Genomic DNA, 52,421 nt, shown 5'->3' with positions numbered 1-52,421 from the left:
TGACCTTCATGCCTCGAGGAAGTAAAGTTATCATTGTTTCTAGACCCGAGACAAGTAAAAATAAAAGAAGTTGCATTGATCATAACTCAGCACTCCAAAATTTAGGGCGAAATTAGACATTTAACTAACTATGAAAAGCTTGGCACACAAACATGTATATGTCACAGAAATGAACATTTTGGAGTGACCAGCCATGAACATTGAGAAATCAGTCAACCATAAAGAAGGAACAAATTCAACTTGACAACCAGACAAGCAAAAAAAGACGAGGCACCCCACTATCTTGAGACCCCTATAAAACCCTCCTTTATCTTGCCTTTTCCAACCCAAAACCTTCTCTCATTTCCCTCACACACAACTCTTCTCCTACAATGGAACTTCAGTTCCAAAAGCACCAAAAACAAGGCTTTTCAACAACACCAGCAGCCAAACAAAACACCTTCAAGGAGAGAAACAGAAGCACTTCCTCCAACAAAAGCAAGTTTGTAGGTGTGAGACAAAGGCCTTCCGGCAAATGGGTGGCAGAGATCAAGAACACAACTCAGAAGATCAGAATGTGGCTTGGGACATTCGACACCGCTGAAGAAGCTGCAAGAGCTTATGATGAAGCCGCTTGCCTCCTCCGCGGTTCCAACACCCGAACCAACTTTGTCAGCACCCATGTCCCTCCTCCCAACTCTCCTCTCTCCCAGAAAATCAAAAACCTTCTCTATCAAAAGAAAGCCATAAAACACAACTCTCCTTTTACCACCAAAAAGACCAGCATTGAAACTAGTACTGCAATTAGTACTTCACATAGTAGTGGTGGTTATGTGTGTAATTCTAAGGGTTCAAAACAAGAGACTCAGATGTTTGATGATGCGTATAAACCGGATTTGAGCAACTGCATTGGAGGATTTGAAATGGGCAGTTGTCAGTTTGATCATCCAGGAGGGATTACAAGTGAATTCGACCGGTTTCTTTTGAGCCAAGAAGGGTTTGATCAGGTGCCAAAAAGAGTTGGTTTGGTGTGTGATGAGATAGTTAGTGAGCCTCAGATTCCAGAATTTGAACATATGAAGGTGGAGAGACAGATATCAGCATCACTCTATGCAATGAATGGAGTGAGTGAGTACTGGGAGAATGTTCATGACTCTGGTGATGCTTTCTGGGATCTTCCTATGCTGTCTCAAATGTTCTGCCCAAGTTAAATTCTCTCCTCTCTCTCTGTTTTTTTCTATAGAATATATATATAGGTAGCTCCATTTGGTAAATGGAATGAATGAGTTCTGTTTTTGATTCTAGTAATTGCAGTGGGGATTATCCTCTGATATAAAAGTTGTAGTTTTTATTTGCTGCATCGATTACGTCGAGAAATTATTACATGGTGTCGGAACTATTGATTCGGAGTCAATCATTATCCGACACTTAGAGTAAATGTATCGTGAATGTGTTAGTTTTATTGAATTTTTTATTTTGGTACTAATTTTTCGAGTCTCTTTTATCATTCAAACTTGACAAAGTGTTCAGAAAAAAGTAGATGGATTGTTGAATTTACTCTCTCTCATTCAATTTTGTTTCACTTAAAGGTTGAAGAACTTCAAAGAATGAACTTGGCATTAATCGATGGACATTAGCTCAGCTAGCATGATCTCTCCTACCAATGGTGATTGGTTGGACTAATATGATCAATAATGTTCATCGCATGAATGCAGAGAGGTTATTTTTGTGATTCGAACCTGTAACGTTATTGGGTCAAACCTACTCTCATGTAACTTAAACACACAATTGACCGAAACATGCCAGGGATAAAAGGAAAACAACAAATGGACAAAAAAAAAAAAAAATTTCTGGCTAAAAATTTCATGTTTATTACAACCAAGCTTCTGTTCTAATGATATTTTATCTTTTTTAAATTTAAAAGGTAGAGGGTTCAAGTCTCCCTAAGTGCACCGTCAGGGATGGACCTATAAAAGTATATGAGAGGGCCGACTTTAAAAATAAAAAATAAAAAAATAAAAAGGGAATTGTGAAGAGCAATAGTGGAGTTTTTCTTTAATTTTAGTGGGAGCAAATTCAAAATTTTATAAGTATACAATTTTAGAAAGTAAAATTAATGGATATAATAGCAAAAAGATGAAATTTCGGTTGTCTGCGTGTGCACCATGCGAGACCAATATATATATATATATATATATATATATATATATATATATATATACAATAATTTAAATAAATTATTAAATAAATGATCTTTCAGTTTATTTAGAAGGAATAGATTGTCAAGAGTGGAAACTAATGCTGCTTATCTTCTATTTACTTGTTATTACACCTAATTATTTTCACCAGTATTTACGGGTTGAGAATGATGTGAACGTAGAGGTGGGACTTGGGTGGGCCTAACCCAAGTAACCTGATCCTTGTCCGAAAATTTTATGAGAGTGAGCAAAGTACTTAAGACAATGGAATGTGATTGAATTTAAATTTCAAAGCCCGAATTTATTTTAGATAGGAGTTGGGAAACGGTTTTACGAACCCTACAATCTCGGAATAGAAGAATAGTTTATAAATTTTACAATTTTTAAGACTATACATATTTATGTAAAATTAAATAAAAATTAAATTATTTATAATATTATCAATCATGGATTCACAAGTGTTGAAGCAGGATTCTACACGATCCCGAAACGACACCGTTTCCCTTCAACAAAGAGGTGAACTTTGATCGACACCGGTGTGGTGCCTATCAAATCTCTCTGACGATCAAGTCATTTACTGGAGCTCTGAAGTAAAAGCAAGAATTTAATGTATTAATTGTCTCGTACCTCTTTGGTTGGTGAGATGTCATATTTATAATGATGCTCTCATACAAATTGTTGCGACTTGTTGCGATTTGAGGAGATATTTAAGGAGACTCTTCCTTTTGAATTTAAACTGTTGTGATCTACTTGTTATCAGTTCAACTGCTTCCGTTTAATTTCATACTTACGGTTGAACTACCTTATCCAATCTGTTTGGATGATCTTATTTAAATTATCATTATCAATGAGAATTCATTAATTTTGACACCCTTACTTTAAAACTTTAAAGTGAAAAATAAAATAATAAAATTTTAGCTAAGGAAACAAAATAACAAAGAATATAAGTTATTTAGTTATATAATTTACTATTTTATTTTCTTGGTTATTACTAACTTATTAGAATTTGGAATGACCCTAGAAATTCAAAAAAACCTACTAAGCTCATATAGTATGGCACGAGCTAAAAGGCAATTGATTTTTCTGGACTTGGGTTTGTTGCATGCTAAGGTGTTAGAACATTAAGTTTGGCGTGGGCTTTACCCTTAGCCCGCCCACACACACACACAAGAGTTGAGGATGATTCTACGATGTGTTGAGTTAGGCTGACGAACAGAGAGCAATAGTGATTTTTTAAAATGATTTTAGTAAGGCTATAGTGAAATTTTATAGGTATATAATTTTAAAATAAAAAGTCATATAAAACTAAAAAAATAAAAATTTAATGGGGGCAATTGCCCCACTGTTTTTTGTGGATATTGTGGATAAGTGTATATAGAATAATGCAAGATTCTAGCATATTTGATATTTTGTATTTTTTTTTTTATTTATTAACCATGATATTTTGTATAAGTTTGTAGATTAAAGAAGATTTTAGAAATTTAGAGTGTTGGTAGAGGTTGTAAATATTTAGGATATTTTTTTGAAAATTTTAGAATTATATGTTAGCCATTAATTGTAATAATATGGTAATGTCTATATATAGTGCAATAGTTTCATTTGTGTTGCCCACCAAAATGATGGGTCATATTCTTTCAAAAGCGTCAGTGTTTCAACCAGACAACTAAATAAGATGTTACGGGAAAAGCGTCAGTGTTTCAACCAGACAACTAAATAAGATGTTACTTGTCCCGTGGCACAATCGGACTAAAGATAGCACCAAAATAATTAATTGGTCTGCCTATAAAAAAATAACACTATTAATGTAATTATAATTATAAATAACACTCTAAAGCTAAATATTTTTCCCTAAATGTTATTATGATAAAAATTAACAAATCCTTGAATATTATCCAAACTTTTTCATGAATTCCTCTTGGTTTCCTCAAAACACACTTTTATCCGATTTTTGGTCCACTAAAATTTCACCTAACATACCTCTTTGTCAACGATTTCTGATTGAGCGTTGACCAAGCTTGATCTCGAACAAAATGGTTTGGCAATTCTTCCAGTAAGGAAGAACGATACGACTTTGAATGTGTTTGTTGTACTCTGTCTTCAGAGTCTTCAAAATTGTTAAATTTGAGGAGGGACGATATGATTTCGAATGTGCTTGTTGTTTTTCGTCTCCAGAGAATTTGTTGAATTTGAAAAAACGAATGCTGTGGTGGTTGTTCTTCTCTTTAAAGGCTTGGGTATTGAAAGAACAACAGGTTTTGGATTTTATCTGAGTCTTGATATTCTCTCCATCAATCTTAATGTTCTCTATCTATTTTCTCCACCCTTCTACCTCTATTTATAGGCTTCATGAAAATGTAGAATTGTTAATTATCCTCAATTACATTTTATTAGAAATAATTATTTCTTCATTTAGGGCTAGTTAAATGACTTGAGATGACCCAATGTTGGTTAATTAAACAATTTAAGTTGACGCACAACCCATAATTTGCTGTGATATTGTCCGATAGCATACTAATTCCATAAGTCTAGTCAGTTGTAGATCATCTTCTTCCTTGACAAAGAAATTATGCTAAAGAACAACATGGCTGTTAAAAATCTCTCGATCACTAAATGTAATTAAACCTTGAAAAACGATGTTCATTATGAAATATTCGAGCTTTTATGAAAGAATTGGACCATCCTTCTCAAGTCAAATATTTTTTTCCAATACATACAACTTTAACCACTCATCACCCTTGATATTGTCCAATTTTGATTTTCATGATTCATTTTCCCTAAAAATTGGTGGTACTTCAATTTAGCACCAATAAAGTAGTGTATACTAGCAATACAAGTGTTAAATTATGGGTGTTTGGAGGAGAGTAGCACTCCTTATAAAGTCCTCGTGTTGCACGCCTTTTAAGAATTATAAAAAAAAAACAAAGTATTCAATTATTCATCTCTTTCCAAGTTCCAAGTCAAATACAGACTGTAAAGAAAGCTTCTTTTGAAGCCCATCTTTCCCATCTCCCACAAGATACAAGAACAAGACAATTAAGAAGGGATGACCACCAAGATTTGAAAGCAAATTTATACATCCCTCCCAAATCAACCTTTTTAAAAGCACATAAAGACAATTTCCTAAAAAACATATCCTAAAAAAGGCTATCGGTTCCACTTCCAAATTCTAAGGAATATCAAATATGAGTTTTAAATAGACAAGTTTTAATGCCTTGTGTTCCTATAAGCTGTTTGTCAAATCAAACACGCACAATTGCATTACAAGTCTGGTTTCAAGCCCGCCCTTTCCGGCGGCTTAGCAAAATATAACCACCTTGTCGACAAACAACAGTAGGCAACTTTAAACTTCTCAAGAAGAAGCATATATATATATATATATATATATATATCACATCAAAACAATGATCAAACTGCAATAAAACGAATTAAGTGCAGGAAATTGATTTAATAGGGATGATGATGATGGAGGTCGATCACCCCAAGGAAAGAAAAAGGTATCAAGCTTCTTTCATACCACAAACATTTTTTCAACCACAACACAGAACAAGAGGCAATTTTAACAAATTTCTTAACACGGACAAGAAAAGAAATAGAACATTACATAGACAAGAGTGTGAAAGGGTGAGGAGCAAAACCCTCCTCGGATGTTTACCAAACCATTCCCAGACAAAATGACTAGCAGAATTACCTCAGTAATCTTCGCCCTCTTCTTCGTCATCCACGCCTTCAGCACCAACTTCCTCGTAATCTTTCTCGAGAGCAGCTAAATCTTCACGGGCCTCAGAGAACTCCCCTTCTTCCATGCCTTCGCCAACGTACCAGTGAACAAATGCCCTCTTCGCATACATGAGATCGAACTTGTGATCAATGCGTGAGAACACCTCTGCCACTGCTGTGTTGTTGCTGATCATGCACACAGCGCGCTGCACTCGGGCAAGATCACCCCCGGGTACCACTGTTGGAGGCTGGTAGTTGATACCGCATTTGAAGCCAGTCGGGCACCTGTGAAATCCAAAAATCAAACCACCTTTCAGATTGGACAAAAAGATGCAATCCAAAAAGCATTTGGTGCTTGCCAAAAAACCCACACACTAGAAACATGTTCTGCTACTTAATTTATGGATTACACACCATGATCATTATATTCATATAGAGTTCACTGATGTATTGATGGATGAATCAGAAACTAATCCTGCTCCAATTACAGTCCCTATACAATTTGAACAAGTCTTACAAACATGATGTTGAGAGTTAACCCAGCTTAGAGCAATAGAATTGAGGTCACCAGCCCCAAACCCACTACCACCATTCGCCTTCTCATCTTTGCACTTGTTTTTGTACTCGGTGACTCTTGCATGTGTGCTTTTGTGTGTATCTTAACATCATTCTAATAAACACATTTAAGTTCAGAAACTTGCATGCACATATATATGGGCAATCTAAACCTAATGTGGCGGCAACTATAAGGTGATTTGTCTTCTAGAATGAAGCCAGTCAACTACAAGAAGTTGTTTCTATCATGTAAATAGATTCTCCTCGGGAGAAAATAGACTGACAGCTACATTTTATCAGAGAAATCACATAAAGAGCCCCCTATCCATGCTGATACAAGCACAGAGCAAAATCCAAATCCCAGGAAATGGTAATAAAAAGAACTCACCCATTGGTGGGCCCAGTGAAACCCAATGTGCTAAATAGATCTAATTTAAAATTTGCAAACATAACTTGGATGCTAAAAGATCATACCCAGTGAAACCCAAAAGGCTGAATAGATCAAATTTCAAATTGAAAACACAAATTCCATGCTAAAAATTTGTTTCCTAATAGTTCACTACATTCATATCATTCAAAGAAAAACACTTCCAAGACAATTTGAAGTTTAAAATTATTAAATTCTAAATCATCTTAGAAATCATCATTCTAGTATCGTTTGCCAATTTATATGCATTTTCTCACCAGTCAACGAACTGAACAGTCCGTTTGGTCTTGATAGTGGCGACAGCAGCATTAACATCCTTGGGAACAACATCTCCACGGTACATCAAGCAGCAGGCCATATATTTCCCGTGCCTTGGATCACATTTTGCCATCATGCTCGAGGGCTCAAACACAGCATTTGTGATCTCAGGAACTGATAGCTGTTCATGATATGCTTTCTCGGCTGAGATAACAGGGGCATAAGAGGAAAGCATAAAATGGATACGTGGATATGGAACAAGGTTAGTCTGGAACTCAGTAACGTCCACATTAATGGCTCCATCAAACCTTAAGGAAGTGGTCAAGGATGATATGATTTGAGAAATTAATCGGTTCAGATTGGTGTAAGTTGGCCTCTCAATGTCTAGGGATCTGCGGCAGATCTCATAAATGGCTTCATTGTCCAAGAGCACCGCCACATCTGTGTGCTCAAGGAGGGAATGCGTAGAAAGAACACTGTTATAAGGCTCCACAACTGCAGTTGAAACCTGCAATCAACCACACAACAATTAAATTAACTAAAAAAGTTATAGTTTATGTTAAACAATCCTTTTCTAGTTCTTTGTCCATATGTTTGGTAATTTTTTAGAGCTCATCACAGTTAACAATCATCATAATGATGTTACAATGTTCACTACTGAAACCATATCCCATGTGAGTAACCCATATAAATAGTGAACTTATCAGAGATTGAAAATCTAGAATTGGGAACTGTAAGCACCTGAGGAGAAGGGTAAATGGTGAATCCAAGCTTTGACTTCTTTCCATAGTCCACAGACAAGCGTTCCAACAACAAGGACCCCAAACCAGAACCAGTACCACCACCAACAGCATTGAAAACTAAAAACCCTTGCAATCCAGTGCAGTTGTCAGCTAACTTACGCACTCGATCGAGACATAGATCAACAATCTCCTTCCCCACTGCAGAATGTCACCAAAATGAGTTCAAGCCCACATAACAGACATGTACAAGTGCTAACTTATGAATTGTACAAATATTGTAGTTACCTGTATAGTGTCCTCTTGCAAAATTATTGGCAGCATCTTCCTTTCCAGAAATAAGCTGTTCAGGATGGAAAAGCTGGCGGTAAGTCCCTGTCCTGACTTCATCAATGACGGTTGGTTCCAGGTCAACAAATATAGCTCTAGGTACATGCTTGCCCGCACCGGTCTCACTAAAGAAGGTATTAAAAGCATCATGTGCAACACCCACAGTGTTGTCACTGCAAAAAACCAAGAATAGATTGTGAGGAATCCACTACAAATATAAAACCAAGATAACCAGATAAGTTGCAGAAATATACAAAGCATACACGAAAAATGACATTGAACTCAGAACTTCTGAAATTGAGGAATAACAAAGACTGTGACCAAAAAACACAAGGTTTCAGCTCAAATTCATTTGTCACTAAATATATGCCAATGTGATAAATTCTACATTCTACAAATCCTGATTAGTCATCCAGAACTGTTTCCCATCATTTTTCTCTCATTTCAAAACAAATTTTCTGATAAAATTGTCATTATTGTCCTATTGATTTCGAAGTGCCATAGATATGTTATGTAGGATTCTGAGTCGAGTTAACTCGGAAATTTGAGACCCTGAAGAAACAAAAATCCCCAACTATATTGACTCTCATTCATTTTTTCAAAACTCAAGACAACAAACAACATAATATCAGCTGTAATTTTTTACTTTTTCTTTTGAAAGAACAGATTTAACCTAATCCACAATGAAACAACTAATCTACCCTCCACTTTATAATGGATCAAGAATACTACATCATTACAAACACCAATTAATGAAATTAAGGGTTTTATAACCAAAATATTATGATAATATCAAAAAAAATTGTCAATGTGGCAATTAGACAAGAAAATGGGAGTTCATTCACATCCATCAAGAAACATCATTAAGACAAGCAACTTAGTTATTAATAAAAAATAAAATTAAAAAAAAGACCAGAGAGAGAGATTCGAAACAAAAAACTGCAGATCCGTCAAAATCATCACAAACCAGACGAATTTCAGTTCAACTTCGATCAATTTATAGACGTCCATAGAAATCACAACACCAAACCAAAAAAACTTGATAATGAAAATCAGAAAGAAATATAGATCAGTACTTCGATCAATCAAGTAAACAGCAAGCAAATAGGTTCAGATTTATCGATCAATTCCAATTTACATGTACCAAATCGAACAAATAACATGCTAAATACCCCCAAATTTAATACATTACACATACAAACAACCCAAACATTTATACACACAAAGACGAACACATACCTAAATGCATACACGCAGAGATATAAATCTAGGCATCATTCATCAGCTCGATTCACACACACACACACACACACACAGAAATGATAATTACAACAAAAAATGCTAAATAAAAATAACAATAATGCAAGAACAAATACATGAATATATATATATATATATAAGTAGATACCTAGGCATCATGCCATCGGGATGAATTCCATGTTCGAGACAATAGAGCTCCCAACACGAATTCCCGACCTGAATACCAGCTTGCCCTATGTGAATGCTTATGATCTCTCTCATCTCTTTGTTTCTCTCTCTAGATCGATCTGCACAACAGCGATTTTACTCAAAACAACAACCCTACCAGGCTACCACTCCTCAACTCTCTCTCTCTCTCTAGATTTTCTCTCTCTAGCTGTTTCGATCCGGAGAAAAGCTTATATCTCTCTCTTTGGGACGAATTATATAGTATAAAATTAGGACCGACGAATACAAAAACCACCCACTTTCTCCCTCTATATCTATAATATCTCTATACATGTATCTATGTATAGACAGTGTGTACTGTGTAGCTTTTTTAAACCGTATTTGATAAATGTTTGGCGTCCGAGAAATGGCCTGCCATTTGGCTCCAGCCTTTCACTGGTCCCCACCAGAACAGCCGTTGTTGCTTTCGCCGGCCTACCTGTGCAATGACCATCCTGACCCTTATTTTGCAAACCGCGAACGGTTCGAATTTTGATCCCAATTTGACAAATTGTTAGACAAATAAATCTAATAATTTTTATTTTTATTTTATTTTTTTTTCATTCAGGTTTTATTTGTCTTTCAGGTTTTTTAATTATTATTTTTATTTCTTTTGACATTTTTAACAAAAAGAAATTTTTTTACATCTTCTATTAATTAAATTATCGAACCAGATATTCCATTAATAACAAATGATTCATTTTACTTATATGGAATTTGAATTGTATCTGGGAAAAGGATTCATTTACAAATTTATTTTTGGGAGGGAAAATTTGAAAGTGAATTAAGAAGTGAGGGTAGAAAGGGGAATTCGACCAGATGGGACAGCCATGACCATGTGCCGAGAACAAGTGTTACTTGTGAGAGTAGCGGTGGCTGTCACTGGATCTCACCAAATGCTTAGTTGTTTTTGTTGCTTCAATTAATATGTATATATGAATGTGTATATGTATTTTATTTTATTTATTTTATTTTGGGTGAAATAGCAAAGCTATTTTAAGATAATAAAAAAGAGATTTTGTTAGATTGCAAGCTATTGTGAGGTAAGGGAGATGAGTCTATAAATAAAAGTTAAAAATAAAAAATGCCCAACTGTGATTTGTTTGACCATTGAATTATAAGTCAGTCAAGAGTGCAATTTGGGGGGAATAATTTCAACCCAATCTATCCAATTGACAACTCTCTTTCTTTTCTCAATTAAAAGCAATAGTTGGGGTTTTACCCAATGAGATTATAGTGCGCCCAGCTAGGGATGGCAAGAGTTGTTTCGGGCGCGGATTTCATTTTTGTTTAATTTTCTTATTTTTATGATTCAGATTTTTCAAAGCAACCTTATCACCATTTACATAATCGATTTCTAAAATCGTCTCAAACGAAGCGAGCCTTGCAGGGTGAAAATTTTTGTCATCCTCACTTGCGGGTCTCTTTTTTCACAAGACTTAAGACATGGAACAAAATGAGGGATAAGGTTTCCTTCCGTGTGTATATATGCTTAACTTATTTTAGTAATATATCATAGTATATAAGAGTAATTTAATAAATTTATAGTATATTTGTGGCAGGACTGAAAGGGGCAACCCTCCCTCGAAACCGCCCCAATACTTGGTGAGTTTTTCAAAGTAGTCCCCATTCCTTTCTCAATTTACATTATTGGTTCCTTAAAATTGCCCCAGACGAGGCGGAGCAGGCTCCAGCCGCTATGGGAATTTTTGACATCTCTACACCCAGCTTCTCGAACAGTGTGTTCGAAAAACCTCTCCTTAATTTATCAGGAAAAAAAAAAAAAAAATTAAAGCAACCGTTATTCATACTACCCGTCTCTAATATGAGTGTAGGACTCGGACTATCAGCCTCTTTAGCTTTGAAGACGTTAGAAAATCTTTAGCGACGAACATATTGATACAATAGTAGTTTAATGTGTGGTGTTAGAAAATTTTTTATTTCTTTTTTTCTTATTTAAAACTTATACACTCATTTTGTCAATTTAAACCCTCAGACCTTGTACAATAACTGTAGACAACAAAACAATATGAAATTTATTGAGAGTTCCTGAAGATGTATAAATGATGTGAATGCAACATTGAAGATGAAGCACCTGATTATTGCTACTATATAAAATAAAATTGGCTAGGCTGTTAACTTCACCTAATTCTCTATCACATGCACAGTTGCAAACACAAACAAAATCAATGAAGCACATACAAATCCAAGCTCTGTGGGTGTGAGAGAGAGAGAGAGAGAAGATAAGGTTGCCAACTGCCAGGGCCTTCCACACATAGATATATATGTATTATGTATATATATTGTATGATTCTATTGCAGGGTGTTGGACCAGCAATGTCAGGTACAACAACTATGAAATGGACCTTAATAAGTTGGCCTTCACATGGCTACTTGGCTAGCTATATTCCTTCATGTTCATGCCTTCAGTATTTGTTGATTATTATAATTTTCTCCTTTCATCATTTTTTTTTTTTTTTTACTCATTTTATTCCCAATACCCATTACTCAAAAATGATATAAAAAAAACTGATAAGGTAGTGTATGAAATAGAGTGGGATTAACCCAAAATGTATTTGCTTTGAAATTCCTTTTGAGGAGTTTGGACTCCAATTTTGAATCTAAATTTGAAAATAAGTGAAGTGTGATTATGGATTTGATGTGTATGATTACTAAGATTAAAATATTGACCAAGATTTAGAGTTTCATGAATTCACTAATGAAAAATAGTAATTGAAATGGGTTGGGTATGGTATATAGGTGTAATGTATCAGGTGGGCGCTTGTCCATTTATTTAAAAGCTTAAACTGTTGGGTAATGATTGTGTACCTATCCCATTTATACACTTTTCAATTCTCATTCGGATTCGATGTGGGACAAGTCTCATTTGTGAAATTCTCCCTCACCCGAACTCGCGCAATGACCTTGTTGTGGTCGGGCCACTCTATTTACCCGAGAAGTATACCTGAACGTTTTCGGACTGGGCACTTGGTGTGACACCAGATCAAGTACTGGGTCTGACTCTGATACTAACTGTAACGGGTGGACGCTTACCCATTTACTCAAAAGTTTAAACTGTTAGATAGTGTTGCATATCTCCCCATTTATACCATTTTTCAATTCTCATCCAAATCCGACGTGGAACAAATCTAACTTGTAGCATCTAACCATTTGGCATTACCTTAACAACCCATTATTAAGAGAGAAAATAAAAAATAAAAATCCAAAGTTATTGCCTAATTGATTTCTGTAATATATAATGGTGAAAGAAGCAGACTAGATATTTTATGCTGAAGTTTTATATTTTAGATATACACCCAAATTTAGATAGTTAAGAGATTTCATATATAATAAATAGTAGACCGTGCTTCTCTGAAACAATGTTTTTGAAGGCTGTGTATAATAATCAAATACATTTTTCCCCTTTGAATTGATTTAGGCTTTGTTTCGAACTAATTATTTTTGGATTTGAAATAAAGATAATATTATACTATTTTTGCCCTTGTTTAAATGATAAATGAAACATTTATTTTATTATAAAATATATTTCAAAGTTACATCAAATAGACAAACAACGTGAATGACTACGTGATAGAACTAAAACATTAATTAAAAAAAACCAACTTATTCAACTACCATCACCAACATATTTTAAAAAAATAATACTAAAATGTAAACTTAAATCTAAGCATTGATTTAATTAATATTTTAAATAGGTTCATTTATTAATTTTTTTTAAAAAAACTAACTTATTCATCTACCGTCACTTGAAAAAAAAAAAAAAAAAAAATCTACCATCACCAACATATTAAAAAAAAAAAAAAAAAAGAATACTAAAATGTAAACTTAAATCTAAGTAAAATAAATTTATTTATTAAATACTAAAAGGATATTGTCCGTTTTGGACCTGAGTCTGTACGGTTTTACTAAGGCCTCGTATTAATAGAAAATTATATTATCACATATAAGCACTTTATATTTTCGTTACCCAAATGATGTGGGATTGTGCACCCATAACTAGCCTGCTAGTGCCTCACATCGGCCCACAATACATTTGTCTATAAGGTCGTCACAATCACCTTTTTTAGGGCTCAACGTCCTCGTTGGCTACACTTATGACTGGATGGAGTTTTGATACCTGCTACATTACCAAGTACAACATTCTAGAATAAAACGAGTCTCCTTGTTGCATTTACTTTGAACGTATTGGTAGGGCTTGCTTACCGAAGTAGTAGTTGGGCATTCATCACAGCAAAAGTGAGCTCTTTTTATGCTTTGTTCGGAAGCAAGCGTGTTTCCAAATTCAAATCCCATCAAATTCATTATTCTATCCATTATTCAAAACACAGGGGTCTTATCATATCAATATAAAAGAAAATTTTCATTGGTGAAAATTTAAAAAGTGAAGCATAAGAGTTTCAATAAATTCATGAGAAATTGTCATGTGGTTTGAGACACGTGTCCAGTCATAAGAAAAGTGAATTCAAATAATTAAATGAGCTATTATACAGAAATTTTTTTCAACACCAATATTAAAAAGAAAGTGATTCTATAGAAAAAGAAAGTGATCCTATTTATAGAAACTATGTAATGTGTATTAAGAGCTAAAAAAAGGTTTAATATTGTGCAATATTTTAAAGAATTTCAAAGGGTCCTACACATCCACCAACTATTGATATGGCATCATTAGTAATTGAGAGAATCCAATCTAATAATTGGTGGGTGTGCAGGATCTCTCATTTCCTAAAAAGAATCATTGTCTAATAAATATTTCCAATGCGAAAGACAGACTTACCATCCATTGTGACATTTCCAAATTCTGCGAAAATTCACTGCCAGAGCAGAGAAATTTTACGAAAACTCTGCATTTCACAGAGTCAAAATCAAATTCATCAAACCATGGCAATAGAAGTTGTGCCAATCCCACAGAAGAAAGAGATCCATCAAACCCTGTGATAAGAAAAGGCACCAAACAAAAAAAAAAAAAACTTGGATTTTACAATTTTTAGAAGTATTTATAATGTACAACTGATGAAACATAACAAACTCTAGTGAGAAAACTAAAGCTGTGCTCAAAAAGATGTATGTGCCTGCCTATGTAGGTTTCAAATGTTGTCTGATCATGTAATAACGCAACCAATATGGCAGAGTAATAAGCAAAACACTTCCAAGTAACTCATCAACAATGGATGTTTTCACGAGTCTTTAGCACTGTAAAAAATAACACAATTAGACTCAGAAAGTTGAAGGATATCAATTAATTAACAAAACAAATCCCTAAATGTTATCATTTTAAAATGAACTTACGTTAATCAAGGACCCTGAAACAAATCTATGAAAAGTTTCCAATTAATTAGTTCTTGAGAAAGACTTCTTATGATCTTCTAAAGAAAATCCTTGAAACCCAATAACTCATTCCTCTTTGCTGTGGCAAACCTCTTCTCATTCGTCTCTTTTTCTTCTACAAGTAAGGTTCAACAACTTAATTTATTACAAATATCACTGTCACCCATCTTCTTTATAGAAAGTAAGTAGCCTAAGACAGATCAAATCACAAAAAATCAAACTATATTGATTAGATATGAATTGTTCCCTTCATTAGCATAAACCGCAAATGCTGATACAAATAGCAACGGATCAAAGTATTAAAACATGAACAAAACTCTTGAAAATCACAATGAATTGGATTGATGTTTGCAAACCAAAGGAGTATGGAGGGTTGGGGATCCCAAGTCTGGCTGCCCTCAACAAGAGGATTTCTATTCTTGGGCACATATGGAATTTGTTCCATGACAATGGTCAGTCTTTATGGTTTGAGTGGGTGCATTCAGACATCATAAAAAGCAAGAACTTCTGGTGTGTTAAGCCCTCTAAACTCAATCTCATCATGAAATTGGAGAATGATCCTAAAGCTGAGAGGCCTTGCTAGGCCATTTATCAAGCACCATTTGGGCAATGGGAAGGATATTTCTCTATGGCAATGATTATTGGCTTCCTATGGGTCCTTTAGACCAAAGAGTTGATCCTGATCAGCTCATTGCTAGTTCTAGATGGAGGGAGGATGCAACTGTGTCTGTCCTAATTAGGCATGAGCAATGGAGGATTCATCATCCTTTTCGTGCGATGGTTCCAACCATTGATGGTATTGACCAGCTGCCCCATGCTGATTGTAATGACAAATTCATTTGGTCTTTATCCCTACTGGGGTGTTTAATCTTAAGTAAGCATACATACCATGCTCTCCTCGATCCCATGGGTAAATAACATTCAGCTCTCCAAATTTGTTCCAATACATGCATTCAGACTCGAGACTAGAGATAGGACTCGTCTTTATAATTCTTCCATCTCAATTTATTGTTCACTATGTCCTGGAGGTGTTGAATCTCATGACCGGCCACTTGTTCTTTTGAGTGCTAATTCTCCAAAACTATTTGAAATAGGTTAGGTATGGTATATGGGTGTAATGTAACGGGCGACCGTTTAGTCACTTACTCATTTGTTTAAAGGTTTAAGATGTTGGGTAGTATTGAATATCCACCCGCTCATACATTTTTCAATTCCCATCCTGATTCAATGTGGGATAAGTCTTACTTGTAAAATTCTCCCCCACTCGAACCTGAGCAACGCCCTTATTGCTATCAGGCCACCTTACCTACCCGGGGAGCAGACCCCGAATGCCTCTGGATCGAGCGCTTGGCGTGACACCTAATCAAGGATTAGGTCTGACTTTAATACCAACGCGTGAGCGCTTGTTCATTTACCGAAAAACTTAACATGTTGGACATTGTTGTATACCCACCTATTTATATATCTTTCAATTCTCATCTGAATCCGACGTGAGGCAAGTCTCACTTGTAACATCTAAGCATTTGGCATGACATGAGCAATCCATAGTTAAGAGAGAAAATAAAAATCCAAAGTTATTACCTAATTGATTTCTGTAATATATAATGGCGAAAGAAACAGACTAGATATTTTATGCTGAAGTTTCACTTGTAATCCAAAGTTTCACTTGTAACATCCTCCTTCTCCCGAACTCACGCAATGACTTTGTTGCGGTTGGGCCACTCTGCTTACCCGAGAAGTGTGACATCAGATCAAGTACTGGGTCTGACTTTGATACCAACTGTAACGGGTGGACGCTTACCTATTTACCCAAAAGTTTAAACTGTTGGATAGTGTTGCATATCCCCCATTTATACCACTTTTCAATTCTCATCCAAATCCGACGTTGGACAAATCTAACTTGTAGCATCTAACCATTTGGCATTACCTTAACAACCCATTATTAAGAGAGAAAATAAAAAATAAAAATCCAAAGTTATTACCTAATTGATTTCTGTAATATATAATGGTGAAAGAAGCAGACTAGATAATTTATGCTGAAGTTTTATATTTTAGATATACACCCAAATTTAGATAGTTAAGAGATTTCATATATAATAATTAGGGTAAAGTACACTAACACCCCCTGAGGTTTGATAAAAGGACACTCAGATGAAAATTAAGCTATTTTGGGACAAAGACACCCCCTTATCAAATTTACAATCCAAACAGAGCTTAAAATTCCGTGAAAAGTCAATTTTACCCTTCACTATTTAATTAATTATAATTATACAATATCAAAATAATTAAATGACTAAATTACCCTTGCCCCCTCTCTCTAAAATACAGCGTTTCTCTCTCTCTAAAATACATTGTCTTTCTCTCTCTATACACAGCCACAAAGAATAGGCACACTCTCTCTCTATACACAGCCGCAAAGAAAAAAATAGACCAAGAAAGAACAACACAACAAATTTCTTCAGTGTATATATATGAAACGAGTGGTATATATATATATAAACACAGAAAAAGAAAATTGGGTATGGCTTTTGGGTGTTAATTTTCAGGTGGGATGGTGTTGAAACGAGTGGTGGTCGGTGGTGGTGGTCCGGTGATGATGCTGGTATATAGGGGTGTGGGAGCGAAGCCAATTGTGTGGCGGTAGTGGTGGTGGTGGGTGTTGTGGCGGCGGCGGCTGCAGTGGGTATTGAAGGAAGAAGAGGATTGTAAGCGCGTGAAGTCCACGCGATTTGCAGATCTGAAAACCACCGTCAGCGCCTTTGTTGCAACCACCGTCGCCGCCTCTGTTACAACCACCGTCGACACCTCTGCCACCGACGACATCATCATCATCTAATTCACCAGTGTTATTCTCCTTGACGACAGCTCGTTGCCGCCCGTCGCCGCCTTGTATGTATGGATATATATATGTTTGTATCTGTATACACACACACATATATGTGTGTGGATATATATGTGTATATGTGTGGATATATATATGTGTGTATGTGTCTATATGTGTGTCTATATATATGTGTGTGTGTGTCTATATGTGTGTATATATATGTGTGTGTGTGTCTATATGTGTGTCTATATATATGTGTGTGTGTGTCTATATGTGTGTATATATATGTGTGTGTGTGTCTATATGTGTGTTGGTGTTGCAGGAGGAGAGAACCGAGAGAGAAGAGAAAAGGAAAGAAATAGATTAGTAAGGTTAGAAAGGTCATTTTAACATTTAAATTAGTCAATTTAAAAGTTAAAGGGCAAAAATGTCAATTCATTACCATTGGGGTGTCTTTGGTAAGTGTATCAAACTTGAGGGGGTATCTTTGTCCCAAAATAGGCTAAGTTTCATTTGTCTGTCCTTTTAGCAAACCTCAAGGGGTGTTAATGTACTTTACCCTAATAATTAATAGACCGTGCTTCTCTGAAATAGTGTTTTTGAAGGCTGTGTATAATAATCAAAAACATTTTTCCCCTTTGAATTGATTTAGGCTTTGCTTCGAACTAATTATTTTTGGATTTGAAATGGGATTTGAAATAAAGATAATATTATACTAATTTTGCCCTTGTTTAAATGATAAGTGAAACATTTATGTTATTATAAAATATATTCAAAGTTACATCAAATAGGCAAACAACGTGAATGACTACATGATAGAATTAAAACATTAATTAAAAAAAACTAACTTATTCAACTACCATCACCAACATATTTTAAAAAAATAATACTAAAATGTAAACTTAAATCTAACCATTGATTTAATTAATATTTTAAATAAGTTCACTTATTAATTTTTTTTTTAAAAAACTAACTTATTCATCTACCGTTCACTTGAAAAAAAAAAAAAAAAAAAAAAAAAAATCTACCATCACAGACATATTTAAAAAAAAAAAAAAAAAAAATACTAAAATGTAAACTTAAATCTAAATAAAATAAATTTATTTATTAAATACTAAAAGGATATTGTCCGTTTTGGACCTGAGTCTGTACGGTTTTACTTTTGGGTTTAAGACCAAAAGGCTTCATATTAATAGAAGATAATATTATCATATATTAGCACTTTATATTTTCGTTACTCAAATGATGTGGGATTATGCACCCATAACTAACCTGTTAATACCTTACATCGGCTTACAATACATTTGTCAACAAGATCGTCACAATCACTCTTTTTAGGACCCAACATCCTCACTAACTACACTTCTGACTTGATCAAGTTTTGATACCTGATACATTACCAAGTACAACATTCTTGAATAATTGAGTCTCCTTGTTGCATTTACTTTGAACGTATTGGTAGGGCTTGCTTACCGAAGTGGTAGTTGGGCATTCATCACAGCAAAAGTGAGCTCTTTTTCTGTCTTTGTTCGGAAGCAAGCGTGTTTCCAAATTCAAATCCCATCAAATTCATTATTCTATCCATTATTCCAAACACAGGGGGTCTTATCATATCAATATAAAAGAAAAGTTTCATTGGTGAAAGTTTAAAAAGTGAAGCATAAGAGTTTCAATAAATTCATGAGAAATTGTCATGTGGTTTGAAACACGTGTCCAGTCATAAGAAAAGTGAATTCAAATAATTAAATAAGCTATTATACAGAAAATTTTTTTAACACCAATATTAAAAAGAAAGTGATTCTAGAAAAAAAAAAAACGAAAGTGATTCTGTTTATCGAAATTATGTAATGTATATTAAGAGCTAAAAAAAGGTTTAATATTGTGCAATATTTTAAAGAATTTCAAAGGGTCCTACACATCCACCAACCATTGATATGGCATCATTGGTAAGTGAGAGAATCCAATTTAATAATTGGTGGATGTGCAGGACCTCTCCTTTCCTGAAAAGAATCCTTGTCTAGTAAATACTTTCAATGAAAAGTTTAAAACTATATTGATTAGATATGAATATAGTTTAAAGTTGAAGGATATCAATTAATTAACAAAACAAATCCCTAAATGTTATCATTTTAAAATGAACTTACGTTAATCAAGGATCCTGAAACAAATCTATGAAAAGTTTCCAATTAATTAGTTCTTGAGAAAGACTTCTTATGTTCTTCTAAAGAAAATCTTTGAAACCCAAAAACTCATTCCTCTTTGCTGTGGCAAACCTCTTCTCATTCATCTCTTTTTCTTCTACAAGTAAGGTTCAACAACTTAATTTATTACAAATATCACCGTCGCCCATCTTCTTTATAGAAAGTAAGTAGCCTAAGACAGATCAAATCACAAAAAATCAAACTATATTGATTAGATATGAATTGTTCCCTTCATTAGCATAAACCGCAAATGCTGATACAAATAGCAACGGATCAAAGTATTAAAACATGAACAAAACTCTTGAAAATCACAATGAATTGGATTGATGTTTGCAAACCAAAGGAGTATGGAGGGTTGGGGATCCCAAGTCTGGCTGCCCTCAACAAGAGGATTTCTATTCTTGGGCACATATGGAATTTGTTCCACGACAATGGTCAGTCTTTAGGGTTTGAGTGGGTGCATTCAGACATCATAAAAAGCAAGAACTTCTGGTGTGTTAAGCCCTCTAAACTCAATCTCATCATGAAATTGGAGAATGATCCTAAAGCTGAGAGGCCTTGCTAGGCCATTTATCAAGCACCATTTGGGCAATGGGAAGGATATTTCTCTATGGCAATGATTATTGGCTTCCTATGGGTCCTTTAGACCAAAGAGTTGATCCTGATCAGCTCATTGCTAGTTCTAGATGGAGGGAGGATGCAACTGTGTCTGTCCTAATTAGGCATGAACAATGGAGGATTCATCATCCTTTTCGTGCGATGGTTCCAACCATTGATGGTATTGACCAGCTGCCCCATGCTGATTGTAATGACAAATTCGTTTGGTCTTTATCCCTACTGGGGTGTTTAATCTTAAGTAAGCATACATACCATGCTCTCCTCGATCCCATGGGTAAATAACATTCGGCTCTCCAAATTTGTTCCAATACATGCATTCAGACTCGAGACTAGAGATAGGACTCGTCTTTATAATTCTTCCATCTCAATTTCTTGTTCACTATGTCCTGGAGGTGTTGAATCTCATGACCGGCCACTTGTTCTTTTGAGTGCTAATTCTCCAAAACTATTTGAAATAGGTTGGGTATGGTATATGGGTGTAATGTAACGGGGCGAACGCTTAGTCACTTACTCATTTGTTTAAAGGTTTAAGATGTTGGGTAGTATTGAATATCCACTCGCTCATACATTTTTCAATTCCCATCCGGATTCAACGTGGGATAAGTCTTACTTGTAAAATTCTCCCCCACTCGAACCTGAGCAGCGCCCTTATTGCTATCAGGCCACCTTGCCTATCCGGGGAGCAGACCCCGAATGCCTCTGGGTCGAGCGCTTGGCGTGACACCTGATCAAGGATTAGGTCTGACTTTAATACCAACGCGTGAGCGCTTGTTCATTTACTGAAAAACTTAACATGTTGGACATTATTGTATACCCACCTATTTATACATCTTTCAATTCTCATCTGAATCCAACGTGAGGCAAGTCTCACTTGTAACATCTAAGCATTTGACATGACATGAGCAACCCATAGTTAAGAGAGAAAATAAAAATCCAAAGTTATTACCTAATTGATTTCTGTAATATATAATGGCGAAAGAAACAGACTAGATATTTTATGCTGAAGTTTTATATTTTAGATATACACCCAAATTTAGATAAGAGATTTCATATATAATAATTAATAGACCATGCTTCTCTGAAAAAATGTTTTTGAAGCGCCCTGTATAATCAAATACGAGTACTTTTTTCCCCTTTGAATTGATTTAGGCTTTCTATGGAGCTAATTATTTTGGGATTTGAAAAAGGGATTAGAATTAAAATAAAATTCCATTTATATGTTTGGAACAAATTAGATTTAAAGTTGGATTTGAAATGGGATTTGCAATAAAGATAATATTATACTATTATTACCCTTGTTTAAATGATAAATGAAATATTTATTTTATTATAAAATATATTTCAAAGTTACATCAAATAGACAAATAACGTGAATGACTTCACTACATGATACGACAGGCGTGTAGCCTAGCGGCATCAGACCTCAACTTCTCCAAAGAGGAGGTCAGGGGTTCGAACTCCAGTGAAGGCATGTGTGTGTGTGAGTACCAACTAAAAAAAAAAAAGAAAAAAAGAATTGAAACATAAAATTTATTTAACAAATTAATTTTAAAAAGAACAATTATTTATTAATTAAAAAAAAAACTAACTTATTCAACTACCATCACCAACATATTTAAAAAAAGAATACTAAAATTAAAAACTTAAGTCTAATTAATATTTTAAATAAGTTCATTTATTAAAATTTAAAAAAAACTAACTTATTCAACTACCATCGGTCCATCACCAACATATTTAAAAAAAGAATACTAAGATTAAAATATTGACCAAGATTTAGAGTTTCATGAATTCACTAATGAAAAATACTAATTGAAATGGGTTGGGTATGGTATATAGGTGTAATGTATCAGGTGGGCGTTTGCCCATTTATTTAAAAACTTAAACTGTTGGGTAATGACTGTGTACCCATCCATTTATACACCTTTCAATTCTCATTCGGATTCGATGTGGAACAAGTTTCACTTGTAACATCCTCCTTCTCCCGAACTCACGCAATGACTTTGTTGCGGTTGGGCCACTCTGCTTACCCGAGAAGTATACCTGAACGTTTTTGGACCGAGCACTTGGTGTGACATCAGATCAAGTACTGGGTCTGACTTTGATACCAACTGTAACGGGTGAACGCTTACCCATTTACCCAAAAGTTTAAACTGTTGGATAGTGTTGCATATCCCCCATTTATACCACTTTTCAATTCTCATCCAAATCCGACGTGGGACAAATCTAACTTGTAGCATCTAACCATTTGGCATTACCTTAACAACCCATTATTAAGAGAGAAAATAAAAAATAAAAATCCAAAGTTATTACCTAATTGATTTCTGTAATATATAATGGTGAAAGAAGCAGACTAGATAATTTATGCTGAAGTTTTATATTTTAGATATACACCCAAATTTAGATAGTTAAGAGATTTCATATATAATAATTAATAGACCGTGCTTCTCTGAAACAGTGTTTTTGAAGGCTGTGTATAATAATCAAAAACATTTTTCCCCTTTGAATTGATTTAGGCTATGCTTCGAACTAATTATTTTTGGATTTGAAATGGGATTTGAAATAAAGATATTATTATACTAATTTTGCCCTTGTTTAAATGATAAGTGAAACATTTATGTTATTATAAAATATATTTCAAAGTTACATCAAATAGGCAAACAACGTGAATGACTACATGATAGAACTAAAACATTAATTAAAAAAAACTAACTTATTCAACTACCATCACCAACATATTTTAAAAAAATAATACTAAAATGTAAACTTAAATCTAACCATTGATTTAATTAATATTTTAAATAAGTTCACTTATTAATTTTTTTTTTAAAAAACTAACTTATTCATCTACCGTTCACTTGAAAAAAAAAAAAAAAAAAAAAAAATCTGCCATCACCGACATATTTAAAAAAAAAAAAAAAAAAAAAAAAAAAAAAAAAAATCTAAAATGTAAACTTAAATCTAAATAAAATAAATTTATTTATTAAATACTAAAAGGATATTGTCCGTTTTGGACCTGAGTCTGTACGGTTTTACTTTTGGGTTTAAGACCAAAAGGCCTCATATTAATAGAAGATAATATTATCATATATAAGCACTTTATATTTTTGTTACCCAAATGATGTGGGATTGTGCACCCATAACTAGCCTGTTAGTGCCTTACATCAGTTTACAATACATTTGTCCACAAGATCGTCACAATCACCTTTTTTAGGACCCAACGTCCTCACTTACTACACTTCTGACTTGATCAAGTTTTGATACCTGATACATTACCAAGTACAACATTCTTGAATAATTGAGTCTCCTTGTTGCATTTACTTTGAACGTATTGGTAGGGCTTGCTTACCGAAGTGGTAGTTGGGCATTCATCACAGCAAAAGTGAGCTCTTTTTCTGTCTTTGTTCGGAAGCAAGCGTGTTTCCAAATTCAAATCCCATCAAATTCATTATTCCATCCATTATTCCAAACACAGGGGGTCTTATCATATCAATATAAAAGAAAAGTTTCATTGGTGAAAATTTAAAAAGTGAAGCATAAGAGTTTCAATAAATTCATGAGAAATTGTCATGTGGTTTGAAACACGTGTCCAGTCATAAGAAAAGTGAATTCAAATAATTAAATAAGCTATTATACAGAAATTTTTTTTGACACCAATATTAAAAAGAAAGTGATTCTAGAAAAAAAAAACGAAAGTGATTCTGTTTATCGAAACTATGTAATGTATATTAAGAGCTAAAAAAAGGTTTAATATTGTGCAATATTTTAAAGAATTTCAAAGGGTCCTACACATCCACCAACCATTGATATGGCATCATTGGTAAGTGAGAGAATCCAATTTAATAATTGGTGGATGTGCAGGACCTCTCCTTTCCTGAAAAGAATCCTTGTCTAGTAAATACTTTCAATGAAAAGTTTAAAACTATATTGATTAGATATGAATATAGTTTAAAGTTGAAGGATATCAATTAATTAACAAAACAAATCCCTAAATGTTATCATTTTAAAATGAACTTACGTTAATCAAGGATCCTGAAACAAATCTATGAAAAGTTTCCAATTAATTAGTTCTTGAGAAAGACTTCTTATGTTCTTCTAAAGAAAATCTTTGAAACCCAAAAACTCATTCCTCTTTGCTGTGGCAAACCTCTTCTCATTCATCTCTTTTTCTTCTACAAGTAAGGTTCAACAACTTAATTTATTACAAATATCACCGTCGCCCATCTTCTTTATAGAAGTAAGTAGCCTAAGACAGATCAAATCACAAAAAATCAAACTATATTGATTAGATATGAATTGTTCCCTTCATTAGCATAAACCGCAAATGCTGATACAAATAGCAACGGATCAAAGTATTAAAACATGAACAAAACTCTTGAAAATCACAATGAATTGGATTGATGTTTGCAAACCAAAGGAGTATGGAGGGTTGGGGATCCCAAGTCTGGCTGCCCTCAACAAGAGGATTTCTATTCTTGGGCACGTATGGAATTTGTTCCATGACAATGGTCAGTCTTTATGGTTTGAGTGGGTGCATTCAGACATCATAAAAAGCAAGAACTTCTGGTGTGTTAAGCCCTCTAAACTCAATCTCATCATGAAATTGGAGAATGATCCTAAAGCTGAGAGGCCTTGCTAGGCCATTTATCAAGCACCATTTGGGCAATGGGAAGGATATTTCTCTATGGCAATGATTATTGGCTTCCTATGGGTCCTTTAGACCAAAGAGTAGATGGAGGGAGGATGCAACAGTGTCTGTCCTAATTAGGCATGAGCAATGGAGGATTCATCATCCTTCTCGTGCGATGGTTCCAACCATTGATGGTATTGACTTCCTGCCCCATGCTGATTGTAATGACAAATTCATTTGGTCTTTATCCCTACTGGGGTGTTTAATCTTAAGTAAGCATACATACCATGCTCTCCTCGATCCCATGGGTTAATAACATTCGGCTCTCCAAATTTGTTCCAATACATGCATTCAGACTCGAGACTAGAGATTGGACTCGTCTTTATAATTATTCCCTCTCAATTTCTTGTTCACTATGTCCTGGTGGTGTTGAATCTCATGACCGGCCACTTGTTCTTTTGAGTGCCAATTCTCCAAAACTATTTGAAATAGATTGGGTATGGTATATGGATGTAACGGGTGGATACTTGGTCACTTATTTATTTAAAAGTTTAAGATGTTAGATAGTACTGCATATCTACCCGCTCATACATCTTTCAATTCTCATCCGAATTCGATGTGGGATAAGTCTTACTTGTAAAATTCTCCCCCACTCGAACTCGGGCCACCTTCCCTACCTGAGGAGCAGACCCCGAATGCCTCTGGATCGAGCGTTTGGCGTGACACCGGATCAAGGATTAGGTCTGACTTTAATATCAACGGTAACGAGTGAGCGCTTATTCATTCACCCAAAAGATTAACATGTTGAATATTGTTGTATACCCACCCATTTATACATCTTTCAATTCTTATCCGAATCCGACGTGGGACAAATCTCTCTCGTAACATCTAAGCATTTGGCATGACCTGAACAACCCATAGTTAAGAGAGAAAATAAAAATCCAAAGTTATTACCTAATTGATTTCTGTAATATATAATGGCGAAAGAAGCAGACTAGATATTTTATGCTGAAGTTTTATATTTTAGATATACACCCAAATTTAGATAAGAGATTTCATATATAATAATTGATAGACCATGCTTCTCTGAAAAAATGTTTTTGAGGCGCCTTGTATAATCAAATACGAGTACTTTTTTTCCCTTTGAATTGATTTAGGCTTTCTATGGAACTAATTATTTTGGGATTTGAAAAAGGGATTAGAATTAAAATAAAATTCCATTTATATGTTTGGAACAAATTAGATTTAAAGTTGGATTTGAAATGGGATTTGAAATAAAGATAATATTATACTATTTTTGCCCATGTTTAAATGATAAATGAAATATTTATTTTATTATAAAATATATTTCAAAGTTACATTAAATAGACAAATAACATGAATGACTTCACCACATGATACGACAGGAGTGTGGCCTAGAGGTACCAGGCCTCAACTTTTCCAAAGGAGAGGTTAGGGGTTCGAACTTCAGTGAAGGCATGTGTGTGTGTACCAACTAAAAAAAATAACAAATTAATTTAAAAAAGAACAATTATTTATTAATTAAAAAAAAAACTAACTTATTCAACTACCATCACCAACATATTTAACAAAAGAATACTAAAAATAAAAACTAAGTCTAATTAATATTTAAAATAAGCTCATTTATTAAATTTTTTAAAAAAACTAACTTATTCAACTACCATCAGTCCATCACCAACATATTTAAAAAACAGAATACTAAAATGTAAACTTAATTCGAAGCATTGATTTAATTAATATTTTAAATAAGTTTATTTACATAATACAAAGCACGCTTATTAAAGTATATTAATTACTTTGTAACAAAAATAATATGTATATTAACAAAAGTTTATATAAATATATATTGATAATTGATTATTATATAAATTACCCCGCATATCAACTACTAGTAATTAAAAAGTATGCGAATTGGAAATTGATACACAATAATTTAACAAGTATATTAATCACTTTCGCTTATTGATTAAATTGCGTAAATATAAGTTTTGTATTTGAAATCCCATTCAGCTTTGCTTTACCCAAAACGTGTCATACCAATTAGAGATAACACAATCACATACAATTACTTCACATTTTTCTTACCAGGCAATGTGAAATTGTGCATTCGTAAGTCGTCTAGTATGTTAGCCTTTCAGTATCTCGCACTTGCCTATAAAATCACCACAATTACTCTCCTTTTTGGGACCCAACGTCGTTATTGACCATACATCCGACTGGACCAGACTCAGATACCTCCTTGCATGGCTCCAAGACTCCCTTGCAAAGTACGACATTTTCTTGAATAAAACAAGTCTGCTTATTACATTTACTGACAGCGAATTGGTGGGGCTGGCTTGCCCTTCTTACTGAAAGAATAGAAGTGGTGGTAGTTGGGTCTTTGTTTGGAAGCAAGCGTGTTTCCAAATTCAAATCCCATCTAATCCATTATTCTTTCCATTATTCCAAACACGGGGTCTTATCATATCAATATAAAATAAAGGGTAAAGTACACTGACACCCCCTGAGGTTTAAGATAAGGACAGGCAGATGAAACTTAGCCTATTTTGGGACAAAGACACCCCCTCAAGTTTGATATAATAACCAAAGACACCCCAATGGTAATGAGTTGACATTTCTGTCCTTTGACTTTTATATTGACCATGAAATGACAATTCCATCCTCAGATACCCGTTCCAATTTCTCTCTCTCTCCTCTGTTCTCTCTTCCGCCGCCCCAACACCAACGCACACACATACATATATACACAGACACATACACATATATATATGTATATACAAATACATATATATATATATACACACACATATATGTATGTATAGACAGGTGGCGATGGTGAATGGATGCGGGCCTTTATCCTTCGATTCCATCGGTGAGCTTACCCAACGCCGGAGTACGCAAGTCATGAGTTGGGCTTAATGGCAGCGGTGGCAATAGTTGTTCGACGAGGGCGACGGTGAGTGCTCTCGCTTGGTTGATTCTCTCTGTCAGGTCTTGATATATCCCACGGCAGCGCACAAAATTGGAGCCATCAGTCTGACGAAGCTTCAAACTACAAGACCCGATTCTGTCCAGCGAGCCCCAAATCCGGTGAAGCCTAGTTCAGATCGACGAACCCAAGCACGAACAGTTCTCGCGACCCAGAAGAAGAGAATGAGGTTTCAACAGATTGAGAGGGATCGCAGAGAACTGGGTGGTTGCGCCGCCTTGCATAATCGGAGGGTATGCTGAGAAGGGTACGCAGATCTGACTCTACTTTCTGGATGATTGAGAGGAACTCTTTCCCTCTGTGGCTCATTTCCATCACGCTCATTCTGGTTCCACGCCAATTTTAGAGCTCAGATTTGGCCATCTTGGGCACGTTTTCAGGTAGAGTGGCTGGACTGGCGGCGAAATTGAAGACCCGATCTTGGGATTGGGAGGTGGAGGTTGGGCGATCTTGGACTTGGGTTGTTGAATAGGTGATCGATATGGGTTTGTTGAGGCACGAAGATAGGTTGAGGGGGAAGCCATTGAAGTGGGTGGTGGTGATTGTGTTGGGGCTTTTGAGAAGGTGAAGGTTGGGGTTTTTCAGGAAGAGAGGATGAGGTGAAGTTGTTGACGTTGCCATGGTGTTTTTGAAGTTGTTCACATTGCCATGGTGATAGACCAAAAGCTTGATCCTTCCCTTCCATTGGAGAGCTTGAAGGCACGGTGGTTTGGGGGTGGGTGTTGGTGGTTGTGGAGTTTTGGTGTGGTTGCTGCAGAATCCGGTTGTAGGATTGATGGGGTGTGAGGGTAATTTGGTCATTTAATTATTTTAATATTTTATAATTAAAATTAATAAAATAGTGAAGGGTAATGTTGACTTTTCATATGTTTTAAGGCTCTGTTTGGCTTGTAAATATTATGAGAGGGTGTCATTGTCCCAAAACAGAGCAAGTTTCATCTGGCTGTCCTTTTGACAAACCTTAGGGGGTGTTAGTGTACTTTACCCTAAAATAAAAGAAAATTCTCATTGGTCACCTTCGGAAAAAAAAAAAAAAAAATTCTCATTGGTGAAAATTTAAAAAGTGAATTTTTTTTTAACACCAATATTAAAAAAAAAAAAAAGTGATTATATTTATCGAAACTAAGTAATATATATTGAGAGCTAAAAATAAAGGTTTAATATTGTGCAATATTTTAAAGAATTTCTAAGAAATAGATGTGAAAGACAGACTTACCTCTGGTCATTATGACCTTGCCATCAAATTCTGCAAAAATTCACTGTCAGAGCGGAGAAATTTTACCATCCCAAATTCCCAACATAAACTTGTTGAAAACTCGGCATTTCACACAAAGTCAAAATCAAATTCATCAAAACCAAATTCAAAAGGCCGCGAGAATTTCATCACCACAATCCAAATGATGTTAAGCCGAATCAAATTTTAGCTAATGGTAAAAGAAAAATCCAACATCATTTCCAAGAAAGTTACATAATATATCAGAATGTCGATGATCTTGAATGTAGAAGAACAAATTTAGATAAAAACATTGTACTTGTATCTATCTAACCATGGCAATAGAAGTTGTGGCAATCCCACAGAAGAAAGAGATCCATCAAGCCCTGTGATAAGAAAAGGCACAAAAAAAACTTGGATTTTACAATTTTTAAAGGTGTTTATGATGTACAACTGATGAAACATAACAAACTCTAGTGAGAAAAACAAAGCTGTGCTCAAAACGATATATGTGCCTGCCCATGTAGGTTTCAAATGTTGTCTGATCATGAAACAACACGACCATGATTTTTGCGATTTTAAAGACGGTGAGGAGACAGATATGTTTTCAAGGTCCATAACAAAGATCTTTGAGGCATGTCATGACCATGGTTCGCGGTCACGGTCGCGTTATCGGTATCAGTGGAGGTGTAACATCACAACCATGATTTTTGTGATTAAAGAAAGAAGTCCCGGGAACGGGTCATCCATCTCTTTTGCATTAGCAGCTTCTTCATAAATCTAGTTAATGGGAAAAAAGGATAATTCAGAATAAAACAAAGAAAACAACAATATAAGCAAACAAACATAAGACGCATTGGAACATACTGGTTTGTCTGTTGGTGGTGTTGTTATTGGTAGCTTTACATTGCGAGAATGCTGCCCTGCATGGTGCTCCATGATTTTTACAAAACCTCAGCAAGTCTTCTATTGATGAGCATTTATATTTATTACTTTTCCGATAATTTATTACTTTTCCGATAATTTATAACTTCCAAGTAAGTCATCAACAATGGATGTTTTCGTAAGTGTTTAGCACTGTAAAAAATAACATAATAAGACTCTGAAAGTTGAAGATATCAATTAACAGAACAAATCCCTAAATGTTATCATTTTAAAATGAAAATATGTTAAATCCATGAAAAGTTTCCAATTAATTGGTTCTTGAGAAAGGCTTCTTATGTTCTCCTCAAGAAAATCTTTGAAACCTAATAAATCATTCCTCTTTGCTGTGGCAAACCTCTTCTCATTCATCTTTTTTTCTTCAAGAAGTAAGGTTCAACAACTTTGTTTATTACAAATATCATCGTCACCCATCTTCTTTATAGAAGTAAGTAGCCTAAGAAATATCAAATCACAAAAAATCAAACTCTATTGATTAGCTATGAATTGTTCCCTTCATTAGGATAAACCGCAAATGCTGATACAAATAGCAAGGGATCAAAGTATTAAAACATGAACAGAACTCTTGAAAATCACAATGAATTGGAATGTTGTTTGCAAACCAAAGGAGTATGGAGGGTTGGGGATCCCAAATCTGACTGCCCTCAACATTCTATTCTTAGGCACATGTGGAATTTGTTCCATGACAACGGTCAGTCTTAATGGTTTGAGTGGGTGCATTCAGACATCATAAAAAGCAAGAACTTCTGGTGTATTAAGCCCTCTTAACTCTCATCATGGAATTGGAGAATGATCCTAAAGCTGAGAGGCCTTGCTAGGCCATTTATCAAGCACCATTTGGGCAACGGGAAGGATATTTCTCTATGGCATGATTATTGGCTTCCTATGGGACCTTTAGACCAAAGAGTTGATCCTCAGCTCATTGCTAGTTCTAGATGGAGGGAGGATGCAACAGTGTCTGTCCTAGGCATGAGTAATGGAGGATCGATTCATCATCCTTTTCGTGTGATGGTTCCAACCATTGATGGTCTTTATCCCTACTGGGGGGTTTAATCTTAAGCAAGCATACAAACAATGCTCTCCTCGATCCAGCATGGGTTAATAACATTTGGCTCTCCAATTTTGTTCCAAGACATGCATTCATCACATGGTTGGCCATCAGTAGAAGACTCAAGACTAGAGATAGGATCCATCTCAGTTTATTATTCACCATATCCTGGAGGTGTTGAATCTTATGATCACTTTTCTTTGAGTGCCGATTCTCCAAAACTATTTGAGATTTCTTCCAAAACAAATGTGGTATATATCTACCGTGGGGGCTTCGTGTTCTCAAATATTGCTGTTTGGATTAACAGTGTATGGAATCCTACTTCGAAATCTCCTACATTATATGCCTACAAGCTTTGCTTCTGTGCATGTATCTACTATGTGTGGAAAGAAAGAAATGCTCGTACCTTTTCAGGAAAGATTTCTTCTCCTCCGGCTGTGACCAAGAAGATTGATGAGTGTGACGGAAAAATCCTCACCAATCATAACACACCACATGGCAGCAAAAGAGCAACCTGTGACTAAACTAAAAATACCCAGAGGCCCACTGTCAATTGGAGGTCCAACAATAGAAGCCACATGCATATGCCAGTTCAACCCAATTAAATAAAAGAAGCTTCACCTGACATAAAAGCCGAATGGATGGCCCAATCTCAACGGGCCCAAAGATCCATAACGCTTGCCATAATGATATGCACACGATCAGTAGGGATAAATACCCATGATCGGGAGTAAAAGTCAGGAAATGCCTCCATGTAAATCTCTAAAAAAAGCTTATAAATAAAGCCTGAATGAGAATGAAAATGCATCGAATTCCCAATATTGCTACTCTCTTAGAAATCTATCTGTTCCCTTGTTTACGTTCTGTGTATCTTCTCTAATTTATCTCTTTAAGTGTTCGAGTGTGAGAAATTGCACCTACATTTTGGCGCAGTCTATGGGAATTCGATACAAGAAATCCATTCTTTACCACTAGCATACATTGCTCCGGAATGGCGACAGGATCAAACGTTGTACAACCACAACAACAAGAGACCATGTAGAAAATACGTGATGAGATGCAAGTATAACTTGATGTCCTTCGACAAGCCAATGAGGCCAGTATTGAGCAAATCAATATGCTAAGGCAAGCTTAAGAAGCCAACGTGGTGTAAATCAACACTCTGCGCGAGAAAAACGAAAGACTTCTGGGTGACGCTCGGCGAAATGATCTGCCGATCGGCCTTCAGCCCGAACGTCAGAACGAAAATCCTCCTCTGGAGCTAGACATTGATAATCCACCTCACTAGCAAAGGGCTTCACGACAATAATTCAATGGAACACTGGACGACGCCAATGATCCCGCGAGTCAATCCCGCATCCTAGGAAACTCTATATTGGGGGACCTTGAGCCACCAAGGCCCATTTATCAGATGATGCTGACTCGGGCAGAAAAGAAGCCTGGACCCAGCGGCCGATTAACCGTCTTCAGGGAATGACTTTATCGCTAGGCTCTGGAAAGAAATGGATGAGTGAATCAAAGGGCTGAAAGACCAAACGCCTGAAGACATAGCAAGGGAATTCACTGCGTCAATAGCGAAGACTCTTTTCATAGATGAGATAGAATGGGTCGCAAGACCCAAGAAATTCACAATGCCAAAGTTTATTAAATTCAATGGAACTGGAAATCTTCTCCAGCACCTGAACCATTACACTCAGAATATGACACTGGAGGCACACAATGATCTATTCATGTGCAAGATATTCCCATCCAGTCTGAAGGGGGTGGCCCTGGAGTGGTTCAAAAATCGCCTATGCAAGTCAATCCCAAACTTCGAATCACTGTGCGTCGCATTTCTTGCCCAGTATTGTGAAAACAAGAAGCAGAAAAAAACCATTGCCAGTCTCTTCACGATTCGACAGATGAAGGGAGAGGGCCTGCAGGCCTTCCTCACACGATTCAACATGGAATCTTCGGGCATTCCAGATTGCAATCAGGATACAGCCATAGAAGTATTCAAGATAGCTATGGTGCAAGGCTCACGTTTTCACTTTTCTCTGGTGAAGAAAACCTCGACTAACATGTCAGAGTTGAATTCACGACTATATCAGACTCGAAGAAAACGAAGTAACCAAACAGCAGAGGGTAACTCTGGTCATTGTGGAAAGCCGACCGAAAGAACGACCGAGCACCTCGAGGATCCAGCGAGAACCCCCAGTCATCGAAAGATGAGCCCCCGAGAAGAAGTCCCGGCCGAAAGAGTCACACCCCTCAAAGTGACGTTGGCTGGACTGTATCAAGAGACGAAGGTAAGAAACATCTTCCAGATCCTACCACCAATCAGACAACCAATGGAGCAGAGAGACTAAAGTAAGCACTGTGCATTCCACAGTGATTTTGGCCACTTAACCAATGATTGCAAGAGCTCGAGAAGGCAAATGGAGGCGTTAATAGCCAAGGGTGAATTGACTGATTACTTGATTAGCTCGGGACAAAAAAAGCAGCATAAGTGAACTCGGGCGACTCCAAAGGCCGTGGCAGAAAATCATTCTGTCTGGATAATCAACACAATTCATGGCCGTCCGGAGGAGGACGAGCAATTAGAAAATTCCTACAGGATCCAGCTCAAACAAGCCCATAAGCTGCGAAGGATTGGTGAAATCAACGCTGTTGACTGCAAACCCAATCCTGCACGAGTTTCTTTTCATAAAAAAGATCTCAGAAGGGTACAACACCCACATGAAGACCCATTAGTAGTCAGCCTACTAGTGGCCAATTGCCTGGTCAGATGAGTACTGATTGATCCCGGTAGTAGTGCCAACATCATAACAAAGTGTAAGCGTAATCACACTATCAGTCACTGTCGCTAAAAGATCTTTGAAAGAGAACTTTGTGATTGTGGACATTCATCCAACCTATAATTTGTTAATGGGCTGAGGATGGATCCACCGTATGGAAGGAGTCCCATCGACTCTACATCAAGTCATAAGGTGCGTAAGCCCGAACGGTCAAGAGGTCATTAATATTTGGGGAAATCAAGGGACAGCGAAGGAGTGCTACCACACAACGATTTATCCAGCTGATAAAGGCAATAAATTGTTGAAATAGCAATTACTGGGCTCTTCCTCTCCCAAAGAGAGAGAGGAGCCAAAAGAGGAGCATCCAACCGAGGAACCCGTAGAGGCAGTGCAGGTAGTTGTAGGGGATGAACATAAGCTAACCTACATAGGGACACTCCAGTCAGCCCTAGAAAATGAGGAACTGACAGAAATCTTAAAGTAGAATGTCGATATCTGTAATACCCCTAATTTTAAAAGGATAGTCTCGGTATTTATTTATTTGTTTTAATTGTATTTTTAATTATTTAATTAATTATTTGACTAATTGCTTATGTGTTTAATTGAATTAGGTATTACTTAATTATTTGATTATGTGTCTATGTATTATTTGTATTTGTCTATGTCTTAATTATTTAATTAGATTATGTGCTTAAATGGTATTTTGATTAATTGTAAATTAAATATTTTCTTTTCTTTTATTATTTTATTTTATTTTTCTTTTATGGTTATGGTTAGTAGTAATGGGCTAACCAATTAGGTACCATGGACTACTTGGATAGGAGGTTGGATGTGTATGGATTATTACCCATGGATAGTGTATGTATATATATAGATATATATTATATACATATATAAAAAGGAAAGTAATTTATTAATTACTTTTATGGTAACTTGGGTAGTAATATTTAATCTGATACATATGTTTTATATTTAAATAATAAAAATAAACATAGATTTGATACGTGTTATATTTTAAGTTACTTTATAATATTATGGTAACTTAAGTATTATTAGATAATCCATTAATAAATAATGGAATGTGTATAATTTATATATTTAATAAACATATACATAAATTATATACGTAACATATTTTACTTACATTTTTAATATATATATAAAAGGGAAAGTAATTTATTAATTACTTTTATGGTAACTTGGGTAGTAATATTTAATCTGATATATATGTTTATTTAAATAATAAAAATATACATAGATTTGATACGTGTTATGTTTTAAGTTACTTTATAATATTATGGTAACTTAAATATTATTGGATAATCCATTAATAAATAATGGAATGTGTATAATTTATTTATTTAATAAAGATATACATATACATATTTTGCTTACCTTTTTAATATTTTTATTTTTATTTTTTTTTAGTTGACTTGGATTGGGAAAAGGGTTAGGGTTATTTTATTTAGCCTATAAAATATATAGCTATAGGTTGTAAAAAGGGGTTAGAAATATTCACGTGATATATTCTAGAGAGATAGTGTTAGAGAGAGAAGGAGGAAAAGGAAGGAATGAGAAGAAAAACCCTATAGAGAGAAGATCAAAGAAGAAGAAGAAGTTTAACTTTCGATCCGAAAGTTTAAGGCAAGTTCTTCTTCTATCTCTTTCTCTTTGATTCGTATTTCTGTACATGCCTAGAAAATTCCAGGATTTATTAAACACATAAAATTAAATAATTATGCATGTTTAATTGGATTAGAACATAGGTTTTATGAATTTTGTTCAAATTTGTTCTTGTGTTATGAATTGATAAATGCATGATTTTGATTTGATTTCCGGTGTGAATTTTTACATGTTTAAATTATGTATTTTTCATATCTGTGGAATGATGGAACATAGAAACATGCCTAGGATTCCTGAACATTAAATAGGAACTAAGTTTGGGTTTAAATAAATTTAAATAGACTCAATCATAATGATGCTTGCTATTTGAATGTTTTAAACAAACGAATGAGTTTAATCTTTTAATATGTTTTAGCAATTGAGATTAAATGTGTAGGATGAATTGGATATGGAGAATGCTTATTTGACGGTATAATAAAATATCATTATATGTATAAGAATCAGTTAATGTAGAACATATGATATAGAAAGCTTAAATAAATAATAAGTCATTCCTATTTTGTGATAACTTGATATCATATTATTATAGTTATTTTTGGATTGTTTAATGTATTTCCTTAATCGTTACATTAATTGTTGGATTGTGTGGTTTAATGCACCGGTATGGGACGGTGGCATTTCAGGGACGGATTAACTTATCAGTTAAGTCCTACCTATTTTATATAAAGGAATGGATTAACTAAAATGTTAAGTCCTACTTATATTCAAGTCAGGTCAGCTGAACAAGTTGAATGACTTATGGAGGATTAATTTATTATATAAGGGAATGGATTAACTAAAATGTTAAGTCCTACTTATATTCAAGTCAGGTCAGCTGAACAAATTGAATGACTTAAGGAGAATTAATTTATACTGAATAGGATGGTTACTAGATTATATATATATAAGTATGGTGCCATGATATGACCTTGAGTCTCAGGATCAGTGGTTAAGGTGCGTATATCGCCAGGGATGTGTAGCTAGATATAGTGAAGTTGTGTACCCTGGTAGGTCTAAGTACTCATGCCCACTATATGTGCGTTTTGCATGTTGCTTACTATTCAGGTTGAGACAACCCTATAGTCTAGTGAGGTTCCTTTAGTGTGTGTATATATATATACGGACTACTAGTTACTGTTGGATTGACTAGGATGTATACGTCTATCGGATCTCTGCTTGGACTGCAGTAGAGTAGAACTTGTTTGTGGGCCTGACTCACCATTATTTTTCAGGTGTTCGTCAGGAGTAGAGGTTGTTCGTGCTGAGCGGGAATCAGTCTACTTCATTCTTCTGATACTACATAGGAGTTCCTTTATGATTCAGTTTCCTGATTTAGACAGTTATTGCTGTCATTTGTTTAGTTTGGATTTTCTAGGGGTCCACATAGTAGGGATTCCCGAGTTGTATTTTAGAGGATCAGTTGTATCAGAAGAGTTTATTAATTAATGAAAATATATTCTGAGGTTTATTATTAGATTATGATTTTAGTTTCTTGTCAGTATTTTATTTATTCTTCTTTATTTTTTTATACTCTGTGTTTGTTTATTATCAATTTATTTTGATATCCTCGGGTATTCGAGCGTGGGCCTGGCCAACCTGCATTCGGGAATCCGGGGGGTATCACAATATCTTCACTTGGAATCACTGGGACATGCCGGGAATTGATCCACGGACAGCCTATCATAGCCTAAACCTGGACCCTAGCCACCATCCGGTAAAACAAAAGCAGAGAAGGTTTGCCCTTGAAAAGAACAAAATCATTGTTGAGGAGGTCAGTCGACTCTTAGAAACAGGATTCATCAGAGAAGTCCAATACCCTCAATGGTTGTCAAACGTGGTGGTTATCCAAAAAAAGAATGGCAAATGGAGAGTGTGCATCGATTTCATAACCAGAACAAAGCGTACCTGAAAGATAGTTTTCCACTCCCCAAGATTGATTAGATAGTAGACGCTACGACAGGGTATGAAAAACTAATTTTCCTTAATGCTTATTCAGGTTACAACCAGATCCCAATGAGCCATTCGAATGAAGAGAAGACTTCTTTCATTACCAAACGTGGGACCTACTGTTACAAAGTGATGCCCTTCGGATTAAAAAACGCAGGGACAACTTATCAAAGGCTGATCAACAAAATGTTCGAAAAACAAATCGGCCGAATGGTCAAAGCTTACATAGACGATATGGTTGTAAAAAGCAAAGACAAGAAAGATCATCGGCAGCACCTGTGTAATACCCCTAATTTTAAAATGATAGTCTCGGCATGTTAATATTTATTTTATTGCATTTTTATTTGTTTAATTGTTTATTTGCATTTATTATTTGATATTTGATTTATTTGAATTATTTAATTATTGTGTGTTATTTTCTTTAATTGTTTAGTTGTATTTTATGTTGGTTTTTCTATAATTAAATTAATTTTAATTGGTTAGTAACTTATATACGTGAATGGGTTTACATTACGGTTTAGTTAATGTTTAAATTATGTTTTAGTTTTCTTTTAGGATTCACGTGGAGGCCGACTAGAATGTAATTAGGGTTTTCAATCTTTAAATCTAAGTGGACTAGGGTTTAGAGACGTCTGTATATATATACTATCATATGGGGTTCTGTGTAGGGTTTACGACTAAAACCACGAATAGATGATATTGAGAGGCAGAGAGGGATTTTGAGAGATAGACGGAGAGGTTCAAGGAGGACGGGATGAGTGCTTTTAGGTTGAACCAAAAGCAACAGAGGAGTGGAACAACAGTCTAGGACGTTGACGGAAAACTCAGAGATGGTGGTTTAGAGTTTCAAAACTGAAACTGAAAGCAAGTTTCTATTATACTTTTTCAATTAAACTTGTGATCTGTGCATGCCTAGGTAGGCTTCAGGGATTATACTATTGCTAAAACACATATTTTATGCATGTTTAAACAGTTTTTAATTTCATTGAATTAATCTGTTATAAGTTGCTTAATATTTCTAATTAAATTTAGTTGTTTTCAAAAGTTGTGTTCAATTCATATCATGGTTGTATATTAATGGTTTAAGATTAATCTGGGACTGAGATTGAACCCTAGAACAAGTAATAAAAATAGTACAGAGGCTCTGAACTTCGCCGGAGGCGAAGAAGATGAACAGGTTAAGCGTTACAGCTCTTAGAGGAGGAGAGCCGGCTCACCACAAGGGTGGAGCCGACTCTACAAGGGGTAGAGCAAGCTCCCACAAGGGTGGAACCGGCTCCACCAAGGGGAGAGGGGGCTCCCTTGTTTGGGGGAGGCGGCTTCCTCTTCTGTCTGTGGTTTTTCGTGGTTTTGGGTTCAGTTTAGCCTGTAAAGGGCTTTCTGTGTTGTTTCAGGGGCTGTGGATGAGGTATATAATTGTTACAGAGATGTAAAAACTACTGGGAAACATGTTTATATTAGGATATTGAAGACTTAAATAACATAAGGTTAAACAATGAACCTGTATGTGGAAGGTTGGATAATTAACTTATATTGCCTACGGTTTTAGCAATTTGGTTTCTGTGCATGATCTAAAAATTGTTAATCATGTCTCAGCTGTGTTATAAGCATATAGTTGTTTATTTAAAAAAATATGTATGCTTAGATGGGATTAACTGATGTTTAAATCTACTGTATAATGCATCAGTTATGGTACTGTTTGGAGGAGTTAATTTCTTAGCCTTACTTTATCAATTTAAAGGACTGGAATAGGATTTCTAAATCTTATATTGAATGCATAATTTGGTTATACACATGTTAGACTATACTTATGCTTATTTTGGAGTATGGTTGATGAGTGTTTATTACTGTTTTGTCAACTATGTTTACTGGTGGATTGTATGCACCGGTATGGGACGGTGGCATACTTGGTAAGGATTAATTCAAATATTAAGTCCTACATAATCTGGATTGAGGTATGGATTAACCTCAAAGGTTAAGTCCTACTCATATTTGTGTCACATCAATAAAGAATTGAATGACCTACTTTGGTTTCTGGATGGATTGTTATACATATATCAGGCCACTATACCAGATGGATGATATTTTGTATTAGGAGTATATGGACTTTATATATATATCATTATGGGGCCATGGTATGAGCTTGAGTCTCAGGACCATGGTTAGGGTGTGTAGATCGCCTAGGATGGATAACTGGACATATGTATTATTCCCTGGTAGGTCTAGGTACGCGTGACCACATTATATGCGATTTGCATGGTATCTCTACTCAGGCTAAGACAGACCTATTGGATTAGTGAGCGTCCGATAGTGTGTAAATATACATATATGGACTACTCTAGATATTGTTGAGCTATCTAAAATGTATCTGCGTATCGGGTTTCTGTATGGATCGTAGTAGGATAAGACTTGCATGTGGGCCTGACCTACTCTCTTATATTTCAGGTGCTCGTCAGTTCCAGGGTTAGAGCTTAGTTGCGCAGAGCAGATACAAACATTCATTCCTCCGACTACGTAGGATTACTTCTTTATTTAGCTTTGGCTTTTGATTACAGTTATTTCCTTTTCCAGTTTGGGATTTTATTAGGGGTCCACTTGAGGGATTCCCGAGTTGTTAATTAATGGGTTACTTTGGAGGTTTTGGATTAATGGATTTTAACATTTTTATGTTGAGGATTTTTAATTAGTATTCTTTTCAGCTTTAATATTTATTTCTTAATTCATTTTGTAATCTATGTTCGTTTTAAATATTAATTGTTTGATATTCTGTCGGATCTTTACTCGGACTTGATCACCCGTGATTCTAGAATCGAGGGGTATCATAACCTGTAAGATGTATTTGATACTCTCAGAAAACATAGAATGATGTTAAATCCAGTAAAGTGTTCGTTCGGAGTATCCTCAGGCCAGTTCCTCGGTCACCTGGTGAATAAGAGAGGAATAGAGGCAAGTCCCACTCAGTTGGCAAAATTGCTACAAAGCAAAGAGCCCTGAACCATGAAGGAAGTCTAAGTCCTCACCAGGAGAATAACAACTCTCAGTCATTTTATATCCAGGTTATTAGACAAATGCAAACCATTCTTTGATGCAATCAAAGCAAGAAAAGGAGATATTTGGAGGATAGAGCAAATAGAGCTCTCACAAAACTCAAGCAGTACATGACAAACCCCCCAATTTTATCTGCCCCAAAGCCCAAAAAGTCATTTGTACCTCCACCTAGCGGTATCTCGATTAGCAACCAGGTCGGCCCTAGTAAGAGAAGTGGGAAAAAAGCAACACCCAGTCTTCTACTCCAGCAAGGCCATGACCGATGCAGAAAGCAGGTACTCAATGACAGAGAAAATCTTCCTTGCTCTAGTTTAGGCCAAAAGGAAACTTCGGCACTATTTTAAGGCTCATCGGATAGTAGTCCCCATGACACACCCAATCAAAGCAATTCTCAGTAAACCAGATATTTCAAGTTAGATCACCAAATGGGCAATCGAGTTAAGCTCCTTTGACATTCGGTACGAATCACGTACCGCGAAAAAGGGCAAATGGTTGCAGATTTTCTCTTGGACACTGATCTAGGAGAAGAACAGCAAGTCACAGAAAACCCTTGCTGGGTGTTATACGTTGTAATGCCCCCGATTCTCGGATGTGGGTTGGCCAGGCACACGCCCGAATACCTGAGGATATCAAAACAAATCGACAATAATCGAACACAAAGTACAAATATGATAAACAGGAATAAATAAATGACTGAACGAAACTAAAATGATAATCCAATAATAACACCTCAGAATAAAATTTCATTAATAAATTCTTCTGATACAAATAATCCTTCATCTTATGCAACTCGAGAAACCATACAATGTGGACCCCTGAAAAACCAAACTAACCAAATGACAGCAGAAATGTCTATATTAGTAAACTGAAACATAAAGAAACTCCTAAGTAACATAATCCGAAAGAGTGAAGTAGATAATCCATGCTCAGCACGAACAATCCCTACTCCTGACGAATACCTGAAAAATAATGGTGGGTCAGGCCCACAAATAAGTTGTACTCTACTACAGTTTAAGCAAAGATCTGATACGCAGATACATCCTAGACAACCCCAACAATAGCTAAGTAGTCCATATATGTATAAATACACACTATAGGATGTTCACTAGTCCATAAGTCTGTCTCAACCTGAACAGAAGGTAACATGTAAATCGCACATAAAGTGGCCATGTATACCTATACCTACCAGGGAACATCAACTATGGCCAGTTGTTTATCCTAGGCGATATACGCACCCTAATCATGATCCTGAGACTCAAACTCATATCACGGTACCATAATTATATATATATAATATCCTTCCTAATGCAGAATATAAAACAAACATCCGGTATGTCATTCAACTGTTTTAGTTGACCTGACATGAAAATATGTAGGATTTACATTTTTGGTAAATCCATTCCGTTATGCATGAATAAGTAGGAATTAACGTTTTGATCTAATCCATCCCTAATATGCCACCGTCCCATACCGGTACATATAATCCATAAAATCCATAAATGATACAACATCCAAAGTAATACATCAAATGAATCCACAAATCCAAAAATTGATACAATAAATGATAAATTTAAACATCAATTAAAATCCACAAAACAGTCCAATAATTGATAGAACAGAAATAAGTAGTTGATCAATTAAAATCCAAAGAACATATAAAGATAATCAGAAACATAAACTGAGCACATTATACTAAAATACTCCAAAGAAACTCTATAATAATTCATTTAATTTGCTAGAATATCAACAAGCAATTAAATTTTCCTTAATCTTTGACAGCATGCGATTTCGTATTAAAATTTCATAATGTCAAATCTCCTATCAGAAGCATAGAACATCCATTATGGGACTTTAACATAATTATTTAAATAATTTAAAACCCCCCATAATCCTCCAAAACAACCCTGGATCCCCAAAATCCAACAACAGAATAAAAAATAATTATCCCGTAGAAGTCCCAGTGTGAAAGCATGCTCTCAAAACATGAGAGCAAGTGGGAGCCGGCTCTGCCCATTAGAGAGCCGGCTCTCTCTCCCTCGAGAGCCGTATACTAAATCTGATCATCTTCTTCGCCTCCGGCGATGTGCAGAACCCTCTGTAATGTTTTATTAAGATTCCTAGGGTTCAATCTATGTCCCAAAACAATTATAAGAATTTATTATGCATCACCAACATGAATTAAAACAAGTTTATAATCAAGGAAAACAAGATTAAATCAAGAACATCTATCAACCATAGAACAGTTTTAATTTAACACAATTAAATTCAATTCAAGCATGCTTAATAGATCAATTTTAATGTCCATTTAAACCCTGGAGACGATCTAGGCATGCACAGAACACAAGTCAAAGGGAAGAAGCAAGAAATAGAACTTGTCTCTTAAGGTTTCGGTTTGAAACCTTTAACCATCCTCTACCTAGACTTTCCGGCGACCTTTGATTGTCGTCAACTCCTTTGTTGCCCTAGGTTCAACCCACGAGCAAGCTTTAATAGCCTCTCCTTGGTTCAGCCCCTTGTTCCAAGCCAAACCCTAATTCTTCTTCTCAATTTTCTCTCAAACCTCTCTATAATTCTCTATGCCTCCACTACTCTGTGAATAGGGTTCTAAACCCTTGGCAGATACATAAGGTTATATTTATATAGGCTTATCAAAACCCTAAACCTAATTATACGAGGAGACGAAAAAGAAAAGAAAAGACAAGAAAATATAAAACAAATATTTATATAAGTCGGCTATCCTACAATGTTCTTTCATAATTTATATATAAAACCCTAAAATTATATTACACATATTTAATGAATAATGATACTAATGTCATCATCAATAATAATTAATAATTAAACTAACCCTATATACTTATATACCCATATATATATGTATAACCATCCATGGGTATTATTCGTACCCACTACACCTCATATCCAAATAATCCATGAGACCTAGTTGATTGGTCCATTATTACTATCTAAGTCCATCCTTAAAATCAAAATTTAAAATTTAAAACACTATTAAATAAAATAAAGAAACAATTACTTCAATTACCACATAAGTATACAATTAAATTAAAACAAATAATTCAATTAAACAGTTAAACAATTATTCAATTAAACACATACCATGAAACTACATAAACACATAGCCACATAAGCACCGAAAATACAATAAAATAAAATCATTAAATTCCAATTATATTTTTTTTAAAATTAGGGGTATTACATACATCTATGGTTCCTTGAGCCAAAACGGAGCTAGAGCAGGGCTGGAAATAAGAACTCCCAAGGGGACTAAACTCCAGCAATCAATTCAACTAGAATTTTCGGTAACAAACAATGAAGCAGAATACGAGGCGCTGTTGGTGGGGCTCAGATTGGCCAAAGAACTCCAAATAAAGCACCTCAGAGCTTATAGTGATTCATAGCTCATCACCAGAGAGGTAACAGGAGAGTACGCCTCCAGAGAGAGCAGAATGCATGCATACCGAGAAGAGGTTGACAAACTAGCAAAGTACTTTGATACAATCAAGTTTCAGCAAATCCCGAGGGAAGAAAACTCGATAGCTGATTGCCTGGCCTGCGCAGCATCCATAGCAGGCGAATCACTAACTAGGGTCATCCCCATTAATATCCTAGATACGCTGAGCATCACAAGAAAAACGCAGGTACTGGTTATCCCATGGGAACCAAGCTGGATAGATCCAATACTAGCTTACCTTGAAAGAAGAGAACTCCCAAATTCTAAAGAAGCAGCCCGGCAGTTAAGGGTAAAAGCTGCCAAATACTCAGTTGTAGGAGGACAGCTCTTTAGGCGATCGCATTCCGAGCCCTACCTCAAATGTCTGACCCCTACGGAGTCTAAAGAAGTTTTAAAACAGCTGCACGAAGGGGAATGCGGGAATCACTTTGGGGGCATATCACTAGCTCATAAAGCTCTCACTCAAGGCTACTTCTGGCCCTACATGGCAAGAGAAGCAGAAAAATACTCCCGAATATGCGACAAGTGCCAAAGGTATGCCCCCCTTGTCCATCTGCACCCAGAAGAAATACACACCATGAGCAGCCCATGGTCGTTCGCCCAATGGGGAATGGACATAGTATGACCTCTACCGATAGCTGCATCGCAAAAAAGATTCAGAATCCCAAAATCCATCATCATGGATAACGGTTCAAATCTGGAAAATCGGTACAGTCAACGTTTCTTTGACAAGTACGGAATTAACCAAAAAATGTCAGCTATATACCACCCCTAAGGCAATGGACAAGCAGAAATAACTAACAGAACAATTTTTGCCTGCATCAAAAAGAAGCTTGAAGATAAAAAAGGGAAATGGTTGGAAGAATTGCCAAATGTCCTATGGGTATACAGAACCACCCCGAGACGCCTCACCGGTGAAACTCCTTTCTCTTTAGCTTAAGGTACCGAAGCCGTAATCCCCACCAAAATGGTAGCACCTACCATCCGAAGCTTAACTTGGGACAAAAAATCAAATAATTAACTTCTGAAGCATAATTTGGATCTATTGGAAAAGAAAAGAGAAACTGCAGCCATCCGGCTAGCAGCCTACCAACAGAAGATAACAAATAACTACAACACAAGAGTCAAAGGAAGAAACTTCAATCTAGGAGATCTGGTGCTCCTGAAATCATAAAAGTATGTAGGCAAATTGGAACCCAGCTAGGAAGGCCCATACCGAATCTCAGACGTGATTGGAAAAGGAGCTTATAGAGTTCAACACCTAGATGGCACCGAAATCGCCAAACTAAGGAATGCAATGAACTTGAAAAGGTACTTTCAATAAAGTAAATTGTACAATGTTTTCCAGTACCCTACTTTTGTGAGTGAATAAAGCTGCCGTCAGTCTTTTTCAAAAATCCCACATCAGATAAAAACAAAACTTCTAGTTGTTATTGTAATGACCCGAACCCGAGAGTCCGAACCGTTAACTGGGTCCCCACTCGAACCCGAGGTCAACTAGGTCATACTCCCCATTTCCTATGTCCAAAACCGTCATAAGGGTCACTCCGGGGTTCAAAATACCCTAGAACACAGTCCTACAATGATGGTCAAACATTACAGGTCAAAAGGGGATGATCAGCCTGCTGATGGGCCTTCATCGGCCGGCTGACAGGGCAAGTTCAGTCAGCTGACCTATAGGGTCGGCTGGCTAAAACGATGGTGTAGAATGTATGCTCTCGGGACTTGTTACTGTAGGCGTTTTGGTAGGCCAATGAAGGGGTTCGATCGGCCAAACCTGGGGTTTCGGTCGGCTGATAGTAAGGGTCAACCAGCCAAAACTAGGCCCCTGAACCCTGAACTCCCTGTAAATGCATTCTGGCTGTACTTTACGCATACTTCACCTATGTCGGACCTGTTATAGGAAGAAGTTCCGAATTCACGGCAACAAGGCATGACATTATACAACTGGATGGCATCAATAATAGATCAAAAGATAATTTCCTTTCCCATTCATCATCAAATTTTTACTTGGTCTCAAATTATATCCAATCACCCTCAAAAGTTGTAGTTTACATTACATGACCATGACTTGCAAAACAAATACACATCACTATGTTTTTTGAAACTTTACAAAAAAAAAATGGGCTAAATACCAAAAAAAAAGAAAAAAGAAAAAAGACAAAAATAAACCCCAAGAGAACATCATACTTTTACGACATGAAATTTGGCAAATTTTAAGTACAATAGGCAAGAAATTATACCAATTAAGCATGTTAATTTGAACAATACACACAAAATCATGTACTTCATATGCACATTTAAGTAACTTTAAAGTAAAATCAACACAAGTTAGCATGCTAGGACACTAATCAAGAAAAATTAACTCACAAAGGTGCAAGATTGTATGGATTAGAGACCCCTACCTCAAAATTATGCAAGACCCCCAAATTTGCCTTAGATCTCGAATTTCTTAGAGTGCACCAAATAAGAAATTGCTCCGATCAACTTGTAGATCTCGACGCGCTCTTTAATTTGACGCAAACGGCACTCAAAAGTACCAAGTATTGAGGAAGACATCAAGGTTTGTAGCCTTGATAGAAAATGAAAAAGAAAAAGCAAGGGAAAGGGGTGAGAGAGAGATACCAGCGGGAGAGAGAAAAGAGAGGAGAAAATGAGGCTAAAATGCCTCTTGATTCCTTTTTAACAAAGGTGTGGGTCCCACCACTTTTTAATTAAAAATTTTCTTTTCTTTATAAATTTTAAACCACAAATGCACACATATATACACATATGCACACATTAAATTACAACCACATAAAATACATTAAATAAAATAATTATGATGCAAATAGACCCAAACAAAAACCCCGTAAGCAACAATTCCGGCAACGGGTCCCACACTGTCCGGCCCGAAAACGGAAAGAAATGAAAACTGACAACCCCTGCATTTCAAAGAGTCCTGAACTCAATGAAATGCCCTAGACAACTGTCGGACACAACCGGCACACTCCACAGTGTCCGGTATGAAAAACGGCAAAAGACAAAAATGCCTTTGCAACAACAAAAATTCCGAAAAAATGAAAAATGGCAAAAAATGGAAACATCACAGTTATTTAAAATAAAATAACACAAAATCAAAATAGTGAAGTGGACCCCCTGATAGTAGGCAACCCAAAATGGGACCTACCATCAAGAGTCTCCACTTCACACTTTTTGTCTTATCATAGATGAAACTTCTTCACCCACAAGAAACGATGTCCCACATCGCTTAAAAAATGAGCTTTTAAACTTTTCTTATAAAGTTACTCACTTGTCAGTGTGTGGGACCCATTGACAATGGGATCCCATATACGACATCGAAATGCCTCATTGTCAGAGGTCTTCACACACTCCCCACATCTTTTTAAAACGAAAAGTGGTTTTCTTGTTCCTAAAACTCAAGGTCCCACATCGACAAAAAAGCAAAAAAGTCCTTTATTATTAAAATATGACATGCTGGATATACAGTCAGAAGGGTGGGGGCCCTGAATTATAGGATCCATGGGTAATCACAGCTCATTACTTTAGAGCCTTCCCCACTTTTCTTTAGGAAAGATCACTTCTTTTCAACTATATACCCCACTTTGAATAAAAAAAATATATGTGTGTTTTCTATAAAACAAAATTGTTTAATTTCAGCGTTAGCGGGGCAACTTCCTTAAAAATAGAAACCCAATACCCATTTTGACCACAAAAACCCAAATAAAAAGTGGTCAACCTTCGTCAAAGCACTCTAGTCAGATCTACAAAAAGCCGAACGGCCCCAAGAGCCGATCGTAAAATAGGCAAAGGCCCCAAGAGCAGAACGCTCAGTCGAACTTGACCAGTAAAACTGCTCAAGTCTCAAAAAGCTGAATTGCCCCAAGAGCCGATCGCAAAATAGGCAAAGGCCCTAAGAGCCGAACGCCTGATCGAACTTGACCAGTAAAACTGCTCAAGTCTTAAAAAGCTAAATGGCCTCAAGAGTCGATCGCAAAATAGGCAAAGGCCCCAAGAGCCGAACGCCCGATTGAACTTGACCAGTAAAAGTGCTCAAGTCTCAAAAAACTGAACGGCCCCAAGAGCCGATAGCAAAATAGGCAAAGGCTCCAAGAGCCAAACAACTGATCGAACTTGACCAGTAAACTGCTCAAGTCTCAAAAAGCCGAACAGCACCAAGGGCCGATCGTAAAATAGGCGAAGGCCCTAAGAGCCGAACGCCCGATCAAATTTAATAAGAAAATTGATCAAGTCTAAAAAAATCGAACGGTCATAAAAACCGATCGCAAAAATAGACAAAGGCCCCAAGAGCTGAATGACCGATCAAGCTTAATCAAAAAATTGATCAAGTCCAAAAAATTGAACGCTCACAAGAACCGATTGCAAAAACAGGCGAAGGCCCCAAGAGCCGAACGCCCGATCAAACTTAATTAGAAAATTAATCAAGTCCAAAAAATTGAACATTCACAAGAACCAACCGTAAAAATAGACAAAGGCCCCAAGAGCTGAATGACCAATCAAGCTTGATCAGAAAATTGATCAAGTCAAAAAAAAAAAAAAAAAAAAACACGGAACTGTCATAGGAACCTATCGCAAAAATGGACGAAAGCCCCAAGAGCCGAATGCTTGATCAAATTTGATCAGACAATTGATCAAGTTCAGAAAGTGAAAAGGCCACAAGAGCCGATCGCAAAAATAGACAAATGCATCAAGATCAAACTCAAGCAAAAGCGATCTCAAAGATTGCAAAAAGAAACTTCCATATTCTCAAAAGGGGGGAGTTTCTACAAAAGAGGCAGAACATACCCTACACCTCCAAAAAAAAAAAACTACGCAGGATCATTCTCGAGTTCAGCCCCACTTTCTATATTAAACCTCTGTGAAAAAGTATCAACCAACGGAAGGAACATCAAGCGACAAAACAAGTAACCCATGAGAGCTCGAAGGGTATTGGAGAGGAGGCAGAACCTCGATGGCCACCTCGCCCTTCAGTAGAGCAGCAAACTCAATCTCCCTAGGGCCAGCAGAGGGCTTAGCATATTCACCAATAACCAAGAGCCCCTGCTCGGCATCATGCTCGTCGGCATCACCACAATCTTTCTCCTCAGAAGAAAGCTACCCCTGAGCAAAACCAAGCCTGAAGCCTTTGGCATAGCAAAGATTCACAATCCTGGTAAAAATGGTTAAACATCTCCGAACCCCCATCCTTACAGGTTTGAATAAGAAAGTTTGCCTTCCCGAGCTATAAATCGAGCTCAGCCGCTTTGTGTGCAAGGTCTTTATCCCTTTTGTCAAAATACTTAATTGACTTAAGCTGCTGGATCTTCTCATTCTTCTCCTCGGCGAGAGAAGCCTCCAAAACACTCACCCTCTTTTGAAGGGCAACAGACTGATTCGCCTGAAGGGAGTTAACTGACAACTTCTTCATAAGAGCGAACATCAAGAAAGAGCTCTCTATAAAAATAACAAAAGATTGTCAAGAAACCAAGATGGGTAAAATGGAAAAAGATGAGTTAGAAAAATTACCTCCCTTATGGACTTGGAAGCGAGAGAAAGCAGATCATTAACATTCATTTACTGTTCTAAAATCTCATCCCTGGGTGGCCACATCCTTCTGGCTAAGCCCATCAACGTTTCCGGGTCTTCAGCCTTTAATACCCCCAGATTTCCGGATGCGGGTTGGCCAGGCCCACGCCCGATTACCCGAGGATATCAAGTCAATTAGCAATAAACGAACACAGAATACAATTAAGGAAACAGGAATAAATAAAAATTTGCTGAAAAGAAACTAGAATGATAATCCAAATACTGAAACCTCAGAATAAAATTAAATTAATAACAAATTATTCTCATACATCCAAATTTTCCATTTCTAATACAACTCGAGAATCCATCTGGTAGACCCTTAAAAACTCCAACACTGAAATCATCAACTGAAGAACTCCACTGCTAAATCATGAAGAAGCTCCTATATCGTTGGAAGAATGAGAAGCCGTCTCTGCTCAGAATGAACAAGATCTAAGACCTGGAACCGTCCGTTACCTGAAAAATAATAGTGGATCAGGCCCACGAACAAGTTCTATCCTAACTATAATCCAAACAGAGACCCAATACGCAGATACATCCTAGATGTCTCAACCATATCTATGTAGTCCATAATAGATAAATATATATCCACACTACAGGATTCTCACTAAACTATGCTGAGGGTCTCAACCTGAATAGAAGGCAACATGTAATACGCACCTGAGTGGGCATGACTACCTAAGCCTAACAGGGTATACCTCAACCAACATAGCTAGCTACGCATCCTACTGCATATACGCACCCTAACCGTCGACTATGAGACTCAAGCTCAGATCGTGGTACCATAATTTATATATATAAATTCCCATCCAAATCAATGTAGTGCCGCTCAACTGTTCGTTGCCATGACACAACATAAAATTAGGATTTAAATATTTTAATTAAATCCCTATCCCAATTATATATATAAGTTCCTTCCAAGTACAATGTTGTGCCGGTCAACAGTTCATTGCTCAAGATACAACATATAAACAGGATTTAAACATTTTAGTTAAAACCCTATCCTTCCTAATACAGAAATATAAACAATCATCCAGTATGTCGTTCAACTGTTTTAGTTGACAGGATATGAAACCATGTAGGATTTAACTGTTTTAGTTAATCCATTCCGTATGTATGAATGGGTAGGAATTAGCGTTGTGACCTAATCCATCCCTCCGTATGACACCGTCCCATACTGGTGCATACATGCAAATGATCCGTAAATGATGCAACATTATAAGCAATACATCAAATAAAGTCCACATTATCCATATAGTTGATAAACACAGAATTTAAACAAGTCACCAACTAAAAATCCAGAATCCATCCATGTAATTAAACGAGACAAAGTTTACTAATTCGTCAAGTTATATTCCAGCATCTATCCAGGTAATTGACAGAAAATACAAATTTAATTCTTCAATTAATTCCAAGCCAACGTCCAATTAGATTGACAGAACCTAAGTACTAGTTCAGCAATTTAAGTCCAAACTCTAATCCAAATAATTGCAATGTAGTGCTTAAAATTACCGCAACTAAAATTCCAAGCTTAAATCCATGCATTGCAGAAAAGTATTATATATTTCAATAATTAACATCTAGGATATGCATAGATCACACTTGTTAATTAAATGATACTAGCATGCACCTACAACCAGACTTATAAATTTATACATACTCCATTATATTGCTAAAACTAAATTAAGTAATGAAACATCTTCCATCCGTTAACAACCTGCACTGCTGTATACCTTCCTACGGTTAAATCCCTGAGTACAAAGACATTAATTTATTAAAAATGGCTCTAATATAGCATGATATAATATTTGGAATCCATGTTCCAACTCTTTTTAATTTATAGACCCAGTTTGCACAATTAAATCATTTTGGTCCGCTAAGTCCGTAAACTGCCTGCAACTTCCTTCAGATTTTCCCATGGTTTAAACCATTAGTATATAAATAAATTAATACACCCTAGGCCTTTAACACTCCATGAATTAATGTTTAAAACCATCACCTTAACCCAAACACAGTGGAGCAGAACAGTTTGAACCAACAACGCACAAACAAGCTTCAGTACACACTTAGGATTACAGAGCCTGCTCTTAGAAACCTGGAGTAGGCTCTAAAACTACCTAGAGCCTGCTCTCCCACAAGGGGAGCCGGCTCTCTCCATGGGAGAGCCGGCTTTCTCTCCTTTGAGAGCCTCTGTTTCGTTCCTTCGTTGATTCCGATGATCTGCTTCATCTACGCCCCTTTCCTACCCTTCTGTTCCTTCTTAAACCTGGTCTTAAGAGTCCTAAAAACACCCACTAGCTTTCTAGGGGTTTGATTATACCAGTTGGACTCAATTACAGAGGTTAAAAGTGCTACCGATTTAACTTGCTTAATGAACAACTTGAAACCCAGTTATGCATAAACCATTACAGAACGTATTAAACACTTAC

At 36.0% G+C, this 52,421-nt stretch overlaps 3 protein-coding genes across 4 annotated transcripts; 2 read left to right on the top strand and 1 right to left on the bottom strand.

The window, feature by feature from the left end:
- Positions 1 to 371: 371 nt before the first annotated feature.
- Positions 372 to 1,190, top strand: LOC132270096 (ethylene-responsive transcription factor ERN1). The gene has a single exon (XM_059771301.1). The coding sequence runs from the start codon at positions 372 to 374 to the stop codon at positions 1,188 to 1,190; it is 819 nt and encodes a 272-aa protein (XP_059627284.1).
- Positions 1,191 to 5,593: 4,403 nt separating this feature from the next.
- On the bottom strand, positions 5,594 to 41,441 carry LOC132271418 (tubulin alpha-5 chain). Of its 2 annotated transcripts, XM_059772789.1 has the most exons (6): positions 41,431 to 41,441; positions 9,613 to 9,817; positions 8,163 to 8,377; positions 7,876 to 8,075; positions 7,134 to 7,642; positions 5,594 to 6,179 (listed from the first exon to the last, which is right to left on the bottom strand). In XM_059772789.1, exons 2-6 carry the CDS (start codon positions 9,723 to 9,725, stop codon positions 5,867 to 5,869), a joined length of 1,350 nt encoding a protein of 449 aa, XP_059628772.1. In that variant the 5' UTR covers positions 9,726 to 9,817; positions 41,431 to 41,441; the 3' UTR covers positions 5,594 to 5,866. The 2 variants fall into 2 exon arrangements, with proteins under 2 accessions (XP_059628772.1, XP_059628771.1); XM_059772788.1 differs by lacking the exon at positions 41,431 to 41,441 and having other exon boundaries at positions 9,613 to 9,964.
- Positions 33,132 to 33,848, top strand: LOC132270095 (uncharacterized). The gene has a single exon (XM_059771300.1). The coding sequence runs from the start codon at positions 33,132 to 33,134 to the stop codon at positions 33,846 to 33,848; it is 717 nt and encodes a 238-aa protein (XP_059627283.1).
- Positions 41,442 to 52,421: the final 10,980 nt, after the last annotated feature.

Source organism: Cornus florida, unplaced genomic scaffold (genome assembly GCF_030987335.1).
Source record: "Cornus florida cultivar Cherokee Brave unplaced genomic scaffold, ASM3098733v1 CherokeeBrave_3.0.0_Hap2_Chr08, whole genome shotgun sequence".
Classification (NCBI taxonomy): Eukaryota; Viridiplantae; Streptophyta; class Magnoliopsida; order Cornales; family Cornaceae; genus Cornus; species Cornus florida.
The sequence above is the reverse complement of the archived record's forward strand: the minus strand, read 5'-3'. Positions and strand labels throughout refer to the sequence as shown.

Bases quoted from the DNA above. Each gene is read 5' to 3' on its own strand.
- LOC132270095 (XM_059771300.1), top strand. From the start codon at position 33,132: ATGCCAAAGTTTATTAAATTCAATGGAACTGGAAATCTTCTCCAGCAC.
- LOC132271418 (XM_059772789.1), bottom strand. From the start codon at position 9,725: ATGAGAGAGATCATAAGCATTCACATAGGGCAAGCTGGTATTCAGGTC. The intron at 8,076-8,162 runs GTAACTACAATA...GACATTCTGCAG, and splicing joins TGCAAGAGGACACTATACAG to TGGGGAAGGAGATTGTTGAT. The intron at 6,180-7,133 runs GTGAGAAAATGC...TGGATTTCACAG, and splicing joins ACTGTTCAGTTCGTTGACTG to GTGCCCGACTGGCTTCAAAT.
- LOC132270096 (XM_059771301.1), top strand. From the start codon at position 372: ATGGAACTTCAGTTCCAAAAGCACCAAAAACAAGGCTTTTCAACAACA.